Source organism: Clinocottus analis, unplaced genomic scaffold (genome assembly GCF_023055335.1).
Source record: "Clinocottus analis isolate CAN_PGR_092001 unplaced genomic scaffold, fCliAna1.0.p SCAF_3, whole genome shotgun sequence".
Lineage (NCBI taxonomy): Eukaryota > Metazoa > Chordata > Actinopteri > Perciformes > Cottidae > Clinocottus > Clinocottus analis.
This window is the reverse complement of record NW_027176042.1, coordinates 13,274,265-13,331,512: the sequence shown is the minus strand read 5'-3', so window position 1 is coordinate 13,331,512 and position 57,248 is coordinate 13,274,265. Positions and strand designations below refer to the sequence as shown.

Here is a 57,248-nt window from a genome sequence, read left to right as displayed (position 1 = left end):
TATGCACACTTCTAAATATGATTAGATATACTTCTTTGCTCACGATAGGTGACTCCCGGTAGCAGTGTGAAACCTAAAGTTATATAGGTTTTATTTTAGTTCAGTGTGCGATGCTTCACTGTCCCTGCAGAGCCTGGACGATGGTCAAGCCCGGGCCGGGGGGCAACGTCCAGCCGTCCTGGCCCTGGTGGTTCTGCAGCAGGCAGTACAGCTGCTTAAGGTGGGTCACTATGTTGTCTTTGATATCTGGAATTGAGATCTGCAGGCGAACGCTGCCGCTGTCGAAGGACCGTGTGTTGTCTCCAGAAAACATCTCGCTCAACATGCGGGCCACCACTGGAATGATCTGTAGGACAGAGAGCCAGCATGAGTGACAGTCAGAGATTCTGAAAAGAGCACATGTAATTGTCTTGTGCTTCACACGGATAATAAACCATACTCTGTATGAGAAGAGAAATATGAGTGTTGTGTTGGGTTGGAAAGAAGAGTTAACAGTCACAGCTTAAGAAGAAATAAGCAGCTTCTATTTCCTTCAAATAAGCAGGAAAACAATGTTTTTAAATAAGAAATGTGTGGTACTGTATTTATAAAAGATAATTAACATGCAAATAATATTTTAAGCATTGACGCCCCTGACGTGGGCCCCGGCAACGCGACCCGGCACTAGGGACAGTGCGCCCCAGTGGACAGTTGCGCGGGGAGCAGGGGGCGCGTCCATCCCCAGCGGGGAGATAATTCACAACAAGCACATAGTCCACGGCCCCGGGAAGCGGCGAGGTCCGGGCCAGGGCTCACACGGCCGGAGCCGGCGTGCCACCTTTGGCCCGAGCCTTTCCAAGCCAATCTAGAGCCGGTCGCTGCGCACCACAGTGGAGGAAATGCACAGCAAGGGGAGAGCACAACCTGTCGCGTCAACAACAATTCATGTTGTCCAAATCTATCAACAACACTGACCCTGCACAGTGCAGACATGACATTGCAGCACAGCTGCACTGGCGACAACCTCTCCCTGCTCCTAGGAGAGGACGCAGATAGAAGCACCAGCACCCTCAGGTGCTAGTTTATGATTAAATACGACTGCAAATGTTTAAAAAAAACAAACAGTAACATTATCAGCATTTCACTCACCAGACGCACATAAACCTTTGTGGAAAACGGGTCATCAGTAAGTCCTGAGATTCTAGGTGAGACGCTTCAGTGACCAATCACAGTGCATGTTAATGGTCACGCGGCCCTGTGACCAATCACATGTCTCACAAAGGCTCTTCCATGTATTTTAACCAGGCTACTCTTACATAGATAACGTGAAGTGAAACGTGATTGGATTAAAAAATGCTGTTGAACAGGTTACAAGAAGCCTTACAAGAGGCCTGAAGGATCAGAGGAACAGGAGGAGCTGTGACATGAGAAAATAAGCTAATAGGGAAAAAAATATTATAATACATGTAGTCTGTAGTATTTGTGAAAAACAATTACATTATACAAAAGCTTTAACTTATATTTTTTTAAATTACAAAATAGCTATAACTTTGTAATTCTATTAAAGCCTTCAGTGAAGGTAAACAGAGATAAAGTTTGTTCATGCCCAGGTATGAGGTAAAGCTGATTACTGGCCTCTATTGTCTCTGTTGTCCCGTGATGACCACTAAGATTCATTAGTTTTTGTTACAAACAAAGATTCTTACCTGAACCATGATAAGTTTCCTCTCTTTGGGTCTCCCATCAGGCCACTCCTCTCCAAAACACAGGTTGATTTCAAAGTGAGGAGGGCTTGGTATCTGGCCGCGCTGGTGGGCAATCACTCCTATACACCATACAAACAATTATTAGTTATTACTATTAGAATTCTGTCTCAGAGATTATTACATTTATATATCTTCATAAATCTATATATAACTGAAGTTGTTTTACTAATGGTTCCAATAAAAATAAGAATTGCATTTACCACTGAGAAAAGACTCCAGGCAAAAGAGTTTGATCTTCCTCTGACGCTCTATAAGATTTGGCGCAGAGGGATTTGGAGCACAGGGCCCGGACCAGTACACTTTGCACTGGCAGAGACGCACTGCGTAGATATCGTGACCGCTGACCTCCAGGATGAGGCCTCTGTCCATCACATCCAGCAGGCGGTTAGTGAAAACCCTTTGCTTGTCATTGGTAATGTGCTCTGTGGTCGGAAAGCGTAGCTGCTCCAAGTTCACCGGCCCGAACAGCTCCTCCTGATTGACCATGGGGCCGAGGTCTCCGTAGAACAATCTGCAGCCCTGCGGGTTGCTGACGTTTGCTGTGGGACACATTTCTTTCCCTCTGTACAGGAACTGCACCTCCAGGTCGGTCACTGGCGCAGAGACAAATGTAGACAGTTAAAACCTTGTTTGTTGTACAACTATAATCAAAACTACAATGCCCAGCTGCTCTACAGTAGATATCCCCAAAGCTACATCAGTGTACGCACACTGCATCAGCCTGTTGCACTAAATCTATTCTACTTAACCGGGAAAAAAACTAAGTTTATGTCTGGTGTTCAATGGATTTCAACAATACTAGAAGAATTTCTTACTCGGGAGGGAACTGATCCACATTTCTGGAGAGGCAAAAAAGGCGTCGGGTAGAGGAGGGGGTTGCATCACGTGATCGGGCAGGGGAGCAGGAGGCAACAGGGGAGTTGGCTGCATCTCCACATCCACAGGCTCCTCTTTAGGCCAGATCTTAACAGATTCCTCTTTGGGCCAGCAGGCCTCATTTGAAGGGGGACAACTGGAAGGCTGCGACTCTGAGCTCGGAGACCACATAATAAGAGGAGAGGGACTGGTGCCTAAATGAGGAAAGAGCAAAGAAATAATTAGATGAATTAACAGATATCAAACTTTACCGCTTTGCTGTTTTGATGTACAGACAGGAAATATGCGTAGTGTGTTTAGAGAAATCATTCACCATTGGATGGGTATGGGGGGAGAGACTCTGGTGTATCTGGCATATCTTCTTCCCCGCCATCGTCCTCATGAGGAGTCCAAGAACCAGCGTCTGAGGAGGCTGTGGGATACGCATTACCACTGAATTTAGAGAAATGTGTAATAGAGGATACAGAAAGTCTGTCATAGTGAAGCAGCTCTTATTCACCTTGGTTAATAGGGGGCGGTGGGATGTCACAGACATCATATATCTTCAAAGGATTCATGGGAACCTCTTTGGTGCCATCGAAGACCAGGTTGAATTCTCTGCTTTTGTTCAGGGCACATCTAAGTTGAGCTTTCCACTTTGCAGGATCAGGTTCATCAACTCCCTCTTGAAACTTCCCGGTCTCCACAGCCCACGCCTGCAGGAACATTTCAACATACAGGTTTCAATATCACAGCCCCGCTTTAACATTTCAGATTCCTGCACATGATCCACATACAACTACTGCTTTCTTTTCTTTTTAAAAAAAAGGTAGCTGATGAACTGTCAGGTATCTGTCCAAAGAAATATCCAGGATAATGAACAATGATGTCATCATGTATGTGCATGAGATATGACTATGAACATATTATTAATTATTTGATTTACCTATAGCAATAAATGTAGAAAAATGTATGAGACTCAGCAGACTGTAAGACTAGCGCATGAGTACAAACCCATAACATGCTCACGAACCAACGTTACACCAAAACATTACATTTTCCCCTTATAGTTTGGTGTGTTCATAGACAAAGACAACGCAATGTACTCATACAAGGAATATACACAGTCCAAGAATAACTGAAAACAACATCATAGAAAAATAGGAACAATATGCCCCAACATCACGGTCTCAGATCTTTAATTGATGCCACACAGATAACAACCCAATGCTCGTTGGCCTCCCTACTTAACCAGTATGCCCTTTATCCTACCTGCGTGACTTTTCCTAATGTTAAGAGAGGGAGATGCAAGTCAAATAAAATAACAGATGTTGCTCCAGAGACATGTTTATCTTTAACCAGTATAAACCTCGTCTAAACATGGGATGAAACATATTGACTAAAAAAACGTGAGTGAACAATTTACAAGTAGGTACATCCTGTCTGTGAACGACATACATTCAGTTAGGTGAACTTGTTTTTTTATTCCCACGACATCTGGTGCAACTAAAGTAAAGCCTTCACCTTAAATATGGTGTCCTCGTCCTCGTGTTGGGGTGTGTGTCGTGTGGCGTGTTTCCATGGGATCCTGAAGCGCATGGCCTCGCGGTCGATCCACACCAGATCCGGGTATCGCCCGCTGTCCACCTGAGCGACCAGCCAGGGCTTCAGGCGCACGCGCCGAGGGGTGACCGACATCCCGGCTGAAAAGACAACACCGAGCGGTGAGTCTCACGGTGCCCTGCTGCCGCGACTCACGGCTTCACAGCCGGACCGCGTTCATACGCTCCGTGACGGACAAGGACGCGCAGAAGTGTCCGCACATCGCGGGGATTTACCAAACATTTAAAAAAAAAAAAAAACGGCTACATTTTGACAGGCGGATTGACCTTTGGCTTCTTTAGTTATTCGTCGTAACACCACGGGTTAGGTCGTGCACGGTACGCCGACATATCTTTAAATGTGAATGTACAGTGGAATAAATCCAAAACTCAAAGGGACAAAGCGACCAAACACGATACTAAAGAAAGACACACATACCTGTGCCAAACCAGGAAGTTGGCGAACTCCGTCCTCGTCGGCCTGCTCGCCAGCAGCTGGCGATAAAATCGCGTTTCCTCCGTAAAACTGCTGCAGATTCCCTCAAATAAAAGTCACTGGTATTAGCTCGGACGAGTGCGGGTGCGAAAAACAACAAACTATTCCCAGAGGACTCCGAAGAGATGTTGTTGTTCACTCCGGCTCGGCCCTTCCCCTCTCCTCTCCTCTCGTCTCCTCTCCTCACCGAAACTCAGGTACGTGCGTGACGTCACACCGGTGTCACACCTTTTTTGAGCAGCTGAGTGGATATGGCTTTTCATGGAGCACGTGGACACTTTCTTTTTCCATAGTAGCCAACCTCAACTCACAATACAAAGAGAGGCAATCTGATCAAGAATATTTATAAAATGTTCATAATCTCCCAGATAAATAAATGCCTTTGTTGGTGAAATCTGAAACACATTTCTTAAGGCTCATCATGGCCATATTTTGTTTCTCGGTGTTTTGTTTTTTTTTACCCTCCACAGATGTGTTTACAATTTACTTCCTCCACAACACATATTTATTTAGAGTGTGAGAAAAAACACATTTTTTTTTATCTTAAAGGTTCACTTTGAGTGACCTACTTGCATATCCATAAAGCAAAACACTGCACACTGGCAGACAGCCGGCAGACAGAGTCTGTGGGAGTTTCCACAGAACATATCAGTTTATTCATTGCGAAGTGGGATGAGACAGCGGACAGTTGATGATAATCTTGTCACTAATAGAAGACAAAACAGCCCAACAATAACAAGCCACTCCCTGAAACTACTCATGGTATCCTTTGAGTGTGTGTGTCTGACATCCAGCTGTAACAAATTTGCCTTTCAGTTTCCTGGTTTCAACATAATATCCATAATAGGCCTGTCGTTACGTGTGTGATGATCATTTGCATTCTGAAATAGATGGCTTTCTGAGCTGCTAGTGGCCGGTGTGTTGGGTTGTTTTGGGTCCAAGTTTCAGCTGGAGATTCCCAAAAGATGAAGGACTCCACCCAACAATGTGTGCATATGTTCTTAACCTGAGAGGTCACCGAATTTTAAAAAAGGCAAACATATCCGACAAAATTAGGAAAATGTAATCAGACTTTGCTTTAATTTTGTTAATCTTGTTGTGAAATACTTGATATTCTTCTCTTTTCAGTCAAATGGAAAAAAGGAAAAACTCCCAGACATTAACGTCATTACCTGTGATGAGGGGTCAAGAGAAGATATTACAAGATGTATATATCACAAAATGTTTAGTAACGAAATCATCAAACAGTTGGAGACGATTGTACTTTTTTCCAGTCATTCTGTCAGCCAAAGACAGTCAGTTAGTACAAGAAGACCTAATAGAAAATTAATGAAAACAAAGAATTAATTCAACTATACCACTGTATGAATATTGGAGATGCTTATTGCTTGACACTTTACAAAAACATTTATTTGGTCACACAAATGTGCTTTCTGTACCATCTGTTCCATTTGTTCACATACCAGAATTAAGCATTGTTATACTCCTTTGTTTTCCTTAAATATAAATTATCCAGCCAACAAACCTGAGAGCAGCATAACCTTATCTAACATGAAACTTCATTTTAAAGCTAATCTGAAAAACGGAAATCTAATGCCACAGCTAAATGTTTCAGAGCTTGCCAGTGTTGTGAAAAAGCTGCTGGTTGTTTTCGTTAAGTTATCAATTTGTAGGACAACTTAAGGGAAACCATTGTAAATACACACAATTTGAAATAATCTAAATGGAAATAGACTCAGATAAGAGGCTGAAAGAAGAAAAGCAAATTATTTTTGATAAATGTACTTTTATGTCAATTCTAATATATATATATATATATATATATATATATATATATATATATATATATATATATATATATATATATATATATATGTGTGTGTGTGTGTGTTTATGTTAATCTTTCACAGGGTAGTCGTGATGGTGGTGGTCTAATCCATTAAAAGTATGAAACTGCTCAACAAAAACACATACATCACTGTAATGCCTCAGATAAGGAAAATCTCAGGTTTCTCTACTTTGCAGTTTTTACATTATAACATACATTATAATTAAGGAAGTTATCAGGTATATTGATTTCCATAAACTTCTGAAGTTCAATATGTATTTAATGTGCATGTGATGGCTAAAATAAATTGGCACTTATTGAAATTTGGACAGGAACAATGCAGTGTTTCATTTCAGCTGCAGTCCAACACAGGATGCACATGAGCACTGATTGTTAAAGTGTCCTTTCTTTTTCATGAATACAACTTTAATTTTTGGGGTTTGATTGAAAGTCTTTGCTGGCTCGTGAATATGTGAGGAAAAATCAAAACGGTACAACCGTGCTGCCCTTTGCCCCACAGATTGGTCCACATCCCTTGGTCCTGATGATTTGTGGGCCCTGAACTCACCTCTTCAGCGGTGGCGCAGTTAAACACAAAACATGGATCAGGGCCCATCTAGTTGGAAGTATTAGATGTTGGTCCTCATCTCTCCTTGAATTTTTTGAACAATGTGTGTGAGGTCCAAACTCTCTGTTAGTGTCGTCAGCAGCAAGCTGTCATTCTGAACCCCCTCCATGAACTCTTCAAAGGAAAGCTCCCCTGGAAAAAACAAACACGCACTCTGAACTTACGTCCTCTCTGCTGGTCATAAAAGAGATTCATATTTAGTCAATAATTTGACAGGGTTGTGGATATTCGGCTTTTTCCCCCCATCCACACCGAGCTGCCCAACTCCTGACTAAATATTTTGCCCTTGGGCCTTACCATCTCCATTGATGTCAATCTTGTCAAACACCATGTTGGCAAAGTCCTCCGATGATATCTCACTAGGAATCCCATTGATTGCACGAATGGACTAGACATGACACAAAGAAAGTAGATCATGTTAAATACTGAGACATGTATTGTTGCCAACATGTCTTCTACCAGTAGATGTCATCTAAGTGACAGCTATTGCTCTCTGCACCTTGCATCACTGCAGTTTGTTTCATGCTCCTCTAAGCCGGGGTGGGATCTCTGTGCCATATCTCTGTCTGACCCGAGACGTCTAAGCAGGTGTTTTCAGGACTGTCTAACTTTAACATGAAGGCTCATGCCCACCTTAATTATCTGAAGCAGCTCCTCACGGTCGATGTAGCCACTCCTGTCTACATCATACAGTTTAAAGTACCAGCGGAGCTTCTGCTGCACTCCTCCCTTTAGCACCAGGCTCAGAGCAGCTACATACTCCATAAAATCAATGCAGCCATCCTACAGAAGAAAAGGACATGATGAACATTGTCATGAGCAGAGCAGTGTGGCACTCAATGTATAATCCTGCCACATTCAAGTCTGTGCACGTGACCATCAAATTGTGGAATTAAGGCCTTTTGCCCACACATTCTGCGGCGTATTTCAATGAAATGCACATTGATCTACACCTCCATGAAAAAAGGGTTGCACCCGTTCTGTTTTCAGGTTAGTTGAGTAAGCAGCGTCAATGGGATACGTCCCTTATAGACTTAGTCTCTCTCAGTCTGGTTTTTATTAGCATAAACAATCTTGTGAAAACAATGGCAGGCACTGAGGGAAAACAGTCACTGTCAAGAAATGTAGATGAACATGAACCAGTTTCTTTGCTCTTACAATTTGAAAATAGGGAATGAACAGACATGAAATAGATGTATAGGTGGAAATAAAGTACATGTAAACAAATAACAATCTTTGTGTGTTCTCTTATGAGGATGACGAGGATCATTTTTAATCCTTATTGTTTGGTAGTAGCAGCAGATAACCAAGGTAATAGATATATTATGTTTAGGATCTGGATAATTATTCAATAATAGCAGTGTTATCAAATAAATAAATAAATGTAATGAGCACTAAATTAAACTTCTGTCTTTTTGTGTAAAGGGTGCATTTTAAAAACATTTCATCATCACTCGTATTCAGTAAGGATAAAAAGTACGTAAACATACTTAAGGATTTAGCTTTACTTAACATTAAAATGCATATATTACCCTGCCAGAAGATTATAAATCAGCTTACATCATTCATATCAAACGTTGTAAACATGGTCTTAACGTAGGCGTTGGATGTGTCCGACAGGTTCCTCAGACCAAAGAACTGCTTGAACTCATAAAAGGTGAGAAGTCCAGATGGGCACTCGGTCATAAATTTTCTGTACCACTGATGACTCTCACAAGCTTGTAGTTCCTCCACAGCCAACCCAGTGCTGTTTCCCATGTCGGTTTATAAATAAATGTAAAAGAAATCCTGTAAAATCCATATAACCGGAAAGTATCGCGTCCACCGAACATCCATGCATGGTCAGTTTGCAGATTAGAAACAAGCAGCAGGCTGCAGTGTGTGCGTGTGTGTGTGTGTGTGTGTGTGTGTGTGTGTGTGTGTGTGTGTGTGTGTGCGCGAGCGCATGTGTGAGCCAATCATCCTTTTGTTGTAATCCACTTTGTTAGCCAGCAAAGACTTAACTTAACAATAGACCTCAGAGTAGAAATACTTCCTAGTGTACCAATGACACCAGCTGTCCAAAAAATGTTGTTAACCCTGCTCATTAAGTTTCTATGGAGGCATTATTTTGCTTGATGAACTCTGCAAATTGTATGGATTCATCATCTATACACTATATTACTTACTATGTGTTCACCCAAAGAAAAAGGTTTTCCATATTTTGTTAGACGTATCTCCTTTTATGTAGGATAGATTACTTTCCTTGTAAAATATTATGAAATAAATAAGTAGGACTTATTGTACGTCGACCTGCTTGGTTGTGCTTTTTGATGTCAAAGTGTTGTCATTGTCTCGCAGGTGAAATGGAAGCAAGCAACGTGGTCTAATGCTTTTTACAAGGTCTGAGAGTGAAGAAATTGGTCAGTCCACTCAACAATGTGAATGTGTTGCACCTCTGTAACTCCACACATGGACATGACCTCTACTGCACAGCGAGCCGGTCATTGACACATAGCAGAAAAAATTAAGTAAACTCTGAGGTACGTATAGGTAAGTAAACTAGGAAACCAACCATAAAATGTAGCATTACATTTTTTTTAAATACACACACATACAGTCTGCTTTGGACATTAAGTTATGAAAGCTCTTTGTGACAAACAATAGTTTAAACATATTTAGCTATATTCATAAACCTTCTTTCCTTAAGACTTCTCACAGGGATCTCTTGGCTTACCCTATGGTTTCATTGGATTGACGGCACTGCTTTTGGCCCTCTTACTCCTCCATCTGCTCTTGTTTACAGATAGTTTGTTTGAGTGGCCCAGGATGTCAACAAACTGTAAACAACCCTGGCTACTGAAATAATTTGATTTTATGGTCCTCAGAAAATAGAGCCAAAGATTTTGTTCAAGCGAGATGTTACAGCATGATAAAGGTTCTGGTCACTTAATTTATAAAAATCATACTTAAGAATATGTAGCATTTGCCTCGATTTGAATATATCGGCTTCTTCCATTCAATAGAGGTTAATGATATTTTGCTTTACTGCTTTATTGTGTGCTTCATAGAGATAAGCGAGTTAGCCACAAAAATGTTAATCTGTCGTCCCTGGACAGATGTTACTCAGTGCTACAGAAATGACTCCTAAAACCCAGAAATCATTTTGTATTTTGTATTCTTTTCTTTCGGTTCCTCTCAAAGTCAGTTTTTTATGGGTTTTGGGATTAGATGCCTATGATAAAGTCTGTGGTAGACACAAATGTAGAATAACGCTTTGTTCAACAATACAAAATATGTCAGTAGAAACTCCTCATGAATATGGAAGCTTTTCAGTGTCTTAACAAGATGCTATTGAACGTTATCACGTTATAGTCAACCTTCCCAGCCTCGTTGGGTTTTCTTGCACTCAAGCAACCGTGGTGTAGTTTGTTTACAGCCTAATGGTAGCTTTTAACTTATGTTATCTAAATTGTTAAGACTATCTTGGTGAACGAGGAGTTTCTTTGCCACAGAGTTTATTTTTTTTTAGCAATAATCAAAATAACAATGGACAAATCCTATTGCTTTTAGTAGGGGGAATCAGTGTGATGCTAACTTCTGGGGTTGGCCTACAGAAATACATCAAAAACACTCATAAGAAATAAACATGCAGAGCAAATGAAATACCAATGTTGTTAAATATAATGTAATGCAACACCACTTTAACCACACGTGACCTCCCTCCATGCTCCTGTTGTGACGGAGTGGGTTTAAATTACATTAAATCTAGAAAATCCTGAGATTCTCGGTTGTAGGTTCTAGCTTCACTGAGCAATCACAGTGCATGCTAATAATCACACGGCCCTGTGACAAATCACAACATCCATTATGCTAGCAGATATTAACGCTAGCTAGCTGGCTGTTAGCATGTTGTTTAACTAACTACTCTAGCATTGAGAAACAAAATTTAATTGGATGAGCTATACTTAACAAGCTATCCGGCAAGCCGTGCTGCTGAGCTGAGCTGAGGAGCAGACAAGACAGGAGTTTGTGCAATAAGAAGATAAGCTAATAGGCAAAAACAATACATGTAGTGTAATTGTGAAAAACAATGAAATTATAAAATAGCTATAACTTTGTGATTCTGTTCAGGCCAGCAGAGAAGGCCTAGCAGGCCCTGACGGCCCACCACTGACGTAGGCTCACTGACCTCACTGTGAACAGTTTTTATTTGGAAGAAATACTGCTGACACAAATGAAAGCTGGCTTTAGATAGGAATCTGTAAAGATGAGACACTTTGTAACTGCTGTCACCTTAACTGCTCACATTCTTCCACTTAATGAAATTGCTTCTGAAATCATCTTCAGTTTTGTTTCCATAAACCTCTCGTTATGCTGGAATGCAAAATTTTCATGGTATTTCACCCTTCACTTCTTTTTATGTCTGCTGACTTTGGATTTCTAACACAGGTCAAGGGCTGTGTGGTTTATGGATAAACTAACGTGGAAACAAAGGCCAGCAGGTGTTGATCAATACAACATTTGTTGTATAGTGGTGCATGTATTAGTCTGGCACCAGGACACAGTGATGTTTCTATAAAACACAACATATTATTTGTATCAACCGTGTTTATATGCAATAAGAACCATCATTGAATAAGTGTAAGGTGTCAAAAACATAATCAATTGAATGCCTGAATAATTAAATTATAAATGGCCCAAAGAGCTCATAATGTGCATTTCACAATATCCTTGGTTGAGTTGAACTTTACAATATGTTCAGCACTGGGAAGCAGCTAAAGCGCCAACGGCTCTTGCCAACACATTCTTCACATTTCAGCCAACATCCGTCAGCGCGGTGAATTCTCGCTGACGACAGAGCGACCGGATGGACCGGTCTGCTTGTCTCCAGGGCAACTGAAGGTGAAACAGACAGACGTGAAAGAAATGATGGACTGACTTTCTAGCCAAGTGATAATTTTACAACCCACTATTATGTAATTAAAGCACAAGGTCAAAACTGCTCCTACTTAAACTTGCTTCACTAATTTTTGAGTATTAAGTTAATAACACTAATATTAAATGTAAGTGTCTTTTTACATTTGCCGTAAATCTGAAGAAGGAAAGAGATTGATTGTCCTTACTGGATTATTATAATACTAGTAAGATTTACGGATCTGTACAAACCATAATCTATCATAAAAACCAACAGTGGAAGAAGTATTGATCCTCTACTTTACTTTATCTAGGCTATGTGTATCAGAAACATATACTTATTGATTGATTTCAAGGTATTTGTTTTGTTTGTTTAAGTTAGTTGAGTTAAAAGTAATTTCTGTATACCACGTCTGGTCTCCCATCCATGTTGCAGCCTGGTTGTAAGAATATATATTTTTTATGTATTGAATGTCCATGTATGATATAATACACAAGTGTACAGACATAAGTAACTGAAGCTGTAAAATAGAAGTAGAAAGTCAAATGTACAGTATATTCCCTCTGAAGTGTAGTGCAGTTGAAGCAGAAAATGTAAATGCTCATGTGAGAAGACTTCCAGGCAGTACTAATATAGTATAATTAAATGTACATCGTTACTGTGTGCTGCTGGTAATATCTTGGTGTAACAAAGCTCTTAATTTTCCGTCGGTGGGCACTGCAGTAGACTCGCTGTCATGCGTCAGCTCAGTCTGAGCTTTGGTTGAGTCTTGATCCTCTTTAACATCAGTTATCCCGCTTATGTCACAGGCTTGAGCACCCTGAAGTGAATAACTCCACAGGGTTCAGGCAATACCTATAGCAATATCATTTACGTATAATGAAGAAGCAAAAAGGAGTTTCATGACAGAAGCTTGCAGTTTCAATCATAATTAATAAATAACTGAGCAAACACCTAAAGATATAACTAACATAGTGGTAATGGTAAGGCGTCTGACACACTCTATAAAACATAATCAGTCACAGGAAGAACAAAAAGGACACACTAAAACGTTACTTAAGTAAACATAAGTTTACTTAATCAATCAATAATCAATCAATAATTTGTACTTTAAGTATCAAAAATACTAATTCTGCAGAGTGGGCCCTGTCAGTGTTAAGTTAAAATATAATAATTATTATTATTGTCATTATTATTATTGTTGTTGTTGTTATTTTCATTATTATTAGTGATGCGTTTTATGAAGCAATACTTAATGTGAGTTATGTAATGTTTTAGCAGAGAAGCTTTCATTTTGGGCAGTATAATTAATAATAATGCATCATGTATCATAAGATCATTACAGATTTTGTTATTCAAATCTTGATAATCAGACTACAGCTGTAAGTTTAAAAAATATACAATGTTTTCCTTTAATAAGGTGGAGTATAGAAGTATAAACAGCTTATGATGGAAATACTCAAGTAAAGTTTTTTGTACTTTAGTAGCTACTTTTCACCTTTCTCTTTGTACAATACTGGCTTTGAAAAACGTTATAGAAGTAAAAGTAAATTAGAATAAAGTTTACACTATGTACTTGACCATAATGATTATGACACATAAAAGAAACATAGACACATGAAAAGCAGAATAGCCATTTTATTTCCCATCAACATTTTACTTCTCATACGACATAAAAAAAAACATTTGGCTCTTCTTTATGTGCTGCAATGTCAAAACTGTGTTCCTTCTCAATCATGTTTATTATAATCATCTTAATCAAATTGCCCCCTGTCTCTACCAAATGACGCACTGTGACATACCACCGAGCTTTAGAGGCTCACTCTGCGCGCAGGTGAGATATATGCTGGAATGAGAAAAGGAGAGTCACGGCCTCACCTGTTGGGAGTGTACAAAGACCGTAGGCGCGGTGAAAAAAGAGTGGGCGGGGTTAACTCCAGTTTTTTCTGTACGGCCCAAATAGTTTGCACCAAATCATCGGAGTCAGATTTACCTGCTGCGCTGCGGGGCACCTGTCGCCAAACTAGCACCTGCGCTTTACCTCGGATTTACCTGTTGATTCACAATGCGTCAGTAATCCTGCCGCCCAGTTGTATCCACACGCCAACTAATCAATAATCATGAAGAGGGGGACGTTGCATTTTCTGGGTCGAAAGAATCAGTCTCTTTTCGACACCAATACCAAATTCAAGGACATGGGTGAGTAGCCAACACTGCGCACGGGCCCATTGGTTCTAACAGATCACGCATCCACTTTTTACGACTCACTAAAGAATAACACGACCTTTGTACTGACTGTTGACATGGACACAAGTGTTAAAGTCCCGATGCTCCCATGTGTAAACTTAATGCGCTGCCTGTTGATCCTAAAGGAAAGCTCAACTGCGTTGTAGTATGGTAATGACACGTCCTGATGCTCATGTCGCTGCGGATGCCATCAATGTGATTCATCCGGAAAACCTGTTCTTAAATGTTCGAATCCCTTCTTCTTGGTATAGCTGCGACCTTGCACGTCTGGCTTCTCACTGACTTGTCCTCTGCCAATTATGTTCACTTACTGTTATTTAGTGTCGCCTCAACATTGCGCTGAGGAAACAAGGGATTGTGTGTGAATGTCTCTCCAACCAAGGAAACTGGAAGAACTGAATATAGTCAATATCCAATACTCTGTAAATGGAGTTGTGTCTAAAACGGCTGCATACAGTGTGTTTGTTCAACTGTTTAGACATTGTCTGAGAGTAGTTTATGTAAGTATGAGTCAGCTTTAATTTCAGGAAAAAACAAAATTATATCTAATGGTGATTGTGGTCTCACCTATAATTAGTGTCAGTGACAGATCACTTTTTCTTTTAAATACCTTGAGGGACTGGAAACTTTTTTTTTGTACTTTAAGAACATATGACAGCATATATACATATCATTACAAATGAGTCTTCTCCATTTGCTGAGGAAGACCATAGGATGTGGTTGAAAGCTCTAAAAAAAATAGTATGTGGACTTTGAGTTCATTGTTTATTGCCAAACAATAAAAGCAAAGTGTGAAATGATTTTCCGATTATATTGCTTAGCGTTCAAGACCAGGAAAAGACATCTTACACCATCATATTAGGGCAACACCAGACAATATCCACTCTCACATGTTGAGATCAGTTTACAGAAAAACTAACCAGGCGTCTGCGGACACAAGAGGGATTGCTGTATGCAAAGCTGCAACTTGAGAGGGAATATTTGTCTATTTAAATGAGGCAGGTGCACAATGAGAAAACTAATAAGTTGGACTGGTTCAACACCCCAGACAATTCTTTCTCTAATTGTTTGTACTGAGTTGATCCCGCAGTTGTATTTGGATTGTAACATGATGGTTATACTAAACGCGTAAAGAAAAAACACTTTGTGTTCCTTCCTTGTTTAAATGTGAAGCCCTTTGGCCTCTCTGCAATATAAGGTGTTGTCATTGATGGCTGACAGTACATGCAAACTAAGTACCTCTCAATGCCAAGTTCCTTTCATCTGTCACTCGTTGGACAAGCTCGATGACTGACACTGGAAAGAACAGCAAAGGAATGTGTTGACATTTTCTTTTTCCAACCGACCTCTGTTTAGCAGAGGGGCGTCTTGTTGTTTCACATTTAGAGTTTGATACTTTAAGTGATTGTGTCTTTGTCATTCAACACATCTTTACCTTTTACCTGATGGGGCTTTGAACTGAACGCAAAGACCAACAGACAACTTTCTCACCATTTCCACAAAACACTGATCCATTTACAGAAATAGCTCTTCGCCACTTTTCATTGTGCCCTGCTGATTGCACTACAAACATGACGCGTTAATGTCAAGCCGACATTTGATGAAAGTTTTTTTGGAGAGAGTAAAATTAAAAACAACTCAAATTGATTTCACCTAACTTTATCCGATAAAACGTTCAAATCCTGAGATCAATTTGCAAAGTGTTGCAAGCAACAGATGGACTCTTGATGGACAATTAAGTCAGTTACCTGCATAATTAAACTTTCACTGCAACACAACGCTGTTTAAACAAAAGATTGCATTCATCTGTTCCGCTTCCTGTCACTATCAACAACAAAACTGCCTTTAACAGCAGAGGGGATCTCAGAATAGATCGTTAAGTTCAGTGACAACAACTAAGAGGCCACTTGGTTTGTCATTACCTGCAAAAGGACCAGAACGTACTCATCTTCACAAGAGAAAAGAACAATAGACACATATACACGGTGCAGTTTTGGATGGTGAATTGTACTGGAGGCTTTCTGAATTGTGTATGTGTGTGTGTGTGTGTGTGTGTGTGTGTGTGTGTGTGTGTGTGTGTGTGTGTGTGAAATATATACAAATCTTTTGCTTTCTCAGACAATGTGGAGCTGGTGCTGGAGTCATCAGCGATCCCCGAGTCAGGAACTGCCAGTGTGCGGGCCAGACCCACCGTCAATCATCACGCTGTGAGTATTTTAGTAAAACTTCATGTTGCATGGCCTGAACATAGTCTCATGTTTCACTCAGTTTCAGACATTAGAATAACATTAAATATGTGTCACTCTGAGTGGTCCTTTTATTGCAATTGAAGGATTACTTTATCTTGTACTCTATATCTGCAGAGCTGCGCAGATGCAAATTACCTGATAAAGAACAGTTTAGTGCTTGACTGTGTTCGAATTTGGGTCATCCTGAACAAGCACAGGGACAGGACAAGTGAATCAACACTTGTTAATCAATCATTTGTAATTTTGTCAGATGACGCCAGTTGAATTTCTGTCCATTTGTGTTTGTTTGGTGAGCGTCACTTTTAGTTCAATAACTATAATATATCCTCATGCGGGAGTGAGACCTCTGATATTGTTCTTAAATCATATGCTGTAGCCTTTGAAAGATGGCATTCCTCCCAACGTGATATAGTCACAAAATGTTATCCACAATAGAGATGGTCTCTACATGCAGGTGCATTACATATACTGTATATTTGTACTGTAAAACAAAAGCTAAATCTGCAGATGGATTTTCAAAAATCAAGATTCGATTTACAGTTCAGGGGAATTCTAAAACTGGAAACTTGAAGTTAAGAAATTACAGCAAAAGTCAATGATTCATACATTTCCTACATTTTATAAAACAACCACATTTGATTTTGGTGTATTGATGATGTAACATCAGAGGTGGAAAGTAATTAAGTACTTTAACTTAAGGACTGAGTTTGTACTCGCATAATTTCATTTTTAATCTACTATACTTTTACTTCACCACATTTGAGAGAAAAGTACTTCCTTTTGTACGGCACTAAATATATCTGACAGCTACAATTACTAGTTGTTTTTCAGATTTATAGACATATGATATTATTTTACAATACATTGTTAAAGATTAAACAAGTGGCTTCTAAACTGTTTGGCTTGTGGCCCCTTATAAACATATTTAGGGTCACTCATATACAAACTAACACTCTACCACTCACTTCTACTTATGATTAAGTATTTTTACATTGTGGCATTGATACTTTTACCTGGTAAAAGATCCCATGGCCATTAGGCCTCCAATTATGTCATCATGGCGCAGATATAAATAAAGAGCTCCTCGCTGCTATGATTCACACCCCTCAGAGTTTGGGAGTGTTCGGTGAGTGCGTCTGTGGCATGTGTTGGCTGTGGCACACCTAGACGCACATGGGCAGGACAGCTGGAACTGCTGTGACAGATGAAAGTGAGTCATAGTGCAGGGAACAAACAGAGGAAATCAAACTGGATCAGACGCCATCTTTACTGACACGCCCTCGACCTGTCGTGTAGTGTTCATACTTTTCCAAGAGGATTATTACAGAAGAGAGAGAAGTGTGTCATAAGGCAGACCTCCAATGTATTTAAATTTGGAAGACAAGCATTTAAAGGGCTATAAAGCAGTTTACCAGCAACTTTTAAATCCTAAATTATTACCAGCCTTATTAATAATACATTTAAAGCGAAACTGGTGTGCGTTTGTTGCTTTACAGCAGTAAAAATAAGTTTTGTGTTGCTGGAATGATTGCTTTTTTTACTTGCCCTTTCGAAGGGCATATAATCTGTGAAATCCCATGGACTTGTATTGTGTCAACATAGTCTGTGTTTATTTTGGGTGACCATGACGAGAACAGACGATCATATTCACACACGCACATACAAGCCTACAAATTTCTAAGTGACAGCCTGCAATTTTCTCGGCCAGGCCCACTTTCACAGGAGGACAATGTGATGAATAAAAGGTGTATCTTACAGTATGAATCACAGAGTGTGCCTCATGAGTGAAGCATGCAGAAAATAAAAATGATCCTTTTGAAATCTCCGTCTCCGTTTTATGTCAAACCTAAGACATGTCTAAAAAATGCACTTATTTGGAAACAGACTTTATGAATGTATACATGTTGTAACATAATAGTATTTTCTGTCGGAGCACATTTTTTTATGTTCACTATAAATCATTATATGAGAGATTTTTTAAATATAGCTTTCTATAAATATTTAACTTGTAATAATTTGCTATTTCAGCTACACATTAGGATCTTCATAATACTCAGCCCTGAGAGCTACTAAAGTGAGATGTATTGTTTTTTGTTGATGCCAATGATGTAGAACATATTGGACACAGGCTCATTTGTTTCAAGGCACAGTGAGCTCTGCAGCAGTTGAGAACTGGTTTGTTCACTCCAGGAGTGAATACTTACTAGTGCCTCTTAACAGGATGTAGACTTCATGTTTTGTATTCTGCTGTTCTTGAACCCTGCTCGTTTTTTTGTGTCTCAGATGAGGAGATTTTGATGTTTTTTTTGTTTTTACAGTTCTTATCAGACAGCTTTCAAGGGATTAACGTCCCGACACCCAAAGTCCCTCTCCTCCCCCCTATCAACGGTGAAAAGATCAATGGTTCAGGTGAGCGTCTACCTATCGCAAATATGTACTTTAAGTTTAACTTGGGAAACACTAGAATTTCATTATTTACACTCTGAAGGTCCCAGATCTTTTGCAGTGTTTTTACTCTGACTCACTTGATGGATCACAGCAATCAAAATGTCTCTGTAAAGGGTTGGAAGGTAAATGTTTGTTCAGGTTGTTGCTCAATAACCCTCCTGAATGTGTCTAAACTGCCATACCAGACGGCAAATATATTTACAGAATGGGAGTGTTAGCATTAACAAAGTGTGGGTAATTCAAATGTAACTAATTTAACTATATCACTTGTTGATCTGACTTTAAACTAATTTCTTTCAGCTTGGGTTGGGTTTTAATTTCATGTGATAGTTTATCGTCTTTTGTTGAAATCATATTGTGATGAAAAATATATCAAGATATTGTGATATCTTGATAAATTAAGATTCAATGAGGAAATACTAACGTATTCCTTGATTGTAACAGAATATTTTGTTCATAACGTCCAGACTGGATCTCAACAGGAAACATTGTTGATTCTTTATGATCTACAGTTATTTGTACTTTGATATGATAAGGGGGTTAGCAAAGCTCTGATTTTTCCTGCTAACCACCAGGTCTTAATCTTGTTTTTCAGAATCAGTTATTGCTTGTAATTATTTTTGTTTCATTATCAACATTAAATAAATCTGGACGAGGATCACTTGAGCGTTTCACACAGTTGGGTGCCTACTTAGCCTGTCAGTGTTTTTTGTCACTTAGTCGCTATTTAACATTTCTCACATACTTGTGAATGCTTTTACAAATACTTGAAATATGATAAATATTGTAATTACTCCTGCTTCACAGTGTACAACAGTGCCAAACACTTTTCTCAGTTATTCTCTCTTCTCTTTCTTCCCTTAGTTGGTGGAGATCACTTGTTCAATGGCTCTCGTATCTCTGTGCCTGACCTCGGAGAGGAAGGAATATTTGTTCCTCCTCCTCCCGCTATGGCTCCTCCACCCCCTCCAGGGATGCCTTTTATCCCTCCACCAGACTTCATGGGTGACCTGAACAGTCTAAATGTGGCATCCCTTCACTCTCTATCCATGCCCGATTCCTCCACGACGTCACTGGGACCTTCCATTGAGGGGGAAGACTTAACCTTTATAAAACCGCCAGCAATGGCTCCGCCAAAACCTCCACCAAAGCCTCCATCTACTGGCTCCAGTGGCTCTTTATCTTCCGTCCCAATTTCCAGTCCAACGCCAACCAAAGTACCTGAGCGTCCGACATTTTCCCCACCCCTGCCTCCTTCTGAAAGGCAACACAAAAACCCACCTCCAAAACCCATTAGACTTTCCTCTATATCCAACTTTGACTCCCCACCAGGGAGTCCTGCCCCACCTCCTCCCGTGCAGACAACCACCCTGTCCACTTTCAATCCCCAAAACACAGCAAAGCTTTACTATGTTCCTCAGACCTCAATCCTGAGTGGGTATGAAGAGAAAGACACAAGGCGCAAGCAGATGTTACTCTTGGAAGATTCTGCGTCCGTTAACTCTGTCCCAGTTCTTGTCCAGGTGGATGGGAAAGGCCCTAAAGTGTCTACGCCGTATAAACCGGCTCCCAAAGTTGTAGAGAAGCTCAAGGAGAACTTACAAATGACCCAACCTTCTCAATCGCCGCCTCCTGAGCAAAAAAAGGAAGCTAAAAAAGAAATAATTTCAGTACCGCCCAAAACAGAAATAATTACAGCACTGCCCAAAACCGAAATAGTTTCAGTTCAGCCCAAAAAAGACTTAGTTTTAGTACAGCCCAAAGAAGACAAACCCCTCCAGACTCTACAACAGACGTCACTACAGCTGCTGAAACTAAATGGTACTCGGGTGAATTCAGAGACCATCAAGGACACAAATGTAAGTTCTCCAAGTCGAAGTCGCAATTTCAGTCCGCTAATAGATCATAAACTACGCAACCTGAAGAGTAGTGAAACCCACGGGGCACGAGATGGACCTGCAGCGTCCCCGCTGGCTCTTTTATTGGCAGCTAAAGAAAGAGACAAACATAAATCAAGTCACCCTCTGTCACGCGAAAACAGCGGTAAGATGATTGAACAGCCGAGTGCAAGCATTCAGCCGAGTGACACTCGTCTCAATTCATTTATTGTCACGCCAAGGTCCAGCTCATCCTCTTCTCTAACATCTCTGGAAAGGATACAAGAGAGCCTAAAGTCTGTCAGTCCTGTGGTCGATACGCCAACAATTAGGGATCCAGTAAAATCCACCAGTCCTGCTCTAGTCAATGACTTGATGCCATCCATCAGTTCAGCTTTCAAAAGGACGCCTGCATCCCCAAGTACGACCAACCTGGTTGAGCAGAAGCTAAAGGCAATGCAAAGCCCCTCAAATGATCAACCCACACAGTCTGAGGAGTTAATGATGCCATTACTCCCTCCACCGCCAGAGTTTGATGATTTTGACGGTTCTGACGACACTATGGAGCCGCCTCCTTCGGTCCCTCCACCTGACCCTCCCATAAAAAAGGCATCAACACTAAATGAGATCCCTCTCCCTCCATCTCATGTTCCACCTCCTCCCCCAAAAATCAAACCCCCAGCAGCTCCAAAACTCCCACCTCCTGACTTCGATGTCAAACCAAAGCTTCAACCCATGACGAAACCCAAGTTGGCCCCTGCTCAGCTGCCATCCACTCTTTCACCCAGCCAGGCCACGCTCCTGAGCATCCTTCAGAAGAAGATGTCAGAAATGGACCACAAAATGGCCCCAGCAAACGAGGCAGAGTCCACTTCTGATGACTGGGGCGCCCCACTGTCCGATGAGGACAATAAAGTCCCTGTTGTCCACAGAGCTGCACCACAGAGCCAGAAATTCCCCAACAAAGCAGTAACACTGAACATGCAGGAGCTGGAAAATAAAGTGGCCAAAAAATATCAGGAAACCTCTTCAGTGAACGTTCCCACCAGGTAAGAGTGCTTAAATATAAAACCTTGACTTTTCTAAGACAAAAGAAATCAGTATGTCTTCAGAATCAACACATAATCATGAATGTTTTGTTTTTTTCAGCAACGGAACGCAGTCAAAACATCAGTATGGCATGACCTTTACTGTTCGGCCTGGAACCAAGCAGCCCATTACTCTTGTCCGTAAAGGGGATCCGTAGAGAGACGCGTAAATGAGACAGGTGTTCTTCTGTTTAGCACACATTGCATGGGGGCGGAAAAGCACTTAGAACAAATGATACTCACACGTATGTTAAGAATGTCGCATAGCAATGTTCAGCTGAGTTCTGAATGTATTTCTCAATCTTTGGAGAACACACTGTCCAATTGTGTTTTCTGTTTTGTATGATATTTTATTTTAAGTGTCTGGTGAACCATTTTTTGTAATTTTGGCTGCTGCTGCTTTTTATTCAGTACATAGGTTCATGTTGCATATGTTGCCTTTTTAACCAAAACTTGCTATCAGTCTTCATGCCACATAGGTTATATTCATGAGAAAAATAATATTTAAAGTTATTTATCGCTGGTAAGTGTATGGTGAGTGAAAATTAATCTACAATACTCTCGGACAAATTCGTGACAAAGGCTTTGACAGATATGTGTGTGTGTGTGTGTGTGTGTATGTATATATATATATATATATATATATATATATATATATATATATATATATATATATATATATATATATATATGTGTATATATATATATATATGTGTATATATATATATATGTGTATATATATATATATATGTGTGTATATATATAGATATATATGTGTATATATATATAGATATATATATATATATGTGTGTATATGTGTGTGTGTGTGTGTGTGTGTGTGTGTGTGTGTGTGTGTGTGTGTGTGTGTGTATGTGTATGTATGTGGTTCATGCTGCAGTTACATGTCCCATAACTGAAATGATCTTCCACTGTTACATAAACATGTAGGTCCACTGTAACAAAGCTAACAGTTAATTCAGACAAGTGAGTTTATATCTCAGTAGCATTGTTTCTTATATTTATTAATCTTGGAAATGCTTTGCCATCTGTAAAATAGTTATTCTCTTGCAATGTATCTACATTCATGCTGTACATATCAGTTTATATAAGATGACAAAAGTACCCAGATATTGTAAGCTGTAGTTTATGTACCTTAAGTTTGTACAATCAAAATATGTTGGTTGTAAAGTCAAGACCATCACGTTGTCCAACAACTAATTTGAGAAAATAAATCAAATCCATAATTGTATGTTTTAATAAAGGTCCTGGAGTTTTTTAGTTCACAGAATTCACAAAAAATAAATCACAAAATTGCAAATGACATGGTGCTTTTGGATGTGCATATGAGAAATAACTGGAATGACAGTTACATCGTGGCACATATTAGATATTAAATCAGCAATAAACTTTTCTCTCTCTGTCTTGGGCTATTCAAATTATTCCAAGTGCCACATACGTTGCAGGTCTCAGTTTTAAATCCTTTGAGAAATTGATCTAATTTAGTAAGTCATGAAACCTACACAGCAGCCTTGTTCGAGCTGACCTGTGCCATGCACATCTACATGGCCATGTGATTTTACTGTATCAACTTCAATCAACTTCAAAGTAAGCTTCAATTACATAATTATATTCATATTGTCACAATTTCCAATATTCAAACGGCTATAATAGCAGATCCTTACATTTGTAAAGTAAAATTACAATGCAGGCTTGTTAAGGCTGACCTCTCCCATGCACATATGCATGACCATGGTATTTTACTGTACAGTTTTGCAAAAAATTGATTTCAAAGTCACCTTAAATGACATAATTATATTCATATCGTCACAATTTCCAATATTAAAACGGCTATAAAAACAGATCCTTACATTTTTAAAGTAAATTACAATGCAGGCTTTCTCAGACTGATCGGTACTGCTTCGCTCATTCGGAGAGCAGTCTTGGAGATGCAATTTGCCTGTCGCCTTGTCCTTCTGACTCTGCTCCTTCTTCGAAGATTAGATGTGCTTGATTAAATGATTTTATACTCCAAGGTTGTCGAGTGAATTTTTCTAACATACTTGGTCCTTTCGAGCCGGACTCAATACCTCCTACTTCCTCCAGAGTTTCTTTTCTGAAACCGTGCACTTGGATTCCAGAGGCCTGTTTCACAAAGCTGGATTTCGGTTTAGCGAGGTAACTTCTGGATTAATTCTGGGTTTTCCGTCTCATGAAGCTGATTCACTTCTTAGCGGGGTACGTTGCCCCAGTAATTTACGCTGAACGCCTAACCTGCTCCGGAGTGTCCGAGATTTACGGTTCAGCGGTACACTCGGTGTTGTCACAGATTAGGATTGCCTTAGAGCCAATGAGGTTCCTCCTCTCTTCAAACACTAATACAAACATTGAGATTCAAGTGTTCACTTTTCTAGTTTTTTCAAGCATTGTTTTTTTTCAGGATTTTTCTTTTTTTTCCTTCAACAAACTTGAAAAAAAAAAAGCAGAGTGTTTTTGACATCGACGAGTGCACAGCACTAAATTACGGACTAAATTATCTCAACAGAAACCAGGCATATGAAATTCAAAAAAGGTCAAGGTCGATATCTGACGAACAACTTTCCCGATCACATTCTAAAATATGGATGTGCATTTCTTAAGTCTGGGGAGGAACGTTACTTGCTGGCGTTAATGACATGGGAGAAGTTACTGGCATATATTTAGATAAATTCCAAGAGGGAGAGGTTCGTCATTTGATGAATAACTATATATATATATATATATATATATATATATATATATATATATATATATATATATATATACATATATACATATATATACACACACACACACACACACATACTGTATATTTCTTCTGTTGGACTGGCCGTGAGATATTGGTTGTGTGGCGTGTGTTTTCTGATATACTCTGACAGATTGTTTTTAAGGTCTATCAAGAACTGTTTACTTCATCCTTTTGTAGACAAGGCGAAACGCACTTTAAAAAAATGTGTCATGCAAGCAAACGTTTTAGAACTACTGATATATAGTAAACCTCAGAGACACAATGTATAGAGTTGAAATCCTGCCCCATTCAGAAAAAAAAATGTGAAAATATAATTCTTCTCATTCCTAATACTTTCAAAATTCCTTCAAGTCTTGCATTTGTTTTTGCATAAAATACATTTCAGCAAATACAAAGAAAATGCTCAAAATGCTCTTGCTATCAACATTAAGTTACCTTTAATGTAAAATGATGCCATACAAATGGATTGCTTCAAGTGTAATTACACATGAACATGAAATACATGGATAGAGAGAAAATGTAAGTAATGTAGCAGTGCATTGAGGCCAGGACTGGGAGAGCAAAAGTCAAAATATTCTGCACATATGTGGAATACAAAATGACAATAAAACATTTTAATCCATACTTCCCTAGTGACAGATTTAACTTTTTAGATATTATTGACACCCCTCAAACATAGGGGGGAGCAAAGTAGTCATCTTAAAATGTGCTCTTTCCAAGGCGTGTGTGCACATTTGTGGGTCTAAGAGGAAGAGTTGGGACCTTCAGCAGCTGGATCCACCGTGTGGTGAAGCACAAGGTGATCCCAGCCGATGGTTGTGAGAGTGTTGGAGCCACCATGGAGCCAACACACACCTTTGACAAAGTCCTGGTGTCGCCGATCTTTGAGTCTACAGAAAAAGAATATATGATTACCATTTTTTAATGGTCGAAGACTTTAACCAGAGGTTTAGTATTTAAGTGTACAAACTCACATTTCTTGCAGTTCACCGTTCAAAACAACAAGTGAACAATCATCACTTATGGAAGCGAGCAAGGAGGCACTGGGAGGGAAGAAAAAATTCAAAGTTAAAATGTTGAGGAACAATGGAAAAGCTTATGATAATATGTTAACATGTATTACCTATGTGTAGAGAAGGCAAGTCCATTGACTCTGCGGCTGTGGACATTCTGCATCCGGGCCGGCTCTGTTCCCAGGAAATCCTTCACTGTCACTCTACCCAACTCATCACCTAAGGCACAATACATGTAATAAGAAACAAGGGGACTGAGAATTTAATTTAGCCGTCAGTCAATCAGCTGCTGGGCCTTACCAAAAGCAATGGTGCTTCTGTGGTGGGGGTGCCAGGCTACAGTGGTAGGGGAACAGCTGGGGGACTCAACATCTGAAACAACAATAGAATATTAATAATATTTACACCAAAAAAATAGATATACAAATACAAGATGTGCTATTAGATTCTGGGAACAGTTACAGCAGTTAAGGCTTGTTATATCAAACTCATTACCATTTAAACATTATTTTAACACTGCCAACAATCCTGCAGAAATGTCTGGATCAGGTTGTTCAAGCAAGACATGTTGCTCACCTATTCTTGAGGCAGGTTTGTCTGGCTTTCTCCTGTCCCACATCAGCACACGGCCATCCTGAAGGATGGAGAATAACAACAGGTCGGGTTTGATGAAGACAAGTATAGTTTTACAGTTTGTTCTCTGCTCTGTATTACTTATAGACAGCATTTATTTGAGCTTTGTGTTGCAACACAAGATTAAAAGAGATGCACGTTTATTTTGAAAGTTGTTCCAAAATGTAGTTCAAGCAGTTATTGAATTGTTAAATGTTGTGTTTTTAACAATGCATTCGGTGTCTTACCTGACCACAGGAGATGAAGAGAGACTCCTCTGTAGGACTGCAAGCAATGCAGCTGACTGGCTGCGTGTGCACTAGAGGAAGAAACAAAGTTTAAAAAAAACAACCTATCAGTTATGTTTATATTATATTTATGAATAAACTTCTTTTTTCCCCAAAACATTTCAAATTACAATCTTTAAATGGTGGCATTTAACCTGCAATCCTAATTTGTAAAATCACTAGAAAGCACACACTGTATATTTTTTGCCAAAACTTTAGAATGCTTGAAGTGCTTCTTTATGTTAATGACGCTACATTTAAATCTGCGTTAAAAATGCACATAACCGACAATTATAGGACATATTGTGAATTCCCTTTATTTAAGTAAATTAATGAGAAAATTACGTTTTAAAAGATGACTGCCACGGTCTTAGCAAATCACAAAAAAAGATCTTAGATCTGAACCAAAAGAATATATTTTGTTATTTAAACCCATTGCAAATAAACAGAAGTAACACAGATGAAGGAAATGGTTATTATGATTTAACCTTTTACTTGACTTAAGAAAAAAAAGACTGCCAAATTAGGTTAAAAAAAAACAAACTTTGACTGAATATAATTCGATTGATAAAAAAAAGACTATCTAAAATATTCTGAAAGTAGTTCATTCACCATTGTAGGTAGTGACAGCAGTCTCCTGACTGAGATCCCATACTTTAATTCTGTAGGGGAAAGGGAAAGTGCATTTTGATGAGAAAAAAAAGTGACAACCAAAATCACAACGCCCAAAATTAACACATAATCAATCACCATGCTTTGGTTCTGCAACCGCTCATGTACGTGTGAAGAAAGGCCGCTTACCGACAGTCCATGCTGCCAGTGACAACACTGTTTGCTCCAGTAACTGGGCTCACTGTGGTGACAATGTGGTCGTGCTCATGTTTGGTGAAGCGGTTCACCAGTAGACGTTCATCTTCTGCCAGTTCCCAGAGCTCCAAGGCACCTGCACAGAAACCAGTTAAAGAAAATCACATTTAACAAGTCCTGAGACCAGTGTTTGATAACGCATTACTATGAATCTGCTTCATACCCGAGTCCGATGCAACGGCAATGCTCTTTTCTGATACCCATTTGACATCTGTGACTCCAGTCTCAGTCTGCACACCAGCTTTGCAGAGGTCCTCATTGGGGGCCTGCATTGGGTCACTGTAGATCCAAACGGATCCCTGCCAGCTCCTGCCAGTGAGGCTGGAGGCACCGAGTAGCAGAGTGCCGTCTGTGAAGAGAGCCAACAAAGGGAATCAATTTTAAAAAACAATGTTTAAAACAGCTATGTTGGTTACTTACTCAACCGAAGTATTAAGAGTCATTCTCTAATTCGGTTAGCATCCAATAAATTAGACAACGAAATTAGATGTTGTTAGTTTGTTAATAGCCACATGCAACAAAATAGATAATCGAGCTCAGCTGGGCTGCTATGCGTGTGCACATACTTGTATACACATATAGAGATCTGTTATTCAACATAGTGACGGATTGGAAATCCGCTAAATGACCAGAGGCCCCTGGCACATCAGTACAGACTCTTACTAATAACAACCACCTAGCGGCACCACGTGTCACCTTCCACTAGCTGCCTTGTGACCTGACGTACCTGCTCTGTATTGCGCCGAGCTTAGATGCTTCTCCATGCACGCTGGAGCATTAGGGGGGACGTTCCACCGGTTTTCCTTTATCATGCTGGTATCCACTGCACTTTTCATTAGATTACGGGATAAATGGCTACAGGTGAACTTCTCCGATCAACTTTAGCGCGATTTCTACGTAAGCTAGCTAGGCTCCTACTGGCCGCGTGCAGAGACACAACACCGAAGTTTTCGTCTTTGGTTTATTTGAGAAAGAAAGCTAACACGTTTGCTGAAGTTGTCGTTTGCAGGATGAATGAACGAGTGAGCGGCATCACATGGGTCATGGATAGGGGGGATATGAACAGACACTTCCTGCTCCGGTCTCTTCTTCTACGGCTGCGGCTCATTCTTCTTCTTCGTTTTTTTAAGCGGATTGCAAAACCAGATTTGTGGCGCATACCGCCACCCACCACAGCAGAGAACGGAGTGTAGAACAGGATCCCTTTACAATGAGGACAGTATAATAATAATAATAATAATAATAATAATAATAATAATAATAATAATAATAATAATAACAATAATAATAATAATAATAATAATAATAAGCTCTATTTGTATAGCGCCGACCAGGGTCACAAAGCGCTTTATAATAACAACACAAACAGTATACACAGTTAAGAAGTACATATAAATATATATATATTTTTTAAATGTTTAAACAATTTAAAAAAATTAAAACCGCCAAAACATCTCAGTGTCAATCAAAGCAGCCTTAGGACAGTTAAATAAAAGCGTGGACAAATAAAACGGTCTTTAGTTGCCTTTTAAAGGAGTCAACAGACTCCATCGAGCGCAGGGAGAGCAGAAGACCGTTCTAAAGCCTGGGAGCAACAGGGTCCTCTGGTCCGGAAGCGAGTGCGTAGGACACATCAACAGATTTTTTATCCACGGACCTCATAGCCCGAGTTGAGGTGTAAGGCTGGATCAAATCACATATATAGGGTGGAGCCTGACCGTGTAAAGCTCTGAAAGTTAAAACCAGAATGTTAAAATTGATCGTAAAGGAAACTGGCAGCTAATGGAGAGATTTAAGGATAGGGGAGATGTGTGTCCTCCTATTAGTGCGGGTCAGAATTCTTGCTGCAGAGTTTTGCACTAACTGCAGGCGAGACAACTCCTTCTTGTTTAGACAAGAAAACAAACTATTACTGTAGTCTAACCGCGAGGACACAAATGCATGGATGATCAGCTCCAAATCCTTTTGCGACACCATTTTTCTAAGTTTTGAGATATTCCCCAGCTGGAAAAAGCAATTTTTGGTCAGCTGTTTGCAGTGTTGCGCTGCAGACACATCTTTGTCGAATACAACACCGAGGTTTCTTAGGCTCGGTTTAACAGATTAGCCCAAGTCACCTAAGTACTGGTTGATTCCTGGAATTACGTCATCAGGAGCAATAACCAGTGTTTCTGTTTTGTCCACATTTAGCTGCAAGGTGTTATCACTTAGCCATTGTTTAATCTCCACAAAGCAATGAACTAAGGAATTGAGCCTCTGGACCTCAGCTGGCTTGAAAGAGCAGTAAAGCTGGATATCATCAGCCAATAAGTGATAGGGAACATCAGACAATTTCTGGATGACTTTTCCCAAGGGGATCAAACACAACAAGAATAATACATAATAATCAACCTTTTTTGAGTTATGTACCCCCCCCCCCCCTCTCTCCCCCACGGAATAGTTTTTCAGCCAAGTACACTCGAACCAGCACAAAACATTCTGGGTTGAAAAAAAAATATTAAAAGTAATTAAATACACTGTGTCATCAGGGTCGAATTTATATATACATTTAAGTTGAATGAATATTTTTAAATGGATTATAATTTTAAATATTATATATACATATATACATATATATATATATATATATATATATATATATATATATATATATATATATATATATATATATATATATATATATATATATATATATATATATATAAAGCTCACCTACCCCCTGGAATGCCACTACAATAGACTGTAAAATACATAAATAGAATGTTCTGTTAAACAATCCTCTGCTTATTAAACAAATATTGCAATTGCTGTCATGGCAGATTGCTAATATCTTCTGCAGTTAACAAAGCTTTAAAATATTGTGTTTTTTTTTTTTTTACTTAATTTGATTATATCATACACAACATACACATTGTTATTCTTTTTTATTTTACATCTGTTGATGTTTATTGCCACTCATCAGGTCATTACCATTGACTTTATATACAGATGTTCTTCACTAAGAAACAAGGCCATGGCCTCAAAAACAGAGTTGTATCTCTCGGCTTACTGAGGCAAAATATCTTTGGTCAATTTCAGTAGCTCAACATGAATGCCTCAAAGGCAAAGTGTATTATAATAGAAACATCAGACAGCATTAACATTGTTGCAAACACCTCTGCAAGCTAAATTTTCAATTAATCATGAATATGAATGTCACCTAATGACTCATCAACTCCTCTTAACATTGTAAGCTACATTTTTTGTTCTACAAATTGAATGACACTGAGCATAATGTATTTCCGTGTAATCCAACTCTTTTGGTCTGGACTTAACCTTGGCATTTTCAGAATGTTAGATGTAACTACAGTTAATTATTTTGTTGCTTTTGTATTGTGCTGTTCTTATGTTTTGTCCTCGTTGATACAATTAGTCATCTCTCAAAAATGTGGTACGACCTGCCCACAATTTTAGGAGTGGCAATTGTGAACTCTCTTTCAGGTTGTGCATGAAATAATTAAATAGACATTCCTCTCGTTCTTCATGAACACAGAAACAGAATCAAAACATACATAGAGTGACACATTATGTTAATAGTATACATGGAAACAAGCGTTGATGATGGTAAAAGTGGCTAAAATGATCCAGTGGAGTATTATGCACAATATGATTTAAAACAGCATTCGTGTCAGTGACTCGACGCAGCTGGTGTTGCAGTTTAATGTCGGTTAGAAGGCTGGAGTGGTTTTGTTAAGTCAAAACGCAGAGGTTTTATGGAGAGTTGTAAAGTTGAATTCAACTAGCTGGGAACCGGATTTCTGATGCGCTCACTGCGCTTTAAGCCACGTCGTAACTCACACGTTGAGTTTATCTGTTAATTGTGCACCATGGTTTATCAATTATCAAGCAGTCAGTCTTATGCGACCTGCATATCAAACTTATCCAACACTAAAGCGAAACGAGTGGAAAGAAGCATCGCAATCTTGTAAACTAAACGAACAAGAATCCGTTCCTGCTTTTATTCTGAAGGGGAAAAACCGGAAGTGGTGGTCAACTTGCTGCTGCCTTCACACTTCTTATTCTCGGTCTAAAATCGATAAGTGATTGGTTTTCTTGATTATTAAATATTTTTGGAAGTCTAGTAACGGGCTCCCAGAAGGTAAGCACACACCTACTTCAATGGGTTAAACTAAAACATGCCCCATCATGTGTCGTAGCTTTACTTAGCGGCAGCTTGGTAACGTTAGACGTTGTAACAGTGACGCCTTTGTCTCGTCTCTGACCAGCGTTGGGTGATGCTGACGGCTAACCGCGAAGTGTAGCTAGCGTCCGCTGCCCCGGGGACCTTACCTGTCCACACCTGAGTGACAGGCGGCGGACTGGACAGCTGTCCCGGTTACGTGCTAGCTTACTGCTTATGTGTGCCCACTGGCCGCAGCTCGGTGACATTAGGGAGAGCGGCTCACGTCTCGGTCGAGACCTCCAGACAGACAGCATCACTGCGTCCGTGGACGTCCATCACATTTTTGGTGATAGTAATGAGCTGGTGTGGTTGTCACCTTTTTATAATCTGACTATAAAGCGCTGTGCACCTTCAAGGAGGTCGAGGGCCTGTTGAAAAATATAAAAACACTTGATTTGCTTATTTCTGTTGCCATTTTATTACAGAATCTTTCAAAATGTAACAGTCAGGAGCAGTTGATAAGATGTCATTAGGGTCAAAGGTAATTTAAGGTGATATGAAATTGTGTCTCCCATCCCCGTGGCCCTGCTTTCAACACACACAATGTACGCATTTATAAGGTATATTCTGTGACTTACAAAAAAAGAACAATATAAATTGTCACTACTTCTACATTTTTATTTTACAATGTAAAACTATCTTGAAAAATAGCCTCATGTTTCTCCAGGTAGCTCTCCTTCTCCCTTTCAAATAACAAGATGTAAAAGCCATTTTATCTTGGATTTTTAGTCTATTTAATGTACACAATATAAAAAAATATCAGGGTGATCTAACCATTTTACAGTATATGTGTGGAAAGATACATTAGGTTGTCTTGTTAAAAATGAAAAATACCTTGTGACGGTTTGGGAAGTCAAAACTAAACTACTGTGTATTTGTAGCATTGGATAAAAACATCTGCATATTGTGATTTCACAATGTTAAAAAAGATCCCACTCCAAATCATCCATTGTAAATCACTGGGACAGGAAGCTTGAATATTGACTGATTTCCAACCTGTACATAATATTACTCAACTTCTGGCTTTTAGAAACAATATAAAGGAGCAAACCCACTGAGCAGGAGAGAGAAGCTCTGCCAGCTCGAGTTATAGTTATGGAATAAGCTATGTTGTAATTTTTTACAATTTATTTAATTTTTTTATTATACAATCAGGAAGAACTATTCTGTTTTATGTGGCATGGATGGCAACGCTCTTGGCAGGTGTCCCTTGTTGAGGTTATTCACTCGGTCTCCATCGTGTACACATTGTTGAGATACGGTCGAAAACTAAGTATGTACTGTTTACACTTCTAATCTAAGACATTCTCAATGCAGTGATATTTGTTACTTTTCTGGTTCTTTACCTCAGGGGTCGTCATGGCCTTGAAAAGGAGAAGGGCGACATCCCCCTCAAGCAGTGTGAGTGGAGGCGATTTTGACGATAGCCAGACTTCATCGTTAGTGTCTTCAATTGGGAGAAAGAGGAGAAGGACCTCAAACATTCCAACTGTGGATCCTGTAAATTTACAAATTTCAGTTTTCAGTTTTTGTTTTTACACACTGTCAGAATTATGCTACCACACTGATTAATGGTTGGCCTCGTGAAGGATGCAGAGACTGTTCATTGTTCAATCCTTTCACTTGCAGATTGCTGTGTGTCATGAACTGTATAATACAATCAGAGATTACAAGGATGATCAGGGCAGGATGTTGTGTGAGCTGTTTATCAGAGCCCCCAAACGAAGGTGAGGAAAGAAAGAGATATGTGCATGTACCAAGAAGCTGAGATCTGTCAAGTTATTGAACACAAACAATAGAAGCACAACAATTTCAAGACCTTTTTTCTTACAGGAATCAACCGGATTATTATCATGTGGTGTCTCAGCCTATTGACATGATGAAGATCCAGCAGAAATTAAAGATGGAGGAGTATGATGACGTTGAACAACTCACTAGTGACTTTCAGCTGTTATTCAACAATGCAAAAACATATTACAAGGTTAAAAAAGAAACCAACTTATTATAAGATGAAAATTGTTAACAAGTCTTTCCGCAGAAAATTAAATTATGAATCATAAATATGAATTGCTTGTGTCTGTCTAGTCTGACAGTCCTGAATACAGAGCAGCCTGTAAACTTTGGGATCTTTACCTGCGAACCAAAAATGAATTTGTTCAGCGAGGTGATGATGATGACGATGATGAAGATGGGTACGATGCACACGACAATCCTGGAGGGTCAACTGAGGATGAGGTGACACTCACTCGCATTACTGCTAAAACAGATGTATAATGACTATGAACACTGCGAACAAAACATCTGTATGTTAGACTCAAAGGGCCTCATGCAAGAATCACCTGTTGGTTCTTAAGTGACTTATACGAGGGATTTAGGAGAACTTGCTGTACTAAAAAGTAAGAAAAAGTTAAGATAACAAATTATAATGTTTTTTTTGCATGAGACCCATTGTTTCTACTCTGTTGAATCATTCCAATTAAGATGTCTATTATGATGGTGTTTTTAAATTTGATATCTACAACAAATATATTTCTATGATAGTTGAGTTCACTGTATGTCACTAAGGGTGATGTGGAATGTCCTGACCTAAACCATGTGACCACTTGTGTGTGACAGAGTGCGCCTACCTGTTTGAAAGACGTTCTTGAGCAGCTCCTTGATGCCGTGGTGTCTCACACTGAGCCCACTGGCCGTCTGGTCAGCGAGCTGTTTCAGAAGCTTCCGTCCAAAATGGTACGAGCGCCTTCAGTATGACTTCAGACATTATCCGTAAAATTAGTGATATGCCTTTCATTTGTAGTTTGCCTTTTTCTTTTAGCAATACCCGGATTATTATGCCATCATTAAGGAACCAATAGATCTGAAAATCGTTGCTCAAAAGATTCAGGTAAGCTATTACACTTCCTGCATCAAATATGCACTATAATATAAATATATATATATTTTTAAATGACGTTTCATTGATAAAATATCAAATAAATGTATTTGTATCTTAGTTGAGCCACTATAGGAGTGTTAGTGCCATGGCTAAAGATGTAGATTTGCTAGTCAAGAATGCCAAAACTTACAATGAGCCTGGATCTCAAGTGTTTAAGGTGAGTGTGTGAATGACACCATGCCGCATATTCAATATCATTATCAGTGTTTGACATGCAGACCAATCACCTGCTCATGTGTAACAGGATGCAAACACCATCAAAAAGATTTTTGCACAAAAGAAGTCTGAGATGGAACATGGAGAACCAATCAAGTCCAGCATTCGTATTAGGTAAATATGAGACAACACTGGAATCCAGTCATTTTAGCTTTTGCTTTTAACTCTGTCGGCCTTGTTCTGTCTTTTTATGTCAGGAATAGAAGGTCTGCCCAGGGAGACCGCCTCTCAGCGATCACCATGGCTCTTCAGTACGAAAGTGATGAGGAAGGCATACTCTCGGGTACATCTCTCCGTCATTGGCTCGGTTCATAAACCATCTCAACCGTCTTGTACAATGAAATGTTGTAATTGTTGTGTGTGTCATTATCTATAATCCTCTCCTGTATTCGTCAGGTTCTGTCCACTATGATGAGGGTGAATCTGAAGCAGAGAGTATGACCTCTAACATGGACATGAATAATCCCATCTTCCAGCTGTATGAGGCTGTGCGAGGTGCCAGGAACAGCCAAGGCCAGTTGATCTCTGAGCCTTTCCTGCAGCTGCCCTCCAGGAAGGACTACCCCGACTACTACCACCAGATCAGCCAACCCATCTGCCTCCTTCAGATCAAGTATGACGGAGCTAGTACTGATCTGATGTTTGTGTCCTTCATCTTTAATATTCAACATGGAAATATATATATATATATATTCATTTTTTCCACCCTTAGTAATGTAACCACCTGAATTCAACACAGATTTGATATGTTGTGGCAATTTATAGTACAGTGTATAGTGCTCATTAATATATATATATATATATATATATATATATATATATATATATATATATATATATATATATATATATATATGTGTGTATATATATATATATATATATATATATATATATATCCTCATAGAAATAAAGCATTCAATATTTATTTGACAGATTTATACCAATTTAAAGTAAAGATTTTCAAGTATTTTAAATTTTATTTTTCGTTTAAAATATTTCTGCATAGTTTTCATGAAAATGTTAATTAGGTATTTTTTTTATCAGTCTTAATAGATGCTGTGAATTACCAAATTACAGCAGTTAAAAATTAATATGTCCTACGACAGGTGTTTTTTGATTATTGTAATGGAAAAGGTATGTGGCAATAATATAGATATTTGTTTATTTATACAACCTTTCCGAGCAGAAATCTCTCACACTATTTGGGTTTAAACTCACCCAGCTTGTAATCCATGTTTCATCATTGATTTGTTTTATTTTGTTTCACCAACATTCTCTCTTTTTATTTCCTACCCCTACGGCATCACACACTCACTATACAGTACAGTATTTCTGTGCCCTCCTTTCCAAATGTGAGAGCCCGTAATTCCCCACAGGAACAAGATGAAGAACAATGAGTATGAGAGTGTTGAGCATATTGACTCTGATCTGATGCGGATGTTTGAGAATGCCAAACGCTACAACGTTCCTCACTCCTCCATCTACAAACGTGCACTCAAACTCCAACACATTCAGCAGGTCAGTCCTAACCTACACTTTTTGCCAGCCTTGTGGTATTTTAAGAGCCATTTTAGCGATTACATGTTTGTTACCTGTTATCTTTGTAGATGAAGAGAAAGGAGCTTTTGCAGAGAGATGATGATGACGGAGACAGCATGCTCTCCTCCGCCACGTCCGACACCAGCAGCACAAAAAGAAAAAGGTTTGCACTTTTATTTACTCAATACGCTGATGCTTCTTCTTTAATTGTACGTGAAAGTAGAGTGACATTTGGTTTCCAGTCACAAGAAGAATACAAAGAAAAACCGAATGAAAGCTCTCTTTGCTGCTGTGGCGGAGGCACGAGAAGCTGGTACTGGTCGAAGGCTGTGTGACCTCTTCATGGTCAAGCCCTCGAAGAAAGACTATCCTGACTACTACAAGGTCATCCTGGAACCAATGGACCTCAGGAACATTGAGCACAACATCCGCTCAGACAAGTACGTGACTGAAGATGCAATGGTGGAAGAAATGAAACTGATGTTCCGCAATGCTCGACACTACAATGAAGAAGGCTCCCAGGTAATAAAAGTTTGGTATTTCCCCTCAGACTGTTTCTGTCTAATTTAGCCTGAGAAACCAATAGCTTCCCATGACAAACTTTTTTGTTGCACTCAAGGTCTACAACGATGCTGACATTCTAGAAAAGATTATGAAAGACAGACGCAGGGATCTTGGGCCAGTGACAGATGATGACGACATAATGTCCCCAAAGTTGAAAATAAGTACTTAACTTTGTTAGTACCTCACGTCAATGAATAAAATCCAAGCAACTGTGTCTGAGTTTGTTTATCATTAACACACAAATACACTTTTTTTGATTCCAGGAAAGAACAGCATTACACTGAAGAAGTCCAAATACTTAACACCCTTACAGCAGAAGCTGAATGAGCTTTATGAGGCTGTCAAGAACTTCACAGATAAACGGGGCCGTCGACTCAGCACAATCTTCCTGCGGCTGCCGTCTCGTGCCGAGCTTCCTGACTATTACATTGCCATCAAGAAACCTGTGGACATGGAGAAGATCAAGAGCCACATGTTGGCTAACAAGTACCAGGATGTCGATGCACTGGTGGAGGACTTGGTGCTCATGTTCAACAATGCCTGTACTTACAACGAGCCTGAGTCTTTGATATACCGCGACGCCCTCATGCTGCACAGGGTGCTGTTAGAGACGAGGCGTGACCTGGAGGGAGGAGATGATGCCCATGTACCTGATGTGCCCCGCCTCATCCAGGATCTTATCCGCAGCCTCTTTGTCTCCGTGCTCGGCCACCAAGATGACGAGGGCCGCTGCTACAGTGATTCACTCGCTGAGATTCCCGGCCTTGATCCCTCAAATCCTGAGAAGCCACCACTCAATTTTGAGATTATCAGAACTAATGTAGATCGAGGCTCTTATAAGAGGCTGGATGTGTTTCAGGACCACATGTTTGAAGTGCTGGAAAAGGCTCGACGACTGAATAGGTGAGGTGCTGTTGACCTTTTTGTACAAAATCAAATCAGTCGTCTCATCACCTTTTTTTGGTTGACGTTGAAGGATTATTGTTTTAAAGAAAGCTAAAGTTATGTTCCACCATATGTTTGTTACAGGACCGATTCTGAGATCTTTGAAGATGCTGTGGAACTGCAGCAGTTCTTCATCCGAATCAGAGATGAACTGTGTAAGAACGGAGAGATCTTGATGTCTCCTGCTCTCAGCTACACCTCCAAACATCTGCATAGTGATGTGGAAAAGGAGAAGAAAGAGAAGCATCCCAAAGAGTTTGAGGAGGACAAAATCAAAAGGGAGGAGGAAAAAAGGGGTATTTTGAAATATATAATAATGATCACAGTACATAGAAGTTCTGTTATACGTTGTCTCAGCACACACTGTGGCAATGATTCACTGAGTCACTTGTGAATTTCCAGAAGCTGAGAAGAGAGAGGACTCTGTTGGAGGATCATGGCAGTCTAGCCTGCAACGCACATACAGTCAAGATTGCAGCTTCAAAGACAGCATGTACCACGTGGGAGACTATGTTTATGTGGAGCCAGCAGAGCCAAATCTCCAGCCACATATCATCTACATTGAACGCCTTTGGCAAGACGATACTGGTCAGTCTCATTACTGCACTAATCAGACAATAATTTGTATTTTCTTGTAAGAAAAGCATAATTATATGTGCCTCAGATTGTTTTTATGAGGTTTCTTTAGTTAGTGTTTCAGTTCAGTAAGACATATCCTTTTTATTATGAGCATTTCTAATTTATTCAGTTTTTTCCACCTCTAATGAATGCAGGTGAGAAGTGGCTGTATGGCTGCTGGTTCTACAGACCAAATGAAACATTTCATCTCGCCACAAGGAAGTTCTTGGAGAAGGAAGTTTTTAAAAGTGACTATTACAACAAAGCTCCTATCAGCAAGATTCTGGGCAAGTGTGTGGTCATGTTTGTAAAGGTAAATGCTGTATGTCTGATAGGTGTATGTTTTGTTTTGAAGCATTGGCCATTTGATCGTGTATTGAGTGTTGACCAAACATATATGGTGTGTGCGATTCAAGGAGTACTTCAAACTTAACCCAGAAGGCTTCAGAGCTGAGGATGTCTACGTCTGTGAATCACGCTACTCTGCCAAGTCCAAGTCTTTCAAGAAGATCAAGATGTGGGCAATGCCTTTGAGCTCTGTTCGGTTTCATCCCAGAGAGGTCCCCCTACCTGTTGTCCGTGTAGCCTCCATGTTTGCCCCCAAACAAGAGGAGAAACCGCCAGAGATGGTGGATGAAAACAAAATGATAGATGGTATTGTAGACAAGGTAAATGCCCAGGGCTTTTTTCACGAGTTATGACAGAATACATGTAAAATAATGCAGACTACTGTCAAGAAAACCATTTGTGTCTGCAGGAGAGGGAGGATGTTCCAATGGAAATGACCAATGGAGAGCCAGCATGTCAGTACTATGAGCAGCTCAGCTACAACAACCTGTTGCTTAAAGTGGGAGACTGTGTTTACATAGGTTCACATGGTCTTGTGCGCCACCGAGTGGGCAGGTAGAGAACATACATTTATTTTCAACACATGGAGTTTGGCGCATTGGTAAAGTGATATGTTGGTAATGTGTGTTTGTAAGATACAAATGTCTGATTTTCAATGTATCTAATGCAGGTTTTTTTTTAAATATTAAACAGAATTGAGAAAATGTGGATGAGAGATGGAGCAGGCTACTTCTTTGGTCCAATCTTCATCCATCCAGAGGAAACAGAGCATGAGCCCACTAAAATGTTCTACAAGAAAGAAGTGTTCCTTAGCAACCTTGAGGAGACTTGCCCTATGACCTGCATCATAGGTATCCTCCTTACTGTACATCTTGAGTACCGACACTCTGCTTTCACAAATGTATAACGTTTCATGTATGTAGTTGACAGAAATCATTACACATTCACTGAGTCATTCTTCTTGTTTCTCAGGGAAGTGTGTAGTGTCGTCCTTCAAAGACTACCTGTCATGTCGTCCAACGGAAGTGCCTGAAGAGAACATTCTACTCTGTGAGAGCCGCTATATCGAGAGTGAGAAGCAGATGAAGAAGTTTAAGGGTCTTAAGCGCTTTTCACTCTCTGGGAAAGTGGTGGAGGATGAAATTTACTATTTCAGGTGAAAAAAAAATTAAAAAACTGTTACATACGGTACTTTTAAATGTCTGTTAATGTTAGGAAAGACATAAATCTTTGTTAAAGATTTAGAAAAAAAATGTCTTGCACTGTATTTTATTCTCCTGTGTCAGCATAATATCCTTGGTCGCGTTACTTCACGTTTTTTTTAATCGGTGTTTTTTCAGTTATAGGAAAGATTAGGGCCAATTTAATAGGTGGATAAATTCCATGGTTTATTTTTCTTATTGTCTTATCCAGGAAGCTAATCGTGCCCCAGAAGGAACCGTCCCCTTTGCTGGACAAGAAAATTGAGAAACTGGAGGCTAAATTTGCTGACATGACAGATGAGGAGCTCGAGGATCTTGGGGATGATGATGGCGAGCTAGGGGACCAGTCTCGCCCTCGGATACAATCTTCCATCTCTAGCGAAATGGATATTATGCCTTACACTCCCCCACAGGTCAGGGTGGAAAAGTATTTACTCACAAGTGTAATTTTCCTCTGCAAAGTGACAAGCAATTATGTGGCTTTTAGCATTGTTGTGAACACACTCCTATGTTTGGTTGCAGTCCACACCAAAATCTATTAAGGGCCTTTCAAAGAAGGAGGGCTCAAAGCGAAAGATCAACATGAGTGGCTACATCCTGTTCAGCAGTGAGATGCGAGCGGTCATCAAAGCCCAACACCCAGACTTCTCCTTTGGAGAGCTGAGCCGCCTCGTTGGCACTGAGTGGAGAAACCTGGAGGGTTCCAAGAAAGCAGAATATGAAGGTGAGCGGAACTTTTTTTATTCTAGTCTTCACCCAGTTGTGAACCACATGAAATGAAGACCGTATGCTCGTCTTCATTGTTTTGCAGAGCGAGCAGCTAAAGTGGCAGAGCAGCAGGAGCGTGACAGGGCCCAGTATCAGACGTCCCCTAGAGCAGGTACCCCAGTGGGGGCACTGATGGGGGTGGTGCCTCCCCCAATCACCATGGGGATGCTAAATCCTAACTTGATGCCTGCGTCAGGTAACCCCTCAGAGATGCAGATGGATCCCCAGTTTACATTAAAAGGATGACTGGAATGAGAAGCTGAACTGCGAGATGCATTCACATTTTATGTTTCCTAATCTCACCCATCTCTGCATGTTTATGATGTTGTATTGTTGTGGTTTAATTTGATGTGGCCTCTAACATAATTTCACTTAAATTATTAGCCCAAACCTTTTGCACCCCAGCATTTTTCATTGATTCACATTCATCATGATCTAGTGATTTAAATAAAAGCATATATACTAACACGTTTCTGCATGCTAGGTAGATCACGTAGTTGATGCATGTTTGACTAATGCATGTCGCTGTCTTGTGTTACTACTGTCCCTTCCTAAGAAGGTATGATGGGTGCATATTGGTCAGCTATGATGCCCCCATGGGGCCACGGTGAAGGCATGGTTAGTATGACTGGCATGCCACCACATCTCATGGGGGTTTTTCATCAACATCTCCTGCCTGTTATGCCTGGCTTACCTGGAATGCCGTACTTTGGTAAGAGTGCTGTCATAACCACCCCACTTGCCACGCAGTTCCTTCCTATCTACCAATCTGACTTGCTGGAGGGGCTACCTGTACCAATAGGCTGAGGTCCTTAGGTTGATGACTGGTCAGTTGAGAGCCTAAAGCCTCAACTGGGGTTCAATGTTATCCTCCTCATTACCACCAGATATGTAGGTAATTTATGTCAAGGAGAGAAAGGCAGCATCTCCCAAAAAAATACCAGATTTTATATTGAACATGTTCATAATTGGCATAAGTGTTCTCATATATATTCAAATTACACTGATGGATTTCAGTAACATACTTCATTTAGTATTACCAATATTGAGTGGCCTTCTGCATCTTTTGACAGTTTCTTGATGTTAAATATCCACAGGCATGGGAGGTGGTCCTGGAGCAGGAAACATTCATGGATCCCAGGTAATCTATAATCATTGCAAATAAGATCAGAGTTGAGATACATATTGTTAACTTGATACAGATCTTTGTGTTCAGAGAAGGCTATGAGACTCTTAGAAAACATTTAAGAAATTATTTAGGCTGTGTTCACAATAAAGCTACTCCAAAAACATTTTCAGAAATGAGAGTAAAATCTAGTGTTCGTGTTTTTTAAAGTCTTTTTCTAGTTTTACATTTACGACAAATTTAAACAGCGGACAGAATATTTATTAAACATCCAATCCATCATATGTGACAGTCATATGTGCGCTGCAGGTGGAGCGAGTAAAAAGATATATGATGCAGAGTTTTGGGTTCTGTTCTGGAATGTCCGGGTTCAATAATGTCCGGGTTTATATATATATATATATATATATATATATATATATATATATATATATATATATATATATATATAGTTATTTAATGATGCCTGTGTAATTAATTTATCTGTAAACAACAAACTAAATACACATTAGTCTTTTGAGTAGTCTCCAATAACACATCTAAACACCCAAATTGTGTTCCACTTTGCAGTTTAGCTTTTGTAGACTGTGGTACAGTATCCCTAAAAAGATGCCTACAAGAAAACATGACACAGATTTACCTATTTTGCTGATTAATTACCTCACTAAACAAATGTAAAAATTAAGCCTTTTTGAAATTGTATTTCTCTTTGTGTTTTAAAAATCAATTGAAAAGACTTATTTACCAACTTTACTAAAACAGTAAAGCAAAATGAACATCAAGGGGCCCCTTTAAGGGTTTCCTGACAGACAACATTGTCGGGCCAGCACAATGCCCCCAGAATACAGGTATGAGATTTGCTGCGATGGATGCAGGATGTTATTGTCTCCTTAATTGGGCATCTTACTTGTGTTAACCTAAGGTTGGCCACGCTATAAAACCTGTTTTTCCTTGAATGGCAAATCTTGTCCTCAGCCAATATGTGCAACAACTTTGTGACACCTGTGACATTTTTCGACACACCAGTTGCAGATTGTGACTTCAATTATATTAAGATGTTAATGAAATACTGGATACATTTCAATCTAAATCAGAGAAATAATAGATTTCTTGTAATGTTTTCATTAGATGGGCTCAGGACAGCAGGCACCACCACCGTACCCAGGCCAGATGGGACAACCTGCACACCAGCAGCCCTCCACCCCGATGTTTGTGTCCCCACCAGCCAAGTCTCAGCGGCTGCTTCACTCTGAGGCATACCTTAGATACATTGAGGGCTTAACTGCAGAGTCCTCTACCATCAGCAAGTGGGATCAAGCTCTCTCAGGTTAATTTGTCTTTTGATTGCAAGTGCTTAAGTTGACATAAAATGACGATTACACTGGCTAACACAGCTTGTTAAAATAAATCAATATGACATTATCCTTCTAAGATGCAGTACACATGCATTGAATTATATTTGCTACAAACCTGTTGAAGACTATTACATATTAACACAATATTCACCAATCATAAAAGATTATTAACAAGTTAATGTAGACTGGTGAATATCCTCGGACTTATCATTTTAATTGTACACTTTCAGTTCAAAAACAAGATGTGCGACTCACCAAAGAGCAAGAGAGCAGACTACCTTCGCACTGGCTGAAGAGTAAGGGCGCCCACAAGACTATGGCAGATGCACTTTGGCGACTCCGTGACTTGATGCTGCGAGACACCCTTAACATTCGTCAGACGCACAACCTGTAGCATACTTGTATTCTGAGCCTCTGTTCCCACTGTTCCTGTGAGACAGGGAGAGGGCCAAGCTCGCTAATAGTGTTAAATTTGTGCTGACGTTTAAAAAAAATGTGTTAGTAGTTATGAAAGCTGCTTTCTGTGTTGAAGCTGTTTTGTTTTACATTTCAGATATATTGTTCCAAGTGCATTATTGTCAATGGCTGTCGTTTTGTGATGAATGCCTTCTTTCTTTTACAATTAAAATGTGTCGCGCTCAACTTGGCTGTATTCATTTACCTTGTAGGATCTTGGTGTATTGATGTTAGAAGTTAGCTATATAGCTGTCATTTAGTGGAGAGGAATAATTACCTTTCAATATTGAATGATAATTTAAAGTAAAGTTGCTGCACTTGCTTGATGAAGTAAGGGGCGTGTCTTACGGCTTTCGTCTGTCATCCGCGCTTGCGCGGTATAGTGACCGCGCAGTTCCTCTTCCTCCAGACGTTTGAAAGCTGGCACGGCAAGGCGAGCACGTCTGTGTGGTAGTGCCTCCCCATCCCAGCTAAAATTAACTGTAACGGTAAGTCATCGCAATGCTTTAACAGGTAATGTATCCAGTAATACGGTATTCTTACGTGAAAATGGGTCCATACACCAACATCTTGCGAGTAGATGCGCAATGTTTGGAAAGTAGCTAACTTTATGGTTAGCGCATACCACGTTAGCTAGCGCTAGCATTAGCAAAGGGACTTGGAGTAGACCAGCTGCTGGATCAGTCTATACACTGGAAACGGGATATTGCTTTCCATGCTGTTTTATATCATATAAAACGTCATGTTGTGGTATGAGGCAGCGCATTAAGATAACTTATATTCAATATAACTATATATATATAATATCAGGTTAAAGCAATATAACGACCGCCTTGGCTTACATTTTAACTTGTAAAAGACAAGGAAACCGCTAGCTTGGACGTTAGACTGCTAAAACCGATCTGAAGTCAGAGGCCAACTGAGCTAATGCCAGATTGAGGCTAAATAGCCGTCCTATGTTTGCAGCTAGCAAGCTAACGTCAGCTAACTATTGCAACTATGACTGAAACTAGCTGACAGTCGTAAACGTTGGGAACGTTATCAATGATTGCATTGATTTGTTAGATCAGTGGAAGTGAAGTTTTAATTACAACTTGGATTATTTCAACAGTTAACACACATTTTGTAACTTTTAATCACGTTAACTTAATTTTACAGGAACCAATAAACACGTTTTAGTAGCCTTCCGTTAAGTTTGTGCACATGATTACTCAGCATTAGCGTAAGTAATCCATGTGTAGTAAAGTAGTTAGCCTCTTAACCACATTGCAGCCAGACATTGGTTTTGTGTCTTTCATTCATCCACTCGTTAACTTTATCGCCTTTAGGCACGAGCATGGAACTGAATGATGCTCACCTACAAACCCTCACCGAGTTCCTCAGGAAAACACTGGACCCAGACCCTGCAGTCAGACGTCCAGGTAACGTGTCTTCATGGCATAGCATGCACTTGCATATCTTAATTCAGTTCATAAATATTGTTCTTTTTGTATGCAAATGTATTTAATTGTGCAATCTCTTTGCAAACCCTGATTTATATTTATTGTTTTTCTTTCTTAGCTGAAAAGTTCCTTGAATCTGTGGAGGGAAACCAGAACTACTCCTTATTGTTACTCACTTTGCTGGAGAAGTCCCAAGACACAGTGATTCGCGTCTGTGCTGCTGTTACCTTCAAGAACTACATCAAAAGAAACTGGCGCATTGTGAGTCTGACTAAACATGAAGTGTACATGTTGTTGACTCTGGTATTGTGTACGTAGAAACAGTGTTTCAGATTGGGGCTGTATTTGGGACAAACTGTATAGAAAGTAGTATTTAGTACAAAGTTCAAATGGAACCTGTATTGTGTTATTATTGTTGACCTGTACACTAAACTGATTTTCCTACTTTTGTGATATGTTTTCCCAAAGGTCGAAGATGAACCAAACAAAGTCTCGGATTCAGACCGAACAGCAATTAAAGCAAACATAGTCAATTTGATGCTAAGCAGCCCAGAACAGATTCAAAAACAGGTACATCCTCAGATGTTGAAATCAGACCCCTTCAAAAAAGGTAATGCAACGTGTAAAGGAAAAGCCTCTGTTAATCCTTTGCATTTCCACAGTTGAGTGACGCCATCAGTATCATAGGAAGGGAAGATTTCCCTCAAAAATGGCCTGACTTACTAACTGAGATGGTGACCCGCTTCCGAAGCGGAGATTTCCACATCATCAATGGAGTGCTTCGTACTGCACATTCCCTCTTCAAGAGGTAAAGCGAACTTCTTTATGCTTTAAAAAGCTTTTTAATGATTACATTTTAACTGAAATGTCTGGCTCCTCCCTTATTTTTTTCCAAGGTACCGCCATGAGTTCAAGTCAAATGAGCTTTGGACGGAGATCAAACTAGTACTGGACACATTTGCCCTTCCTCTGACGGAGCTGTTCAAGGTTGTGATGATTTGCAGTTAAATTACTACAAGTACAAGTAGCGCTGTCCCCATCTACTCGATTAATTGGTCTTCATGGCCTAAGATAAATTTCGTAGATAAGTAATTTTTATGCTTATTTCATTCTATATTACTTATTCCCAAGAAATTTATGAGCACAAATCTGGTAAACACAAGAATTAAAGGGCTGCATTGGTGTTTTTTAAATTATCTGTGGATTAAATCTGAAAATTGATTTGCCTGCAAATTGGTACGAATGTAAATCTTTGTGTTTACTGGCATTTGCGTAGCGCAAGCCTCCGCAGACAGTGTGCAAGCATCAATGCAGTTAAGAATTGTATACATCATAAAGAAACAAATTGATTTGGCTGCAAAATATTTACATACGAGATTATACAATACATTTTGAGACACTAAAGAAAGTGGTCTGAAAAAACATCCTCTCAGTAAAGTGTTTTTATCAGTAAACTATTTGACAATTACCAAATTGCGCACGCCAAATTCCAAAAATATAAAAGGTGCTCGACCAAGTGCCTCGCAACGTAAGTCGACATATAATTGTCAAGGACAGCCCTTCTTGTATTAAGTTGTTGTATAACATGTGATAAATGTCAATATGGTTGACATGAATATGATGACAAACTAATATGAAGAAGTTTTTAGAGTACATTTTCTCTCTTTGCTCTAGGCCACTATTGAGTTGTGTCAGACTCATGCTACAGACGTCAACGCCTTGAAGGTCCTCTTCTCTTCCCTTACACTTATCTCCAAGCTGTTCTACAGTCTTAACTTCCAGGTCAGTTCAATTTGCATTGTACTTCAAGGTGGTGCTGTTTTGGACAGTTGCATTGTCTCTTTACTAGCTAAAGTAATTCCCCCTCCACAGCCGCAGACTGCGCCACTGTACTGCAGTAATTAGTCTGTAAATATTGGCTGCTGCTTTCGCTAGTTGAAAGCCATAACGGAAATATTAGGAGCCGTTCATGTGTTGTTTCTCATGGAAGACTCATGGAAAATGAGTTTGCTTGCATTGCCTTGCTCCTCTCCTGCCTTTGGCTTCATATATGATGCTTTGAGAGATGCTGTAGGATAAAAACAGACTGGGACCAGCTAGTCTTGCATAGCTTGACTTCCAGTGCTGTGTCAGCCTTGGAAGAGAACAGCTGACCACCTGCCTCTTAAAGAAGAAAGAATGAATGAAATTATTGTAGCGTAGGACTTCCCTTACACTATTACAGGTAGGCTTCAGACTTCAGACAGCAGAGAACTTTTGTAGACTCACCTCTAACCTGTGGTTTTTTTGTGAAGCTACCTAAACAATTAGTTTTTTTTCCCTCACTGGCCACGGCTGACTCCGCTACAAAAGACACAAAATAACACAATGTACTAAACAAAATAGGTGTTCACTCCCTGTTTACTATTTCGGGTTTCAGATGTATGTTTCCTTTTGGAGAACAGAGATGGCGAGCTCAAAGCGCAGGGTTTTTCAAAGACTTATCTGCAGGTTCCAACGGTAGGACAGAAGATCCTCAGGTGGCCCTGAGCGAGGTCCAGTCTTGGAAGCAGCTTGCTTCCAGTAGCCTAATGGTGCGTTCACACCGAACGCGTCAAAAGAATTCGTGATGCGCGACTCGCGTTTTTTCAGCGCGTTTAAAAGTTAAAATTCTCAACTTTTAAGTGCGCTGCATGGAGTCGCGCACCTCATCACTGTCACACTCGGCCTTTAAAAAAAAAACGCCCGGCGCGTTTTTGTCAAGGCGTTTTTTAAGCGGCTGCGTTTTAAAAAGTCGCGTCCTGTGTGATCGGCCCCTTATGTTTCCATCTGGAGTCTCGCTTCTCTCTGCTGTTCCTCCAGGTTGGATTTTTTGCTTGATGTTTTTTTTCCTCAGCTCCCAGGTGCACTAATTTATTGTTTCTTTTGGCTCCACCTCTTTTCCAATCAGGGAGGGAAAGGGCTGGTCCTGTGATTCAATTGATTTCCCTCTCTGCTACATTATAGAAAAATATAGTACGATGAATGAATCCAAATGTATCTCTTAAAAAACTATATTTTTTTTCCACAAATCTGCTCAAGCAAAAGTAAAAAGTATGCTGCATTAAAACTCCTTTTCTAAAAGCTATTTTTTTCATTTTTATATTAATGATTAAAAAGGAACGCAGAAAAATAGTTAATCTTAATGAATTGTAATTAATTTGTAATTGCAAAGCAATCATGCAGCAACACGGAAGTGTGTGATACATTTGCAATCCATGTACATGGTCATCAGGGATCAGTGGAGCCGTTTCCTTCAAATGTTCTCTGTGCTATTACACAGGACCTTCCAGAGTTTTTTGAAGACAACATGGAGACCTGGATGACGAATTTTCACGGCTTATTGACTTTGGATAATAAGCTTTTACAAACAAATGTGAGTTATATTTTTCTCCTTTCTTCACTCTTGTATTTTATTTTCAACACTCTTGTACTGCAATTTTAATTGTTCTGTGCTATATCTTTGTGTTTGTTTCTCATGAATACTCGATAGGATGAGGAGGAAGCGGGTCTCCTGGAGCTGCTGAAGTCTCAGATCTGTGACAATGCGGCTCTCTACGCTCAGAAGTACGATGAAGAATTCCAGCCGTATCTGCCGCGCTTTGTCACTGCTATATGGAACCTTTTAGTTTCTACTGGCCAGGAAGTCAAATACGACCTGGTGAGAGTACCGATCCTTGGCTATTTCTGTGTTCTGTTTTTTGAGTTTCACTTTTTCTGTACTAACTGTGCAGCATGTCTCTGTTGCAGCTCGTAAGTAATGCCATCCAGTTCTTGGCATCAGTCTGCGAAAGGCCACACTACAAGCATCTATTTGAAGACCAGAATACCCTCACTAGCATTTGTGAGAAGGTCATTGTGCCCAACATGGAGTTCAGAAGTAAGTAAATGTTTTGTTCACGTCGGCAGATTGCACCTGGAAATGTCATTGATGTCTGAATCGGGGTTCTGCTTGCTTGTTCACAAGCATTCACTTGTGTGATACTGACCGGATTGCTTGTTATGCCTGATAAGGTGCTGATGAGGAGGCCTTTGAAGATAACTCTGAGGAATACATCCGGAGGGACCTTGAAGGATCTGGTAAAGATTTTGATTATTGCTTATGACCTTCTCTAATGTAAATTGTTTACATAAATATCCATATAAATATGTAGATCATCATTTTGAGTTTGACTGTTGTGTGGGTATTACATTAGCAGGGCTCCATGTACTCTATAGTTGCATAATCCATTGGTTGCACTCAAAACATGAAAGTTCAATAGATGGTTTCCATATTTAGAAAAAACATTGATAACCTTTTTTCTGTTGTTCCTTAGACATCGACACTCGTCGTAGGGCGGCATGTGACTTGGTGAGGGGCCTTTGTAAATTTTTTGAGGGCCCCGTCACAGCCATCTTCTCTGGCTATGTGAACTCGATGCTGGGAGAGTACGCCAAGAATCCTAGGGAGAACTGGAAACACAAAGATGCCGCCATCTATTTGGTCACTTCACTGGCATCTAAAGCACAGACACAGAAGGTATTGTTGACTTTCCTTTTTAGAGGATTATTGGATTTATAGCTGATAGAATGAACATTTATAATCACAGTTTGATATAATTGACTCAGTATTTACTCCTTTTTTAAATTTATTTATTTATTAGCATGGAATAACACAAGCCAACGAGCTGGTCAATCTGAATGAGTTCTTTGTGAACCACATTCTCTCTGACTTGAAATCGCCCAATGGTAAGAATACCCTTACCATTTCTCAATATGATGTAGAATTACAAAACTGCTGGCTCAGTCTCACCTGTCATGTCCCGCTTCACTATATATTGAAACAACAAATATTGTACAATGTGTTTTATTCCCAGCATTAATTTCCTTCACACACTTTTTTTATTGTAGTTAATGAGTTCCCAGTGCTCAAGGCAGACGCCATCAAGTATGTCATGATCTTCAGAAGCCAAGTATGAACCGTTACTTTCTCTGCGGTATTTTTTAATTTTCAAAAGGCTAAATGAATGTATTGGCGAGCTTCTTCTCAATTGTTTTTCTTCAGCTTCCAAAGGAGCAGCTGCTGCAGGCGGTTCCTCTCCTGATAAGTCACCTACAGTCAGCGAGCACAGTGGAGCACACTTACGCTGCTCATGCTTTGGAGAGGCTTTTCACCATGAGGGGCCCCAACAACACCACGCTGTAAATATTAAACTTTTTGTGAACCAAAACAAATTTAAGTATTGCTCGCATGAATTTTTTCCAAATGCATAAAGAAATGGTTAGTAATTGTACAGTGTATCCTTGGAATAGTGAAATGAATGGGGATACTTTCTTTTGTTTTGATATTTATAATAGTAATTCTGTATCATCTTCGTACACTCCAGTTTAGAGCAAGGTGAATATCTTCATATTAAGAATCCTTTTGATTGCTTTCATGTTAGTTTCCATATATTCAGACTGTAAATTGTATATGTGCACCATTTTGTTATTTAATAAGTGCATCTAAACTAAACTACATTAGGTGAAAGTGAACATTTACTTCATGTGTAATATTTCCTAAGATGTGTGAAGTAATCACACACTACTGATATTGGGAACTGTTTACCTTTTCTCCAGAGATCACCTCCCCCTACAGCATTGCAATAAAAGCATTTCTATTTGTCTCAACGTTTTATAGAGAACTGAGATGAAAGAATAAGTGAGGAAAGTCTGCGTCCATCTGTAAAGCTACTAAACTCGTCCTCCCTTTATGTTTTTCAGTATCTTGTCAGCAGAGATGGCTCCTTTTACTGAACAGCTGCTCATCAACTTGTTCAAAGCGCTGGCTCTTCCTGGTTCAGCTGAAAATGAATACATCATGAAAGGTAAACCTGACTCTCCTCGTCATCTAATGTTTCCCAGGCAATGACAAACCAAATGCAAAGTTACTTTGAGAAGCCTCATCATATCTTTTTTTTTCTTTTAATCTTTAAAGCCATCATGCGCAGCTTTTCCCTGCTGCAGGAGGCAATTGTCCCCTACGTTCCCACTCTGATTGGGCAGCTCACTCATAAGCTCCTCCTGGTCAGCAAGGTAATGCACATTTTATAACGGTTTATAAACAGAGATGGATTCACCAAGATCCTGGTTTGTTCAGGGGATACTTGTGTCAACTCAAATCTTGGTCACTCCTTTTCAGAATCCCAGCAAGCCGCACTTTAACCACTACTTGTTTGAGTCCCTGTGCCTGTCTGTCCGGATCACCTGCAAGGCCGACCCCACCACAGTCAGCAGCTTCGAGGAAGCACTCTTCCCCGTCTTCACCGAAATCCTTCAGAACGATGTCCAGGGTGTGTTACAGTTCCCTATAGAATTTATTTCTATGTGCAGATGATGTGCTCATAAACTCTGGATGGTGGCTAAACAACACCTCATCCTCTTTTTGTCCTCTGTTGCAGAGTTTCTTCCATACGTGTTCCAGGTGATGTCTCTCCTCCTCGAGATCCACTCCAACTCCATTCCCTCTTCCTACATGGCTTTATTCCCTCACCTATTGCAGCCTGCACTGTGGGAAAGGACAGGAAACATCCCCCCTCTGGTGCGTCTGCTTCAGGCTTACCTGCAGAAGGGAGGGGCATCTATTGCCGGCTCTGCAGCAGATAAAATAGTAAGTGATTGTAGACCGTGTTGTGTACAGCAGAAACATTGTTTAGTGAATGCTTCTCTATTTATTTTGTTAACTTTTATCTATTTTATTAGTTATACATTGTGTGGCATTATTCTTATGCTTTTCTTTTCCTTTCAGCCTGGCCTGCTTGGTGTTTTCCAAAAGCTTATAGCCTCCAAAGCTAATGACCACCAAGGTTTTTACCTTATCAATAGCATCATAGAGCACATGCCCTCGTAAGTTCATTCTAGTTGTGGTCTCAGTGGATCATGTATAATATATTCTACCTGGTGAAATGTATATTGGTTAAAATTATGTCATATTTAGTTAACATGAGCTGTTGCTTTTTGCCAGAGAATCGATCCTTCAGTACAGGAAACAGATCTTCATTTTGCTTTTCCAGAGGCTACAAAGCTCCAAAACCACCAAGTTCATCAAAAGTCAGTACCATCGTCTCATAAAAAATGATCAGGTTCTGTTCCTGAGCTATTGATATCTCCATAAACTGGTGATATCAGCCATTATAGTCAAAATTAACAGCAGTCATCGTATTAACTGTCAGCGGATGACGTTTTCTCTCTCTCACAGGTTTCTTGGTGTTTATCAACCTGTATTGTGTCAAATACGGAGCCATTGCACTTCAGGAGATTTTTGACAGCATCCAGCCAAAGTAAGTGTATTTTTAATACATGCCGCAAGATGTTGCCAGAAACTGATGTCAGATATTTAGTGGGTTAGTCAGAGTAGAACTCAATGGACTTGTATGCACAATTATCATCACATGTGATGATGCTGGTGTCTTTCTCCTGCCTCCAGTAGAGTGAATATTTCCTAATCCCATTGCCTTTGTAGGTCTCTCGTGTAACTTAGTTTGATGTCGGTGCAGAAGACCAGTGATGACATGTTATGTTAATCCTTTTTGCTTTTTGTCTTGCAGAATGTTTGGCATGGTGTTAGAGAAAATAATCATACCGGAGGTACAGAAGGTGTCTGGACCAGTTGAAAAGAAGATCTGCGCTGTTGGCATCACAAAGGTCCTCACTGAATGCCCTGCATTGATGGACACAGAGTACACCAAACTCTGGTAAGACTCAGTCGCAAGGAAACACAACCGTTGTATTTCCTTTTTTCACGAAGTTACTTTGCTAGAACCCTTCACGCCTCATCGTGCGTGCTCGTGCTCGTGTTTGTGTGTTCCCTCTCTAAAATCTAGCATACAGCTACATGGCAGAAACGCTCTCCTAATTTAAATTTAATTACATGTTGTTTTTTGTTCTGCGTGACTGTAAGCTTTTCATGTGTGTGTTCAGGACCCCTCTGCTCCAAGCGCTGATTGGTCTATTTGAGTTGCCAGAAGATGACAGCATCCCGGATGATGAGCACTTCATCGACATTGAGGACACACCAGGCTATCAGACGGCATTCTCGCAACTTGCCTTTGCTGGGAAAAAGGAGCATGACCCGATCGGAGACTCTGTCGGCAATCCAAAGATCCTGCTGGCTCAGTCGCTCTACAAGCTCTCTACTGCCTGTCCGGGACGGGTATGTTAGACATGTGGGAAATATTTAGCAAATTATGCTATCTTTCATGTTTGGTTTGTAATACAAGACATGTTGTGATTATTGCTTAACTGCCGGGCTCCGGTGTAGATGATAGGACAATGCCGAAAGCAAATGATTGATTCCAACTTCTTGTCTCCCTTTTCTTTCTTTTTTGGGTGCAGGTTCCCTCGATGCTGAGCACCAGTCTGAATGCAGACGCCCTCCAGTTCCTGCAGGGGTACTTACAGGCAGCCACTGTGCAGTTGGTTTGAAAGTGATGGGATGGTTTTCACTTAATAGAAGCCCACGATGCACTCATCAAGTCACATGACAGACCTGCTTCAGCTGAATTTCAATCTTAACAGATTTGGTTTGACTTGAAAGTTTATGATGGATTTTTAAGTGATTTTAAGAAATGACCAAAACTTCACTGAAAAGGATTTGGATATCAAGTTCCAATACAATTGTAAGTTTATTTCATAAATAGCAGCAGAGGTATATTTCAACAGTATTGTGGAACAGTTGAACATCACAATCATACAGGAGGGATTTCTTAAGTGCTTCTTTTGTATGTTTTGAATTCCTTTCCATGGTTCTGGAGACAGCAGTCTGTGGCTCAAACATAATAGATCATATTTTCTCTGTTGCATGTTTCCTGTAGATTTGTTACGTCTAGTCTTCGTTTCTGCATCGTTTGTTAATGTGAATAAAAAGAGGCACTTGTATAGATCTGTTTTCATCACAGCCTCTTTTTACATGAGCACTGTTTTGAAGAATTGATCTTGGTTTGAGTTTTACTGGCTCTTCAGAGGCGATTCACTAACTTTATTGATTAACAAGGAGAATGCATTTGCTTTTCATGTAGCAAATCGAGGCTGCCCTTAAGATCCAGTTATGGTTCTTTATAACCAACCATACCTCTACCTTCACACAAATGCATATTTTAAGAAAATAGTGTGAACCTTTGGTATCTGCATTGGTCCATAGAGTTATAAGAAGAGGTCTTAGGATTTGATGTAGCCATTGGCGGTCTTCAGTTCAACATTCTTAATGAAGGGTAGCATGCATTTGTCACCTCCCATGAAGCGATATGTTGCCAAATTTGCCTCCCAAGGAAGTAATCTAAAGATAAAAAGGAAACAAACACGTCTCACATTTGTCTTGGTCCCAAATTGTTTCTCTGAATATTTTTTCTCATCAATAATGGCCATAGCATTCACGCTATAGTATACTCACGCGCGTGTCAGGAAGGGGATGTACATAAGGCGAGGAATGCAGATCATTTTCTGTTCTCCTAAAATGGCTTTCATTGATTGCTGTACGGTGTAGAGGGGCTCCAGAGGTGGAATTAGACTCCGTAACTCCTTCCTGGTAGGTTTCAAACAAAAAGTGGAGACTAAAGAACTAGCATTTTTTTCAGTTTTAATGACTACAACAGTTTAAATGATTGGTGGCTTCTCACCTGATTTCACAGCCTGCAAACATCCCTGTGTCTACAATATAAGGGCAGACTAAAGTGGTTTTGATGCCATCCATTTCTTCTGCAATCAAGTCATGCGTCAGGGACTCGTGGAACCCGACGGCTCCAAATTTACTGGCACAGTAATCCTGAAAGATTAAATGCAAGCACTTCTGTTCTCTAGTGGATTGTTCTTGGCTTTGACAATTTTGTTTGTTGTTGACATCATTAATCACATCTCTTACCTCCACACATGCGGTGCTGAATAGTCCAAGAGCACTGGCGATGGTCACAATGTGACCGTGGTTCTTTGCTTTCATCTGAGGCAGGAACGCCTTTGTCATCTGTTGGTTATTGAAAATGTATTTTTATTGTAACCGAAATACAGGTTTGATAAACCAATCAGCATCAACCTAAGGCAAGACCCTCAAACATATAGCATATGAGTAACCCCAAAATACAAAAGATTCCAGATACATGGTTCCCACAGGTCCTTGATCATTAAAGGTTTCAGGGAATAAAATGAAGGCCCTTAAATGGGTAGGGAAACTATTTTATTAAAGGGGCTTTAATTTATATATTTTGTACAATAATATAAATGAATATGTTTTTGCTTTATTTTTTTTGTCTGCTTCTATAACGCCTTCTAGATTTCAATATAAATAATCTCAGTGTTTTAACAGTAACCTTGACCCATGTCTCATACTATGCTATTTGTGGCTTGAATTTAAGGCCCAGGCCATTCCTTGAATTTGTTTTAGAACCCTGCAAATATCACAGAAGAGTCTCATCAAGAGGTTTCTTAACTTTTATGGTACTATATGAAATAGAGTTCCAGCGTATAAATACTGCTAAGTGCATGCAGATGAAACCGGCAGTAGTTTACTAAACCTCCAGCATCCCATTGTTGACCATTTCCAACATACAGGCTGTGGTGCAGCTGCCAACTATTCATACAGTGCGACATTCTCCTTTCCCAGATCACGTGCTGCATTAGAAAAGTGCTTTCACAGAAATTGAGCACCCGCACACTGCGTGTCTGCCTCTGATATCTTGATACTTGGCGCTAATGAGCTTACCCGTTTATTGTACGAGTGCACGGGACCGGGGCCATAAGAGGATCAGGGGCGGAGTCACATGCTGTCTTAACGGGTGGGCTCGCGTGGGCTCCTTTGATTCTGTGTTTAGGGTCGCCGCCACCGACAAGCACCTCTTAAGCTGCACACATTCAGCTGTCACAGGGACACAGTGCAGCTCTGCGGAGGCACAGGCTGCTCTGAGCCCTTTACCCCTCAGTGCACAAACACAGACCCGGGCCAGCGGGGAGGAGTGCGGTAAATAGATGTTACGTAATTCACGTCCGGATGTGTGATGTTCACTGTGGCTCGTAACGGTGGGGTTTTACGGTTTCAATTGTGCGTAAAAGCTGCGTGCGTCGAAATCTTACCCAAAACAGAGCGTGGCAGTTCACTAGCAGAGTCCTCTCCAGCAGCTCGTCGGGACAGTCGAGCAGCCTCCGTCCTGCCACCACGCCTGCGTTGTTGACCACTATGGAGACTTCCCCGACCTCCGCTCTCACCCTGTCCGCAGCCTCATAGATGCCCTGACGCTTGGACAGGTCCACCGTGTACGTGTGCACCTGAACTCCCAGCTCGCGCGCCAGCTTGGCGGTCTGCTCGTTGGCAGCCGTGTTGCAGTCCCACAGCACCAGGTGCGACCCCTCTTTAGCAAACTCCAGGGCGAACAGCCGACCCAGCGCGCCCCCGGCCCCTGTTATCAGACACAGCTCTCCATCAATGCACTTCAGCCTCGGCCGCAGGAAAGTCTGGATGACGGCATTCAGGATGGAGTAAGTCAGGTTGAGGAGCATCAGAAGCAGGTCCACTATAATAATCATGATTCTGCAGTCCAGTCCGGTAAATGATCAAAAGCAGCAGAATGCCAAGCTTTCCAGGAGTTGATTCTCTCTTTGACGCGGGATTGGACGGTCATTTTATATAATGTGTGTGTACCGGATTAGGACGCCGACGGATGGTGGCCACCAATAGAAAGGGCTTTTTGTCTGATGACTGAGAAGCTATCTGACGAACCTGTGTCCTGAACAAGTCCGTTACACGTGCACATTCACGACAGGCTCACAAACAGTGGCTGAGTATGAGGCAGGGATTAAGTAACCCTCAGGTCCACCTAACACCATATTTTATATCATTAAACTGAGGGAGATGTAGCTATAGATTGCACACGGAATACATACATTCAGAATGGGATCTTTGTTTCATATAAGTATCTGCACTTTGTGGTTAGCAAGCCCCAATACAACGTAGTGTGGTCTTTGTGGA

General features: G+C 40.1%; 8 protein-coding genes across 10 annotated transcripts; 4 read left to right on the top strand and 4 right to left on the bottom strand.

The window, feature by feature from the left end:
- Positions 1 to 59: 59 nt before the first annotated feature.
- On the bottom strand, positions 60 to 4,848 carry irf6 (interferon regulatory factor 6). Its single transcript, XM_068593979.1, has 8 exons — positions 4,641 to 4,848; positions 4,125 to 4,303; positions 3,121 to 3,316; positions 2,935 to 3,033; positions 2,561 to 2,815; positions 1,946 to 2,338; positions 1,686 to 1,804; positions 60 to 346 (listed from the first exon to the last, which is right to left on the bottom strand). Exons 2-8 carry the CDS (start codon positions 4,296 to 4,298, stop codon positions 116 to 118), a joined length of 1,467 nt encoding a protein of 488 aa, XP_068450080.1. The 5' UTR covers positions 4,299 to 4,303; positions 4,641 to 4,848; the 3' UTR covers positions 60 to 115.
- A 2,306-nt stretch (positions 4,849 to 7,154) lies between these two features.
- On the bottom strand, positions 7,155 to 8,911 carry guca1ab.2 (guanylate cyclase activator 1Ab.2). Its single transcript, XM_068593705.1, has 4 exons — positions 8,714 to 8,911; positions 7,787 to 7,936; positions 7,451 to 7,541; positions 7,155 to 7,285 (listed from the first exon to the last, which is right to left on the bottom strand). Exons 1-4 carry the CDS (start codon positions 8,909 to 8,911, stop codon positions 7,155 to 7,157), a joined length of 570 nt encoding a protein of 189 aa, XP_068449806.1.
- An 8,727-nt stretch (positions 8,912 to 17,638) lies between these two features.
- Positions 17,639 to 21,203, top strand: LOC137796060 (zyxin-like). Its single transcript, XM_068593704.1, has 4 exons — positions 17,639 to 17,672; positions 18,830 to 18,955; positions 19,859 to 20,853; positions 21,114 to 21,203. Exons 1-4 carry the CDS (start codon positions 17,639 to 17,641, stop codon positions 21,201 to 21,203), a joined length of 1,245 nt encoding a protein of 414 aa, XP_068449805.1.
- LOC137796874 (uncharacterized) lies at positions 21,089 to 22,200 on the top strand. The gene is made up of 2 exons (XM_068595090.1): positions 21,089 to 21,920; positions 22,021 to 22,200. Exons 1-2 carry the CDS (start codon positions 21,247 to 21,249, stop codon positions 22,115 to 22,117), a joined length of 771 nt encoding a protein of 256 aa, XP_068451191.1. The 5' UTR covers positions 21,089 to 21,246; the 3' UTR covers positions 22,118 to 22,200.
- Positions 22,201 to 25,162: 2,962 nt separating this feature from the next.
- On the bottom strand, positions 25,163 to 31,933 carry wdr77 (WD repeat domain 77). 2 transcript variants are annotated; one of them, XM_068595140.1, is made up of 10 exons: positions 31,853 to 31,933; positions 27,687 to 27,872; positions 27,458 to 27,599; positions 27,269 to 27,318; positions 26,618 to 26,688; positions 26,334 to 26,391; positions 26,058 to 26,129; positions 25,868 to 25,976; positions 25,719 to 25,787; positions 25,163 to 25,634 (listed from the first exon to the last, which is right to left on the bottom strand). In XM_068595140.1, exons 2-10 carry the CDS (start codon positions 27,793 to 27,795, stop codon positions 25,487 to 25,489), a joined length of 828 nt encoding a protein of 275 aa, XP_068451241.1. In that variant the 5' UTR covers positions 27,796 to 27,872; positions 31,853 to 31,933; the 3' UTR covers positions 25,163 to 25,486. The 2 variants fall into 2 exon arrangements, with proteins under 2 accessions (XP_068451241.1, XP_068451240.1); XM_068595139.1 differs by lacking the exon at positions 31,853 to 31,933 and adding an exon at positions 28,251 to 28,606.
- A 1,163-nt stretch (positions 31,934 to 33,096) lies between these two features.
- On the top strand, positions 33,097 to 44,006 carry pbrm1 (polybromo 1). 2 transcript variants are annotated; one of them, XM_068595138.1, is made up of 29 exons: positions 33,097 to 33,245; positions 33,375 to 33,472; positions 33,579 to 33,726; positions 33,831 to 33,980; positions 34,362 to 34,478; positions 34,564 to 34,632; positions 34,742 to 34,840; positions 34,928 to 35,013; positions 35,097 to 35,182; positions 35,296 to 35,512; positions 36,276 to 36,417; positions 36,507 to 36,601; positions 36,681 to 36,960; positions 37,058 to 37,163; positions 37,266 to 37,905; positions 38,032 to 38,243; positions 38,350 to 38,535; positions 38,721 to 38,878; positions 38,982 to 39,233; positions 39,323 to 39,468; positions 39,607 to 39,764; positions 39,886 to 40,069; positions 40,327 to 40,528; positions 40,638 to 40,839; positions 40,927 to 41,079; positions 41,443 to 41,595; positions 41,981 to 42,024; positions 43,138 to 43,336; positions 43,595 to 44,006. In XM_068595138.1, exons 1-29 carry the CDS (start codon positions 33,105 to 33,107, stop codon positions 43,756 to 43,758), a joined length of 4,887 nt encoding a protein of 1,628 aa, XP_068451239.1. In that variant the 5' UTR covers positions 33,097 to 33,104; the 3' UTR covers positions 43,759 to 44,006. The 2 variants fall into 2 exon arrangements, with proteins under 2 accessions (XP_068451239.1, XP_068451238.1); XM_068595137.1 differs by having other exon boundaries at positions 41,440 to 41,595.
- A 176-nt stretch (positions 44,007 to 44,182) lies between these two features.
- cse1l (CSE1 chromosome segregation 1-like (yeast)) lies at positions 44,183 to 54,177 on the top strand. The gene is made up of 25 exons (XM_068594374.1): positions 44,183 to 44,308; positions 45,149 to 45,241; positions 45,381 to 45,523; positions 45,731 to 45,832; positions 45,925 to 46,070; positions 46,159 to 46,249; positions 46,937 to 47,044; positions 48,564 to 48,656; positions 48,774 to 48,941; positions 49,031 to 49,160; positions 49,295 to 49,360; positions 49,597 to 49,799; positions 49,924 to 50,008; positions 50,171 to 50,232; positions 50,325 to 50,461; positions 51,023 to 51,126; positions 51,237 to 51,334; positions 51,441 to 51,591; positions 51,700 to 51,908; positions 52,047 to 52,144; positions 52,263 to 52,348; positions 52,497 to 52,578; positions 52,846 to 52,992; positions 53,219 to 53,450; positions 53,633 to 54,177. Exons 2-25 carry the CDS (start codon positions 45,157 to 45,159, stop codon positions 53,720 to 53,722), a joined length of 2,916 nt encoding a protein of 971 aa, XP_068450475.1. The 5' UTR covers positions 44,183 to 44,308; positions 45,149 to 45,156; the 3' UTR covers positions 53,723 to 54,177.
- On the bottom strand, positions 54,016 to 56,806 carry LOC137796442 (retinol dehydrogenase 10-like). The gene is made up of 5 exons (XM_068594375.1): positions 56,357 to 56,806; positions 55,155 to 55,253; positions 54,913 to 55,058; positions 54,687 to 54,818; positions 54,016 to 54,572 (listed from the first exon to the last, which is right to left on the bottom strand). Exons 1-5 carry the CDS (start codon positions 56,804 to 56,806, stop codon positions 54,455 to 54,457), a joined length of 945 nt encoding a protein of 314 aa, XP_068450476.1. The 3' UTR covers positions 54,016 to 54,454.
- Between the last annotated feature and the right edge of the window lie 442 nt (positions 56,807 to 57,248).

Excerpts from the sequence above, each read along its gene's own strand:
- guca1ab.2 (XM_068593705.1), bottom strand. The coding sequence starts at position 8,911 with ATGGGAAACAGCACTGGGTTGGCTGTGGAGGAACTACAAGCTTGTGAG. Across the intron at positions 7,937-8,713 it reads CAACGTTTGATATGAATGAT|GATGGCTGCATTGATTTTAT; the intron begins GTAAGCTGATTT and ends TTTCTTCTGTAG. Across the intron at positions 7,542-7,786 it reads AGCTGCTTCAGATAATTAAG|TCCATTCGTGCAATCAATGG; the intron begins GTGGGCATGAGC and ends TGTCATGTCTAG.
- irf6 (XM_068593979.1), bottom strand. The coding sequence starts at position 4,298 with ATGTCGGTCACCCCTCGGCGCGTGCGCCTGAAGCCCTGGCTGGTCGCT. Across the intron at positions 2,816-2,934 it reads CCCCCCATACCCATCCAATG|GCACCAGTCCCTCTCCTCTT; the intron begins GTGAATGATTTC and ends TTCCTCATTTAG. Across the intron at positions 347-1,685 it reads GGAAACTTATCATGGTTCAG|ATCATTCCAGTGGTGGCCCG; the intron begins GTAAGAATCTTT and ends TCTGTCCTACAG.
- LOC137796874 (XM_068595090.1), top strand. The coding sequence starts at position 21,247 with ATGCCATCCATCAGTTCAGCTTTCAAAAGGACGCCTGCATCCCCAAGT. Across the intron at positions 21,921-22,020 it reads TCAGTGAACGTTCCCACCAG|CAACGGAACGCAGTCAAAAC; the intron begins GTAAGAGTGCTT and ends TGTTTTTTTCAG.
- LOC137796060 (XM_068593704.1), top strand. The coding sequence starts at position 17,639 with ATGATTCACACCCCTCAGAGTTTGGGAGTGTTCG. Across the intron at positions 17,673-18,829 it reads TCAGAGTTTGGGAGTGTTCG|ATGAGGAGATTTTGATGTTT; the intron begins GTGAGTGCGTCT and ends TTTGTGTCTCAG. Across the intron at positions 18,956-19,858 it reads TGAAAAGATCAATGGTTCAG|TTGGTGGAGATCACTTGTTC; the intron begins GTGAGCGTCTAC and ends TTCTTCCCTTAG.
- LOC137796442 (XM_068594375.1), bottom strand. The coding sequence starts at position 56,806 with ATGATTATTATAGTGGACCTGCTTCTGATGCTCCTCAACCTGACTTAC. Across the intron at positions 55,254-56,356 it reads ACTGCCACGCTCTGTTTTGG|ATGACAAAGGCGTTCCTGCC; the intron begins GTAAGATTTCGA and ends AATAACCAACAG. Across the intron at positions 54,573-54,686 it reads ATCCCCTTCCTGACACGCGC|ATTACTTCCTTGGGAGGCAA; the intron begins GTGAGTATACTA and ends TTTTATCTTTAG.
- cse1l (XM_068594374.1), top strand. The coding sequence starts at position 45,157 with ATGGAACTGAATGATGCTCACCTACAAACCCTCACCGAGTTCCTCAGG. Across the intron at positions 50,462-51,022 it reads GGCCCCAACAACACCACGCT|TATCTTGTCAGCAGAGATGG; the intron begins GTAAATATTAAA and ends TATGTTTTTCAG. Across the intron at positions 52,993-53,218 it reads ACAGAGTACACCAAACTCTG|GACCCCTCTGCTCCAAGCGC; the intron begins GTAAGACTCAGT and ends GTGTGTGTTCAG.
- pbrm1 (XM_068595137.1), top strand. The coding sequence starts at position 33,105 with ATGGCCTTGAAAAGGAGAAGGGCGACATCCCCCTCAAGCAGTGTGAGT. Across the intron at positions 34,841-34,927 it reads CTGGATCTCAAGTGTTTAAG|GATGCAAACACCATCAAAAA; the intron begins GTGAGTGTGTGA and ends CATGTGTAACAG. Across the intron at positions 41,596-41,980 it reads ACCTGGAATGCCGTACTTTG|GCATGGGAGGTGGTCCTGGA; the intron begins GTAAGAGTGCTG and ends AAATATCCACAG.
- wdr77 (XM_068595139.1), bottom strand. The coding sequence starts at position 28,359 with ATGAAAAGTGCAGTGGATACCAGCATGATAAAGGAAAACCGGTGGAAC. Across the intron at positions 27,600-27,686 it reads TGCCGTTGCATCGGACTCGG|GTGCCTTGGAGCTCTGGGAA; the intron begins GTATGAAGCAGA and ends GTTTCTGTGCAG. Across the intron at positions 26,689-27,268 it reads TGCTGTCACTACCTACAATG|TGCACACGCAGCCAGTCAGC; the intron begins GTGAATGAACTA and ends TTCTTCCTCTAG.